This window comes from Phaseolus vulgaris, chromosome 9 (assembly GCF_000499845.2).
Source record: "Phaseolus vulgaris cultivar G19833 chromosome 9, P. vulgaris v2.0, whole genome shotgun sequence".
Taxonomy (NCBI): Eukaryota; Viridiplantae; Streptophyta; class Magnoliopsida; order Fabales; family Fabaceae; genus Phaseolus; species Phaseolus vulgaris.
In genome coordinates this window covers 34,165,872-34,235,535 of record NC_023751.2, presented here as the reverse complement: position 1 = coordinate 34,235,535, position 69,664 = coordinate 34,165,872, and the positions used below count along the sequence as shown (strand labels likewise).

Here is a 69,664-nt window from a genome sequence, read left to right as displayed (position 1 = left end):
ACATGAAACGGTGGTAATGATTCTAGTGAAGATCATGTTATAAATAAAGACAGTAGTTGTGATGATGGTTATAGTTATTGCACATTTATAATAATTATTATCATTGTGTCATCATTACCATAAACATTATCTTCAATCATTATTCTAATGTTGGTGTAATTACAATTGTCATATTTATAGAGGATGATTATTGATTCAGTATAGAAAAAATTATTATAAAAAGTTTATCTTTATAAACTCTTCACTTAGTGAGTAGGAGTGTAACTGGTTGTATTCCAATGACAAAGTAAAGAATACCTTGAGAATGGATCGAAGAATATTTGTGTTTTTTTTATAAAAAAAATAAAAAGATAGATTTGCACCACAGAACATTATGTATTTGTATATGTAAAAATTGATAATAAACAATATTTGTTATATATTTTATTATACTAGAACCTTTCAAGTTTTTTTTGAAAGAGAACTAAACATGACTTAAATGGAGTTAACTCGTATAAAATAATACAAGCGTTGTTTATATCGCGTCATGTAAGGTATAAAAAAAATATCTTTGTATAAAAAATATTCGATGTTCTTTTTTAAGTTAACATATTATTTTAGTTGGTATTAAAGTTGACCTTTGTAGATTATTTATATGTAAGATTAGAGAAAAATATCCTACAAATTATGGAGAACAAATGAATGTTATATCCAGACCCTTGGTAAGTCTCAAATATTCTTGCCGAAAATGAGTATATACTTCTAAGGTAGAAAAACTGATGTTTTCATCTTTGTGTAAAAAATATTAAACGTTCTTTTTTAAGTTAACATATTATTTTAGTTGGTATTAAAGTTAATCTTTGTAGGTTATTTATATGTAGAACTAGAGAAAAATATCCTACAAATCATGGAGAACAAAATAATGTTATACCCAAACCCTTACTAAGTCTCAAATGTTCTTGTCGAAAATGAGTATATACTTCTAAGGTGGAAAAAATAAAGTCTTCAAGAAACATAGTTGATCCTTTTGAGATTTGAGTTTGTTGTAAAAGACCAAATAGATATCCACACCTACATAAGATTTTCTAAAGCTTAAGTAAGAACTTTTTGGAAATATTATAAGTGAAAAAATTAACTAACTACTAATATATTTATAGGCTTTTAAATCCTTAAAATAATTTACCCTCTTTGTTAGTTATCAGTTGTTTTTATTCAAGTTATTTGGATATGTTTAAATATTTTGTCAATGGTTATATTTCTAAATATATTAAGTATAGGTGAGTATAAAACCATAAATATCTCAACTACTTTATATTCTAAAAATTAGTATATAAGTACAAGTAAGTAATTACAAACTCATTTATAATTTTTTATTAATAATTTTTATTAATAATAGAAACTACTTTAAAACTAATAATTTTTTAATCTATAAAATAGTATATAATTTAGTCAATAATTATTATTATTTTTTAAATTAGAATTAATTTTTATTTAATATTTTTCTAATATTATATAATTTTAACTATTGAATTTTATTCAACCATTGAATTTTATCTTTATATTAAATATATTATTGGTGTCAAATTTTGTGAAATTTTCAAACTATATAACATGTTAACATTGATGTAGGGATGAGATAAAGATATAAAATGCAAATATTTAGTGGGCAACAAGAACATTTTGGGAAAGAAAAACAACTCATAACATATAACAACTATTACACACATACACAAATCTAAATTTGAACAACACTGAGTATATATATATATATATATATATATATATATATATATATATATATATAAGCATTGAATATTAAACCAGATCATATAATGAAAATCAAATAAAAAAGGAGGTGAGGGGTTTTTCAGAAAGTGATCAGAACAATTATTATGTGTAAAGTAAACATTTGGTATCATGAATGATCTCATTCCAATTAATACTTATGAATTAAATATATTGTACTATACATAAAAGTTGGCATCAAGCTGTAAATGATTGGATGAGAGAGAACCTTCAACATTATTTTGACAATTATATTTTGCCAAAAAAATAAAATAAAAAACAATGTAATGCATATTTTAAATTGAGAATTCATGAGTTAAGAAACTTGTCAAAGCCACTCTGTTGAACCAATCTAATTCAAGTAGTTATACTATTGTAATCAAACTTCAAATATATAATTTTTTCTTAATTATATGGTTTTTTTTTCTTTAACTTTTTACTTGTATTTTAACATCGTACATAAAATTATGACAGCATGAACAGTTCTGAGTTAATATGTTTTGAAGAGAACATTTCAAACTTAAGCCCACCACTGAACCAAAAAAGAAGGCCAGCACCAGTACCATAGAATTTTCTTGAGGAATAAAAAAGGATATTTGATTTTAATGCTTTCATTCACCATTAATTTGATGCCTAAATTCATGTGCAACTGTTATAATAATATCATTCATTCATTTGCAAAGTCTTGAAATTGTAAGAGGCTAAAAAGGAACAATAACAAAATGAGGATAAGAATATATGCTAAAAATAAAAAGAGATAAGAAAAAGGTAGAAAATTAGGAGAAAAAAAGAGGAGCATGATGCAGAGCCAGCCAGGTAAGCATGATGCAGGTTGGCAAATGGAGTTTTTGGGTTTCTCTCTCTATTTTGGGGGAAGAGAGAGAGAGAAACGGAGGCAATGACAGGCTGGCAATAAGGAGAGTGAGCACTCTCTGTCTCTGTTTCTCTATATATTATAAACTTGTTTTTCTGATTCTTCAGATTTTTGTGTTTGTAATTGGGATAGGACGACCCTTTGGTATTTGGATCTTCAAGAAAAAGAGACGCTTGGGATTGATTCACCATGAGTCTCTTCGGTCTTGGAAACAGGTTCTTCATTTCAATTCTTCTCCTTTTTCTTCTGCTTGATATTTTCATTTGGATTCTGGGATTTTTTTATAAAAAAAATTGTCTTTTTATGTGTTTTCGTTTTACCCTTTTGAGGATGAGCTTGGATTTTGATTTTGAGCCTGCCCTTTATTTGTTTTATGATGTGTTTTTATTCCCTTTGTTTGATCTTAGAGTTTTCTTAATCTGTTTGTACTTAAATTGTCTTTTGTGTTCTTTTAAATGGGATGGCTTATAACAGACGTAATAATTACTGATTGTGTTGATATCATGGGTATGAAATTTTCTATGCCTTAATTTGATTATTGCTTTTATTATATTATAGCAATGGTAATTTGTCACATTCTGAAGCTCATAGTAGGAATTGATCAAGTGATTCAGGAAAGAGAATTCAAATAGGCATCTAATTAATGTAATAAGGAATGTTTGGATCAGAGGATGGGAAAGGATGAAAATATAATCTCCCAATATTAGGGGAGAGGCAAAAGTTGGAAGGAAGGAATTCTTGCTCTTTACATCTTTCAAACAGAACAAGGGGTGAAATTCCTGATATGTTAAATGTTTTTAAATTGAGTGGTATATTACTAGGCTTTCTCATGGCAGAAATTAAATTTAGGGGCTTTGAAGGATACTATGATGATGTCAAGTATGCATGTGATTCTCAGCTGGTCATACTTGATTTGGTGCTACAAGGATTCTTTTTGAGTTTTTAGTTGCTTCTGTGATGCCCGGGTGGCTTAAAAAGATTTATGATGAATACTATGCCATCAAAATTTGTTTGTGCTACTGAACTTTTCAAAACTTAAATTCTGGTATGTGAAATGGGACATAAAGACCACCATTTCTTAACGGTCATTAGCATCTAAAGCTGCCTTCAACACCAATTGTTTTAAAACCAGTTGATGAGATTTGAATCCATAAGCATTTATTGGGCATAGATCATTGGTAGAAACCATTATATGGCCAAAATGGCTCCAATCTGCAATTTTTTCCCTGCAACTTTTTCTTCAAGTAAAATGATTGTTTCTTTTGATTAATCCCTCTTTTTATTCAAGTTTTTTTTTTCTTGTCTTGTAGTTTTGTGGTGTACTTTTGTTTTGTTTCTGTCGATGAGTACTCATGCAATCAAACTTTGATCCATGCAGAAACCAAAAAACATTTCGTCCAAAAAAGAGTGCCCCATCGGGAAGTAAGGTTGGTAATTTTACTTGTGGAATGGTTAATGGATTCTTTTGCCTTTTTTTTCTTTATGGTTTATGTGCAGGCAATTGAGCCTTCTATGCATTTTGGTTATAAAATGCAGGGTGCTCAACTTCAAAAACACATCGATGCCACGTTAGGTAGTGGAAACTTGAGGGAAGCTGTTAAACTGCCTCCTGGTGAAGATATTAATGAGTGGCTAGCTGTAAACAGTAAGAATCTTTACTATTTAGCTCTTGGCAGATAGTGCTCCATCTCTTCCATATTCTTGATACTGATTTTCTTAACCTCTTCAATATTATTGACAATGCTTGGGGTTTCATTTTGTCTTTATGTGCAGCTGTTGACTTCTTTAATCAAGTGAATATCCTCTTTGGTACACTTACTGAATTCTGCACAGCAAATAACTGCCCTACAATGTCTGCTGGACCAAAGTATTGTTTTATCCTTCAAGCAACTCTTCTTAATTTTCTTACATAGCATTGTTGTAGCTAGATTAGATAGGCCACTATGTGTATCTTTCCTCTTTTTGGCTTGTCTGCACTGTATTTCCAGCAATTGGCTTTTAGTTTATCTTAATATATGGTTTTAGTAAATATGGCGTACAACTTTCTGTACCTTTTCAATGTTTGAGGCAGAGATTCTTGTCTTGAATGATCAGTTTGTAGCTAAATATATTTTCTAGGATGATTTATGAAGCTATATGCATGGGGAGGGACAAAAGAAACAGATTTCAACCAAGAAAATGGGAAAATATATTTTACATGAAACATTGTGAATAAGAGAAGAGAGCATACCATGTTCCTTGAGATTGCAACACCCTTTTTCACATTTTTTATACCATTTTTCCTTAACTTTTTCATTGTCTAGTTAGTCAATTATCCATAGCTTCATATCCTTAAATGGGGTATCTATATCATTGTAAACAACATTATATACACTACAGGTACGAGTATCGATGGGCTGATGGTATTACTATAAAGAAACCAATAGAGGTGTCTGCTCCAAAATATGTTGAGTATTTGATGGACTGGATTGAATCTCAACTAGATGATGAAACAATATTCCCTCAAAGATTGGGTATGTTGGACATATTGATAAAGCTAGTGGTCCAGTTAGCTGAATTCTCTGGACTTTATTCACCTTATTATATGCATCATAACACACTTGTATTGGTTTCTGCAGGGGCTCCCTTTCCATCCAATTTCCGAGAAGTTGTCAAGACAATTTTCAAGCGATTATTCCGTGTATATGCTCACATTTACCATTCACATTTTCAGAAGATAGTGAGTTTGAAAGAAGAAGCTCACCTCAATACTTGCTTCAAGCATTTTGTTTTGTTTACTTGGGTAAGTAAGTTAGAGAGAAATTCATTGCTGCATTTACAATTCACAGAATTTACTGTGTCATATCATATGACCCTTGTTGCAGTGTAAGATTGTTGGCATGTGAGTTACATGTTGTTGCATGTTCAAATCTCAACTTGTCTGCTATCACCTAATATTCATATTTTCCTGTTGAATTTTGTGTTGCAGGAATTCCGTTTGATCGACAAAGCAGAGTTGGCACCTCTTGAGGACCTTGTTGAATCAATTATTCAGTTATAGTGTTATTGATGTTTTCTTCCATATTTTTTGGGAGGTTAAACACTGGAAATGTTGGCTATACAATTTTGTGTCATTGTAAAAATACTTGCTAAATGAAAAGTCTTTCTCAACCCTTATATATTAGTCTCTATCAGATGTTTTGAAGTCCCCACTGTCATAATACTAACAGCAGGGAAATATTATTTCTAAGGAAAAAGCATATATGTAATACCATCATATAAGTATTGTTTGTGTTCTTTTAGTTTCATTTTAGTAATAGACATCCACATATAATTCAATTTTTATTATTAAAATTATCCATACAAAACTTTAAATTTAAGGCTATGTTTGCTAAAATTACTCCAAAAAGGTTGTTAAGAACTGATTTTTTTTATAAAACTAGTTGATTAATTAGTTGAAAGTTGTAAAATGACAAATAAAAATATCATTAATTATTAATTCAAATCTTAATATTAGGTCCTGCATATTTTTAATAATTATAATTTTGTTTAGTTTTTTATAATATAACAAATTGTAAAAATTGAATTTCAAGTATATTTGTGAACAAAATTATTTTTATTATAATTTAAAATAGTTGCCCTTTCTCAATAAAAAATAAACATTTTCTAAAAAAAAATAAAAAAATTATAGTTAAAATAATAATGAACAAGTATAACATTAAATTAATAGTTAAAAATCGTAACTATAAATAGAGTTTGGATATTAAAATTTGCTATTATATGAAATAATTTTATTAAAATTTCATCCACTAATTATAATCAGATTATAAATGAAAAAATATTAATTATATCAGATTTTGTGTATCAGATTCTGCTCCACACTTTACCATCTCACAACTCTGAAGTAAATAATAAACTAATAATAATAATATTACAGTAAAAAAATATAAAAAGTTATTTATAACATCATATAATATTAAATTATTACATTATTTATGGGTATTTTAATGTTTTTTTTCTGAAGTTTGACAACTTTGGATAAATTGTTAACCATTATCTTTAATGATTGTATGTTTTTCCATATGACTTTTAAATCAATCAAATTGTATCAAGAATCTAATCATATCAATTAAAGGGTAATCAAAATGAGCAACACTAAAGTCTCATCTAAGAACACCTGCTTAAAAGAATTGCTAATGCACAAAACCAGAGTATTTTGTACTATTGAATAATGAACTATAACAATACATATTATTCAGTTTGCTATCTTTTCTTGGCATGAATAGATATTGAATAATTAACAATCTAGAAATATTAAGAAAAAAGAAAAAACCTTTTCATTAGAAGTGTGACTAAGGTATAGTTTTTCATTAGATGTTGTGCTTGATCCTTCAATTTGAAATGCAGCAGCTGAGTAGCTCAGTTTTTACCCCTTTTTCTTGGCCCCATGTAAGCATGTACACCTTCTCAAGCACTAGCACTTGTCATATAACCAAGCTTTTGAACAATCACATTCTCACCTTTGCAAGACAAAAGTATTGAAAATAACCTATAGATGCAGCCCTCATCATGGCACAATATGAAACACAACCTACTGTGAGGTCTCTAATCTTGTTTCACATATACATCCTGGCATAGGATTTGCATAAAAACTTTCCTCTAGCTTAGGAAATTCTCCACGCTCCCTAAGATATGGAGCACCTATTCGGTCTTTGTGAAGTATTTTTACCTTGGAGCTGAACTTCTTCCAAGAAATTTTTCCTTCATCCAACTTGTCAACGAGTTTAACAAAATTTACCCTGCACCAACCCTTTAAATCAGCAATAATTTCACATTGCAGCAGTAATGTAAATATGAATATATGATCAAACAGTTAATCTACAAGTAAGAATTGGTGAAGAATGTGTTACTTGTCTGGATTGATGGTCTTCTTGAAGTTTTCAAAGCGCCTATGACCTTGTACTGCCTTTGCCATATTTCCATCATGTGTATAGAGAAATATATCACTCTGAAGTGCAACAATAAAGTCTATACCAGCTAACATGTTCTTGTGATTCTTGTAAGGATTCAACTCTTCTTTGGAAGACAGAGAGGAATGAGAGAAAATGTTGGGAAAATCATCCTCAAGATATTTCATACTTCCTCTACCATACGATTCGCCGGCTACCAGATAAATCCTGGTCTGTGATGGAAAACCCAGTGCTCTAAGCAATAGGGAAGTTTCCCTAGGAGTTAATGGACAACCCCCTGTCAATCTCCTCTCAGTCCCATTAATCTCCTTCTCCTTCCAGTGGCCGACTTCATATCGCATCTGTCGTAGTTCATCATCTTCCTCTGCAGTCAAATTGTGGCTGCACCCTGTAAATGCAAGCATATCCTTCTCATACCTGTTGAAAAAGGACATAGAGCAGGGTGATTTAAAGCAAAACTTCTAATCAGGAGAGAAAAAAAATATTTGATCAGTTTAGATCAACTGAAACTAGCCCAATAATTAAGTCTTATGTCTTACCTCACCGGACAACTACTTACATAGAGTAGGATTCAACCTAACAGATAAATTATAAATGAATATTTTATGCTCAAGTAATCCCCAAAGGACCTTGGTGGTGATTGAGCTATGTATTTGTATGATCAGAGCAGAAAATCATCATTCTCATAATTAGTCCTTCATTGTTAAGAATACATATGCACTCACATAAATGAAATAGAGCAAAATAGAAGAAAGTTGAGAAGAGAAGAGGATCCACTCTTCACATTGTACTAAAATATTAGAGTTGCAACTTGCCTCAAATGAAGCGCGAGATACGGATTTTCATTCTGCCGCATTCTGGATACTAATTTGTTTCCAAATTCTTCAATTGGAGCAGAATATTTAAGTGCTCTATAATTTACACGACATCTTAGTTTTTGTATTGTGCTTGGAATTCCATTATTAGCAAGCCTGGAATCAGAATGGGTGAAGTAGATCACTTTGTGCTGCTTTAGGAGGGGAAGAACCTCAGTCTTGTAATAACTGGCCTGTGAACAAGCATGTAAATTTATCGACTGTCATTGAAATGTTTTGGAAAAACAGACAAAAAAAATAACAAAGAAACTCAATCAATTATGTCTCTCATTTCATACTCTCATTTGATATAAACTTCAACTGGCTACCTAAATACATCATACGGGTTGCTCACCTTCCACAAGAATACAAAAAATCAATTAATCAAACATATCATTTTAAATTCAAAAAGTAATAGAGTTTTATGTTGACCTTAGACCAAGATATTGGTGTTTTGGAGAAAGGTTCAATTTCAGCATAAGCAGGTGGTAATGTCTCAACTACTTGGATATCATCCTTCAGTGTCTCAATAAAATGTTTCCAGTCAAACAAATCCTTGAAGCCACTGCAAACATATCAAAATAAATTATTTACGAAGTATTGAATATTGGATCTTATTGGCAACTTAAAACATCATCTGAGACAATTATCAAATTTAATAATTGATAGCTGATGGAAAAAAATATATGAGGAATAGAAGAGGGAGAGATTCAAAGGACCAACCAGATCTCTCCCATGTAGAATTTTTTGCCATTTAAGGCAGAAGTTATGAACATTGTCTGTAAAAAGATGTTGGCTTTAAGATTGCAATTGATGGCACACTTCTCAAAAGTGTTAGCATACGTTCCAACTGGTTAAATTTATCCCTAGTTCATTTCTTACAGCAATTTGATCATCTCTATTTCTCATTTATGCAATGACTCGACTTGAAATAGTCTAACACTACACAAATCTTTTATCAGTAATCATGGTCGACTGAAAACTGAATGAAGTTTTGGTTTTGTAAGAAACAAGGGTATTGTGCATACACGAACCAATCCTATTTTCCAATACCACAGTACCAGATGAGGTAAAAATAAACCAACCTTGCATCACCCCAGTACGAAGTGTGATCAAGAGAAGGAAGAACAAGTGTTGCCTTCATAATCTTAGCAACAGCAACCATATCACATATCTGCATTCAAAATATATTAACATGTTAGATTATGCTTGCCGCCTACCTAACTTTTTCAGATATTTCATCAGAAACCAACACATCCAGACCCCAAATCTCATTTGATTCAGGCCACCATTAGCATTTACAAGAATGTAGCCATTGGTCTTTGCATCTAGCTCTGCAAAATAGAATTCAAAGGTTAGCAGAGAGAAATATCGAAAAATGAATAGCAGAAAATACTTGATAATAAAATAACACACTTTTATGATTTCTTGGCAGGTCTATGCATTGGGTGAAATTCTTATAGTTGGGAATAGACCAGGTTCCTGATTCCTGAACAAAAAGGAAATGTTGATAAATGAAAAGGAAAAATACACGAATAAATCACCATGTGCCTATCATTCCAAATACAATGTAATTTTATTTGACAACCTAGAATAATTAACTGAATATAACACACCTGAAAACATGATGAAATATAGATTAGAGGCTTACTTCAGCCATGCCAGCCTGAGTGTCAATCATTCCTGTAGTTACCATCTTCAGAGTTCTTTCAGCCTCACTTGCTCCCTCCCTATATGCATAACCATGGGAGCTTTGATCCATTAGATTTCGATTATTAATGGAGTCAGATAGTTCCTGATAAGAGGGTGAAATAATTTACTTAGTGTGACCTACCATATTCTCAGTCAACCTACCTAATTCGTAAAAATTACGAGACACCTCAATTTTGTTCCTCTAGTGTTTTTATGGAGTCCAAATTCTCTCCTGGTTTTTGGTGCTTTTCTGCCTTCAAAATACACTGATTTTGATATTTTAAAAACGTTTTCCAATCAAAATTGAAGTTTCAATCAGTAAAGGTTTAAATTAAACATTGACAAAGGTTATCATCAATTTTCAATCAATCATCATCATATAGCATCGCACGAAAAATGTAACAAAAGATTTTCAATGACAAGTTTTCCTCTCCACAGATGTTTTAAACGGCAAACATCATCAACTCCATCACATCATAATAAGATTAAGCGTGGCATAACTGAAACTGAAACCTGAACGGATTCACTTGTACTGTGTACTGAAAATCGGAACCACCAGGAAGTGGCACAAATCTTGAGAAGGCCCAGAAACAAGCACACCCCACAGAAGAGAAAGAACACCCAATGCCCAAACTTGTTCCTTTTCTCCTTGTGGCTCACATGATGATGCTGAAGATTGTTCCTTTTCAAAGCAGAGCCTTCAGCAGGAACCAGAGGGGATCTGGGTGAGTTGATTTGAAGCTCAATTTCATTGTTATTGTTGTTGTTCTTGCGTTTGAACGAGTGGGCTCGGCGAGTCACGGAGCCGGAGTAACGCGGGCTGTTGAGTCGGTGTGGAACGCCGTCCACGGCAGCGGTGCTGTTGCTGCCATTTTGCGCCATGGCATGTTATCACTGTTCACACACAACGTGCTTTTGTTGCTGCCACTGATTAAAGTTGCAGTGAGTGATTGAATAGTAGGTTTTTTATTCCAAATTCTTCTCTCTCTCTCTTTTCTTTTCTTCTATAAGCGTGTTTGGATCTGAATATGCGGCGATAAGTCAAGTCTTCATACTTTACAGTTTCTCAGTATCTGTCTTTTTCTACGATGAAAAAATATTTGTAAAAAGTTTAATTTATAATTTTTATGAACTAAAATTCAAGAGCTTTTAAACACTTGTAGAACTTCTGCACCTTTTTCCTCCTTTCAAACACAGTCCTCGTCTCATTGTTGTGACCAGTTATATCTCTGATTCGTGTCAACAAAACAAAATGCGCTTACTATGGGTGCCTAAAGGTGTGCTCAAAGTTCATCCATTCTAGCTCATTTTCAAACATTGGGTGAGAAAATTCCAACCCTTTTTTTCTTCTTTAAACTTTATCTTTTTTACCTTCACCTTGTCATGATCCCTCAAAATATCTTCTTGGGTTGTCATGTATTTTTTTGTTCTGGAAAAAAAACACCTTTTTCTTCATTTTGTCAATTTCTCTTGCTTAGTTCATGTAAGCTTTCCCACCCACTCTTTTCCATTTATGCTAGTTAGAGTAAAGGCTATCGAATCTTTGATGATTTTGATTAAATTTTGTTAAACAAAAAGAAGTTGATGATAATTTTTAAATAGATGATTTGAGAGATAGCATATTGTGTTCTCTTGTTGTTTCTAATAAGCAAAACCTCAACGAAACAATATGTTCTTTTATTGTGTTTCATAAGTAAAACATCAATGAAACTAGATGTAACTTATTGTGTTCTATTATGTCTAATAAATAAAACATTAATCAAACAATAGACACCTAGTTAAATTAATATTGTATACTAAATTTTTTTTATAAGCTTATTATAAATTAATATTGTCGCACGAAATATTATGTTTTAATGTAGTTTGGGTAAAAGTTCTTTGACCTAATTTTGATAAGTCATGTTAGTTATCAAGATATTGTTTAAAGAAAAGATAAACATTTAATGTTGTATGAAGCGCATTTAGTGCATCCATGTGTCGTGTAGATAATTGTTATGAGTAGAATAATATTTACATTGACTTCTCTCTTAACTTCTATACAAAGTAATCTTCTAAATTGGAAAACAACAACCGGATTAATTTTGTTAGTCAAAACTTTATATGCCCTAATATTTAGTAAAATATTTTTTGTGTTTATATAACAAACCATATAGTAGTAATTTTTATCTTATATTTGTCAAAGAACACTATTATTTGTTTATTAAGCAAAACCTTATAATATTTTAAATCACTATTTTTTCGTGTAAAACTTTGTATTGAAGTAGTTGTGTTTCAAATAAGACTCAAGTTATAATTAATAGTATTTACACTAAGTTTCAAGCAATATTCAGGTTGTTTGGTAAAACATAATTGAAGTTTAAAAAATACTCTAAGTTATTAATGTGTGAGTGATAAAATAAATCTCGAGTTTTCTAGAAAAAAAAGTGATAATTTTTTTTCTTTAAGAATATGTTATAATGAAGAAAAGTTTTTATTTATCAAAAACTAATTTTTTTTTTGACAATTTGTTTATTGTGTTAAATTTTGTATTTATCATCACTTCATTAAAGGTAACTGTAAATTGTTTTTAAAATTGATACATAATTTAGGTCTATCTTCTTGTATATTAAACTTTTTTTATATTGTTATTTATAAGAAAATATCTTATTAACTTTGGTGAAACTAAATTTGTATGATTATTTAGTGGTTATCATGACATCTACAAGATAAGATTAAAATATCTGGAAAAATTTAAATCTATAGTTGTATCTTTTAAATATCACAATGTAAAAATTATAATATATTTTTTTATTTTAATAAATTAATTTTAATGTTTGATATATATAAAAGATATTTTAAAGAAAAGAATCTTCACGCTAATGAGATATAAACAAGTGACAATTGACCTAATAAAAATTCATAGAATGCTAAGAAAAACATGATGAAAGAGAAATTAAAAGAAAAGTCTCCAAAGACTTTTCAAAAGATCCATCAACCTAAAACCCTTTTGCAACTCTCAAATTTAAATAAAGGAAATAGTCAAAACTATAACTTCAGGTCCTAAAATAATAATATCGAGAACAATAATTTTAAAACTAGACTTTAGATCATTAAAATTAAAACACTTTTATTGAAAAAAATGGTCATAACATTTTTATTTCCAACGTAATAAATATTTTATTTTCAGCAAAACCTTTTTTTATTGCAATCGCTGCTTAAAATTAAAAACTCAGTAATAATAATATAAAAAAGAAATGACAGTTAAACCAGTCACATCCATTGATCTTAATTAAAGAGTGTGTCAACATCATTAATGAAGAGGGTTAAAGTGAAAAGAGAATAATAAGGCTTTTTTTGTAATATCATAATTCATAAGAAAATATGAATAATTATAATTTGGGTAATTAAAGAAGAATGGGTTGGCGGGAAAATGTAACGTGAAAGGAGGTGTGCGAGAGAAGTTTGTGAACGGTGTTGTCTGTGTGCGGGCCCCACCAATGTTGTGGTTGCAGAATAAATAGCGTCTCTGAGACAGAGAGAGCACCGTTTTCCCTCCAAATCTCTTTTCCCTTTCACTCTGCTCCAACTACTTTCTCTGGATCTCACTCACACATTTTCAGTCACTTCATTTCCACTTCAAAACCCTATTATCGTATTTACTGCTTCCAATTTCTCATCAAAATGGTTCAAACCAAAACCACTCAAAACCCCTCTAAACCCCACGCCATCCACCCGCTCACACCCACCCAAACCCGAGAACCTTCCTCCCTTTCCGCCTCTCCCCCTCCTCGCCGCCGCAGCCTCCGCCTCGCCACCCTCTCCGACGCCTCCCCCGCCTCCCGCGCCGTCCTCAACTTAAGATCGGGAAAGAAGGTTCTCAAGAGAGCGATGGCAAACGGCGCAGAGGAACAAGGTAATGACGCAAACGAGGAGGCTGATGACGTTGATGTTAATGTCGCAACACGAGAGTCTGCAACGGAAAACTCAGCCGTCAATGTCAATATTATAGCAGATGATTCTGGTGTTAGGGTTTCCACTGGGAACCGGAAGCGCAAGAGTGACTCGACCGGTTCCGAACGCGAGGAGTTTCTCTGCTTAAGGTCGGGAAAGAAGGCTCTCAGGAGAACAATGGCTTTCGAGTCCGAAGAAAAAGTTACTGACGCAAATGATGATGATGATGATGTGGCAGTGGCGGTTGATGGCGATGTGGCAACACCGGAATCCAGAACGGAGAGCTCCGGTGTAAATAATGTACCCGCGCAAGTTCGAGAGCGTTCTAGAAACTCCAATGCAAGAGAGCGCCGTTCCGGTTTGAGGAGGAACGATTATATGGAGCGGTTCCACGACATTGCGCGGGAAAACGCGTCGCGGTTCGCTTTCTTCGCACCGGAAGAGGAAGATGATGGCCGGTCGCCGCCGGTTCCCGAAGCCGCTAGTGAGGAAATTGAGGACTGGCCCGGTCCTTTCTCCACGGCTATGAAAATCATCAGAGACCGAGGGATGAATCTTCAGAATGCTCAAACGAGTTCTCAGGCGAACTTGTGCGAGTCTATCAAGTGGGTTCCCAAGGCGCATAAAGGGGATGTGGGCGTTTTATCGGTCCCTTCGTTGCAGGATATGTGCTTTAGGATTCTTGTGAACAATGTTGATGCGATTGCATCGCTAGAGAGTGTGCCTGATGCGTTGAGGCACCGGCTTAGCCAGTTGCTCTGTGACTCGAGGAGAATTAACGGTCACTTTCTAGAGCTTCTCGTGCGTGGAACTCCCACGGAGATTCGGTTAAGGGACTGCTCGTGGTTGACTGAGGAACAGTTTACCGAGTGCTTTCGAATGTGTAACACGGAGAATTTGTCGGTATGTGGTCCAAGTTATTTGATGGCTTTTGGTATTTGTCGCTATTTTTGGAGCATATGAAACTTGTGTATTGGAGTTTATAAGCTACTATTGGTGCCTATTATCATAAAGTTTTTTTGTTTCTACTCTGTGTTCGAGGTCTGGGTTGATGTTTAATGTAAGATAATATTATTTAAGATGGTTGTATGATACAAGAAATCTGATTAAACGGTGCCTGTATTTAGCTTTGCAGCATTTTGTTCATTGTATGATCTATGGACTGCATTGTCTACTGTATATGTTCATTTGTTTTGTTGGTTCTCCCCCGAGGAATAGTACTTTATATGTGTATGTGTAATCTAACATAATTTTCCTTTGGCAGATTTTGATTTTTATTTAGTGGCTGAAATTGATTACCCCTTTATGTGCCCTTGTTTGCTAGTAGAAATGTATTCGATTTTCTTTCCTATATTAGTTAGCATGTTAAGTAACCACATCTTTGACATAGAGATAAAAGAGAGGATGAGGTGACAGTGTCCTGAAGCTAGTACAATATTATTTTTTTGTCTTGGAGAATCTAAATTAGGCCTTATGATTTGAATTAACTGCAGAATTTCTAATATTTTTGCTTTCCTTTTAAGATCTTCATTAAAATTGTGTGATATACTTGTATATTTTGATTGTTCTGTGCTAGATGAATGGATTTATTAGACGAGATAGGTTTAAGAATAAATGCATTAAGGAGAGAGTTTGGGTAGGGCTAATGTGGAAAAAGATGGTTGAAACTTGCTCTAGGTGATTTGAGCATGTGTGAAGAGCTGGATTGCCAGAGATATAGAGATTGGAACAAACATTACGCAAAATCCTTTAAAAAGATATAACATGTTTGATAGTTTGTCTATAAACATGATTTATAAAATTATGATAGGGTTTATGGTGTCATTTGATACATTTAATTCACCTTCACCTTGTGGGAAAAACTTTGTTGTTTATTTGACTTGTTTTGTTTCCTACATAAGTTTTTTTCTTGCTGTGCCGGATTTTAATTGTGTCTTTTCTGGGTTACAGTTTTATCTTAATTTCTTGTTTTCTTTTCGAAATTTGATTAGCTTCTTTGACGGCTTCTATATTTCAAATCCTATATTAACCAACTTCTAGTTGTTTATTTACTTGTGTTGTGTAGGTACTGCAACTTGACCAGTGTGGGCGATGCTTGCCTGATTTTGTAATAGTTGCTACTTTAGCACGGTCACCTAGGAATTTGGCTAGATTAACTACCCTATCACTTCGTGGTGCATGCCGACTTTCAGATGGAGGTTTGCGTGCACTTGTTTCTTCAGCTCCTGCTCTTAGATCGATAAATCTTAGCCAGTGCTCCCTTCTCACATCTGCTAGTATATATCTTTTGGCTGAATCATTAAGTTATCTTCTGAAAGAGTTGTTCCTTGATGATTGCCAAGGCATTGATGCTGCACTAATTGTGCCAGCACTGATTGAGCTTGAACATTTAGAAGTGTTGTCAGTAGCTGGTATTCCAACTGTTTGTGATGAATTTGTCAAGAATTACATTGTTGCACGTGGCCAAAACATGAAAGAGCTCGTTTTGAAGGACTGTATGTAAGTATCACTGTAGCTGTCTGTTTCATGTCAGGAATCTCCTTAAGACGTAATTATTCACTGAAGTATTTTCATTGAAAATTTCATGTTTGGTGACAAAATTTCCAATTAAAGAAAAAATTAAACCAAATTGGGATTTGAGGTTAGTTTTGGTTAATTGATCAAGTGTCCAACACTTTGCTGTTAATCATTCTTTGGACATGGTTTATTTGTGAATTCAGTTCTTTATTTGAAATGGTACACATTTTCCTGAAATTGCAATTTCTGTTCTTTTCATTTTCAAAAGTAGTCCATAGTTTGTTGATTTATGTTTCCTACTGTGCAGAAACCTGACTGATTCATCAATCAAAGTTATTGTTGAGCATTGTCCAGGATTACGGGTGCTTGATATTATGAACCTGAACAGATTAACAGATTTATCTGTTGGATATCTTACCAATGGTTGCCGTGTACTTCATACCCTGAAGCTTTGCCGAAATCCATTCAGGTGTTTTTTCTATTCACCATTTTCTTTATTTCCTTAGGACAAGACACTTGTGCTACACTTACTTTTGATTGTGCACTTGCTTGTTTGTCTGTGATCAGTCTGCTCCAGCAAGAAGCAAGTCATGATAGTTTTAAATTTTTAATAGGATTTTGTATGATTTCTTTTTGTATTCTGATGGAAATCAGGTAGATTCACTGGTCTACAAACTAGGCAAGCCATCCACGTGGAAAGTGTGGAGCTATAAAGTTGGCTTGGTAGTTAAAGTGGATGGGAGGAATGGGATAGTTGGTGGATTCAAATCTCCTGGTAACAAAAACTGACATACTAACAACTAAAAATCCACGTGGAAAGCCTATAATAGCCATAGGGAACAACTGAAGTAACGGCTGAGGGCTGTTAATAGAAAATATAGCAAAACATGTGAAAGTAATAACTAACCTAATTGCAGTTATATGTTGAAAACAAGTTACTGCAGTTTGTGGGTAGAGATAACTCTCTTTAGGATATCTTTTTGTAACAAGTAAATTATCGTGTGTTCAGTAATATATTTTATCAATTAATTTCCATTGCTCCATAATATTCTGCATTTGAGAATTAATTATTCCATGGTATTGACATGTATGGTTTAGCTGGATCGAATAATACTCTGGATTTTGTTGTAGTGATGAAGCAATTGCTGCATTTGTGGAGACCACTGGAGGGTCCCTGAAGGAACTGTTACTTAATAACATCAAGAAGGTACTCTGTCTTCTGGACTCAATGATTTTATCGCCATTGATTTGCTGGGGTTTGGTCGCACAAACTACTTAGGCGTGTTCATGCCAATAGTTCTTGAACATTGTGACATACTGGAAGAGGTGCTCTGATTATTAAAAATAACAAACCTTCTGTTGAGCTTTAGCAGTGGTCTGTTGTAGAAGTTACTTGATGTATCATGAAAATATCATTTTTTTTCTTATTCAATTATAGTGTCTGTAAATGCATATAATCATTTGGGCTCTGTTATCAGTTTAATTTCTGCATTCTAATTCTTTGTACATTACTGAGTGCTTCATTTGTTTGATCCAGGTTGGTTACCACACAACCTTGTCACTTGCAAACCATGCGAAAAAATTGCATTATCTGGATTTATCTTGGTGTAGAAATTTGACAGACAATGCACTGGGTTTGATTGTGGATAGCTGCTTGGCGCTGAGGTTACTCAGACTTTTTGGATGCACTCAGGTGATCAATTTATGTGTAGACAATTTAGTTCACTGATTTGTATTTTTGTTGTGGTTGTGGGCATTTTGCATTGATATGATTCACTATTTTAACCCCGGTATTTATGAAGAAATGTTTCTGCATTCATGCAGGTAACAGATGCATTTCTTAATGGCCACTCAAACCTACAGATACAGATAATTGGTTTGAAAATGTCTCCTGTTTTACAAGATGTCAAAGTTCCAGATCCTCACCAGGGTGCTTTGAATTATTCATCAGTCTCTTTAGATTTGGTATGACTTTAGTATGAAAGTCAAATACAGTGGCAGACACTTAGCATAACCTACAATGAAGATATTTCCAGTAGATATTTTGACAAACCTGTAATTCTGAAACTGGAGTGCAAGATGGCTATAACTTGCAATTCCTGAAAGCATAATCTTTAGTTTTTTGGTGTTCCTGGGAATATAAAGGTAATTTGCATCTAATGTCAATGCCCAGAGTTTGTCCAGCATTAGCGTTTCTCAGCATTTGCTTCATGATCTGAACTTGTTCTCAATTTGGCGGAATATATCTTTTGATCACTTGATCTCTTACCGTTTATAACAGAAGCAAGAAAAGAGACTCGTCTTTGTAATCTTATTTGTACCATTACTATTTTTATTTAATTTTATATAATTTATACATATTATGTGATGTGTGTTCCTGCACATATGTACGCATAATATTATTTAATTATTTTAATAAATAATTTGAATTATAAATTATTAAATAGTAAATTTAAAACTATATATTTGACTCAAAATATAATATATTCCTTAAAAAAATAATTTATTTATGTAATGTTTAAGTTAAAATATAATTTATCATTAAAATTTTAAAAATTAATATTAGCTATTGTCCATGGTTTATCTGATCTAATAAAACTATAAATGTTTAAATTTTGAACATATTTCTTTTAAACTCGAACTGATCTCTATCCCTATATCTTGTAAGGTGGGGGAATAAAGTGAGAGTTAAATTCATCATCCTTCTTCAGTTTACTCTTTATTCCAAAACCCCAACTTCTCGTCTTCCTTCTCAATCTTTTAAAACTCAACCTTTTCTCTTCTGCTTTATTCTTTTCTCTTCAAACTTTAACCTTTTATTTTTTTCCCTCTTAACCTCACTTTCCTATATTTTTTAGGATTCACTTTTCTATCTTGAAATGCCACACATTGTTATATATATATATATATATAACAACCTCAAAAATAACTTCTGAGGCTAAAATTAAGTAAAATCACAGCAAAGGAAGACACTTCAATGGAGAAATATGATCATTTAACCACAAAATTAAATCATGGAAAAAAAATGAGACTGAGAATGTTGCAATAGGAAATAACTTTACCCTTTTCAAATCCAATACATCTGAGTCTGTTTTTCAAATTACCCAAGTTTTTTTTCTCCAATACATATAATTTCAGGAAGAATATATGATACCTATAAAAACTACAGAATAAAATATCAATGCATTGCAAATGAAGGAGAAATAGTGGAAACTTGTTACCTTAATTAGGTACAAGCATGGATACCTACATGCATTTACATCTTACACCTCTATGATGGTTACAGGAAGTATATAAATTCTGAAATAAATTCACAACTGTTTCGAAGCTATCCTTAGTATTTTATGTCTGTAATCGCAGCAGTAAGTATGTTTCTTCCATCAACTGGGAGTTTGCCATTTCAACCATCTGAGAAGAGCACGGAAACTGCCAGTTATTGCTTTTCACAAGTAGAAATGTTATATCATGAATGAACCATCAATTTCATCCTTAAAAGAATACCCTCTCTCCTAAATTGTCCTAAAAGTAAAAGATTTATATAAGTAATCCTCCAAGTAGACTTTCAAATATTAAGAAATCCCTCAAATTGATTCTATTAGTAAAATATATCAACATAGGGACTAAACTCAGATATTTGATAATTGGAGAATAACTTGTATAGTGTTTTTTATTTTTGCACCAAGGATATCCTAGACTAGTAGTTGGAAGCTAATTCTTTTTTAGATGCAGAGATAACAGAAGTGAGTCTTATCTCTTCCAACAAAGTCTTTTCATACACAGCCAGATATAGAACCCTTGACAATACAATAAGAAACCCAGTTATCAACCAATTGTTTCTTATAACTTATAGAGGGTAATATTTTGAGGACCACATTAATGACTTATTCAATCCATTGTAGACAGTGGGAAATACACATGAACTAGCAACATTACCTCAAAACCCATCTTTTGGTACAATATCTGTGCAGGACTATTATTTTTCTCCACGTGCACATACACCTGTGTCACACCTGCTAAATGAATCCAGGAATTGTGAACTTTTAGTCAATTTTTGTGACTACATCAGACAAAGGAAGGCTACTATAATGTTTGTTTGTATTACCATTAGATTTTGCAGTTCCAATAGCAAAAGACAACATGTTGCTTGCAATTCCCTGGCGCCGAGCTGATTTGATAACACACAAGTTTGCAATGTAACCATATCTGCTTGGTGGTGTTCTGTTGATGCAGCAAAAAAGGGGAGCCTTGACCCGTTCCTGAAGAAATGATTGAGTTGCAGACTGCATCAACACCATTAGTCTAGTACACAAAGCAACAGAATGAGACAGAATGAGCAAATACCCCAGGATAGGTCTCCCCTTGAAGCAAATATCGAATGTTCAAATCAAGGGTTCCTACAACACTTTTTAATGTTGAATGTTTTGCATTCTTCTGCTCCTTCCTCACCTGTTAAACTTGACTCCAAACACCATAAGTTGAAACATTAAGGACAATCAACCATCAAACTATTAGTAACTCAACAGGTTTTTTCTCATTTTAATCATTAAATCAGAGCTTTCAAGTATATATTATAACCTAATTTTTCAAGTAAACCAGAATCTAAGATGAGGTTGATTTACCGTGATGATGCATGAGCAGCTATCACCGTTCTGCACCTTGCACCGCCTTTTTAATGCATGAAATTCCTAGACAATAGGAAGTCTTGTTGAGATTTTTTATATACTACACTCTAGTTATACAGTACACACACAGCAGTATATGAACTCCTACCTGCTCAGAAAATTTCCTTTTGTAGTTATCAACATATCTGGATAAAACAGAAGTAAAATCATTTGCACTCATCATCAATTGTGAACAAAAGCAAAAAATTTAGATCCACCATCATCTACGGTAACATAGATCTCTTACTGTAATCTACAATTATCATTAAATCAATGTTCAACATCATACATGTTGATCTGATTAATTGTTCCTAATTCAAATGTTACTTATACTCAATCTGCTATACATGCCTAGTTACACAACACAGTCTTGTTTAATAGTTCTCTTACTGTAATCTATAATTATCATTAAATCAATGTTCAACATCATACATGTTAATCTGATTAATTGTTCCTAATTCAAATGTTACTCAATCTGCTATCATCTGAAGTCAATGAAACCAACAAATGGTTCCACATTCCTTGTTTATCACTACTAAAAGATCTCTATAAAAGAACATTTGACCTTTCCTGATGTGTGTCATGTCATACCTTTCATATGCCCGATTCTCCCAGTGACTTTCTGCTCTCAACCATGCTGCTGTCTAGCATAAAATTAAACAAAACAAATAAATAAATATTTGAGAAAGGTACCAGCATCATCAATTACACATGACAATACACACACTTCACATGTTCTCTTTTTCTCTCTGTCCTAAAAATTATCATAGCATACCCAATACTCCTCGTCAAGCACAGCTTCTCTTGCAACAAATTGTCCAAACTCAAACCTATTTACTCGACCCAATTCTTGATCCGATGGCTGCAACCGATCAAATTGGAGATTGTTGGAGTTTAAAGTTTCCACTTTGGAAATGGGTGGAGTTGAAAGCTGCACAGAGAGTTCTTCCTTTTTCTTCATACTATAATCATTATTAATATCATTCTTCTTTGTCAGAGAAAATTTCGAATCCATGGCCCTGTTCACGTCAAACATAAAACAGAAAAAGCTAAAAATCATACAATAAAAGAATGATTCCCAAAATAAAATAAATGAAAAAGAAAATTGAAACTCACATGGTCCATGAGGAGGTAACTCTTGGGCATTTATAAGGGTTTGGAGACCCATTGAAGAACAAGGTCCCAAACTCAGGTCTATGAATTGGAATAGTCGACATGGGAGACATGTTTTTCTTCTAGATTCAAAGGTTTACGGGAAACTCCAAAAAAAAAAAATCTTTAAGTCTAAGAGCTTAACAGAAAGAAACCCCTTTTGATTGTTCCAATATGGCAGTGATGCAACATGTAAGAAAACTGAAATGAAAGAGAGAGGTGAAGAATTCTGGCTTCAACTGAAAGTTGAAAACTACCCTTTAATTTGTTTCTGCTTCTTCTTTCACAAAGTTTGAGAATTGGCATTTGTGGTGAGGAGAGGACAATTTGATGGTGCTTCTGAGCCAAAGACTCAGTTTTGGATTGAAGATGGTATTGGGGGTGGGTGGTGGGGTATGCTATGTCTATCCATTTTAATTTTGTTTCAGTTTTATGATTGAGATCACACCATTTTTTACCCAATTAATTATTTAGTACCTTGTGAATACAAACTACATCTTCAATTGAATAATCAATGGGACAAAACATATTTCTAATCTCCTACTTTTTAGGGTTCAAGGTTCTTGTCAAAATGATAGAAACAAATCAATTAAGTTATTCTTTCTATTTGAAAAAAAAAAATAGAGATCCAACAAACAAATGAAAGATTGTTATTTGAAAAAAATAATACAATTTTTTTTTGTCTTGTTTCACTAATATGTTGAATATTTATGAAAAAACACACTCTTCATGATATTTTCATGATTGTGAAATGGAAAGTGCAACCAAACTGAACTTCTATATTATTATTTGAAAAACGTGAAATTTTTTTAAATTTAAAAGACGAAAAGAACAGTACAAATAACAATCACGTGATAATAACAAAAAATAAACTTGCTTTAGGATGACAATTCATAAAGTTTGATGCATAAAATAATCCGTGAAATTAACAAATTCAAAATAATAAAGGTTGATTTATGTTTAATATATAACTTTCAAAAAAAAATTCAAAATGTGGTATAATTTTAAAAAAAATATAATTCTTAACAAATTTTGTGAAAACGATTTTGAAAAAAAATAAAAATTACAAGCAATTTATCGAAGTTGAAACATATCCATAGTTTTGATTTATAGTATACATGTACTTTTCTAAGTAATTAAGACTTATTTTATGAAAAAAAATTATCTGTGTGAAATAATTTCTCAAACCTTTTAATTATCATATTTAAAGTACTCTATTGTAATTGTTATGATAATTATCTATATTATGATTATTAGTATTAATTTAAATACTGATTATTTACAATAGTAAACGATTATAGAGAAGAAAATTTAAGAAAATTATTTTCAAATTAGTTAGCACGACATGTAAAATACGTACTTCTTGATGATAATCAACTTAATTTTTTTTATTTCATCCATTAAAAAAATTACCATCTTTATCTCAATATTTATTTTAAACATTCAAATAAAATTAATATTAATACGAAATTCTAATAAATATCACTTAAAATGATTATCTAAACTTTGTATTATATCCCTAAAAAAATGTGAGAAATAAAGGATAAGATGGGGTCACAATCTCATTTTTGTTAATGTTTACGTGTATATGTATAGATATCTGTATGTGGATTTATGGATATATACAAGTCAGCTATAAGTATTCGTATTAATATTTAGAAATAGCTATATATTATATTTATTTATACTTTAATATATAAATATAACATAAAAATTTAAATATGTTTTCTTAAATTCAGAATAAGTTTGTTTTTGTTCATTTAAATTGTTTTTTTACTTTAAAATTAATTTATTTTAATTTGTATGAATGTATTATATATATATACGTTATTTTTGCATGACTATGTTCACTAGTGTCGTGTAGTAATATTTAACTTTTAGCTTATATATTTTTTGTTCTTTCAATATTTTTTCTAGATTTATAAGTGATTTTCTAATTTCCAAATTTTAAAGTCATGTTTTAGTTTTGCAATAGAAAAATAATTTGGTGTGATCTTCTAATATGTTCTTTTACTGTCTTTAAAAATAATACTATTACCATTCCTTCATTTCAAACAAGTGTATTTTTTTTAATTTTAATTGTAAAAACAAAATATTACTTTTAAATTAATTAATTACTATTAATTTCTTTTCATATTCTCAATTTATGGTAAATTTTATTTATTAGTAATTTTTTATATATATTTTATGATACTTTTTTTTATTAATTTTTAATAAAAAAAATTGAAAGAAAACTTATCGTAAATTTCAAATTGCACAAAATATTTGCAGGAAAAATCTAAAAAAAAATTAATACACAAACAATGCCTATATGGATTAAGTATACAGTTTTTCTTAAAACTATTTATTAATTTATTATCGAGATTAAATATCAAATATATAACGTCTTTGTAGACTAAGTATACACAATTTTCTAGGCTATTTAAAAATAAATTGTTTGATGCTTATAAAGAAATTCTTACCGAGAGATATTAGAAATTATCACTTTTACTTCTAGAATCTTAAGTTCAATGTATGAAGAATTTACAAATATGAGTTACTTTTAAGAGTTTTGATATTTTAAACGCACTGATTCTATTGAGAACTTCAAGTTTTTACTTTTTTTACGCTCAAGAATTTGCATAGTGTGTTTTTGTGTGTATTCATTATGTTATTCTGCATGCATAAATTTCATTTTACAAATGTCCTAAAGAGGATCGTTGAAGCTTGTCTATTATGACTTTATCCTTATATTAGGATATTTTTAAAATATGCTTGATATTATTGACATATTTTATTGCTACACTCACATTGTTGTAATGAGGACAAAATTTCTATTTTGAAACATTTCTATTATTCTAACAACACCGTTTTGAGAATATGTTTTCGTAATTGGTTCATTATGTTAAAATCATGCTTAAGATGTATTCCAGTTAAGCTTAGCATAATTTTTAGGCATATTGCATTTGCAATACATCTTGTGTTGAATACAGGAAAAATGCATCTAAGATTTAGAGTGATTGCATCTTTTAATTCTTAACTCTTAAACACATCCAAATATATTAGTATTTGTTATTATTAAAACACAAATATCCTAATTTTGACATAAAAATTAACACTTGTGTTTTATCATAAAAGTATATGTAAATTCTTTCACAACATGTTCACTTAAAATATTTAATAAAATATTCATTTAATTATTAAGTTGAAATTTAAGGTTATAGCAGGCATGATTTTCTATCATCAAAGTTGTAAGTGCACGCTCACTCATACAGACTTTAAATCTCTTTCTTTTCAACAAATTTAGGAAGTTTGTATAGTTACAATTCAACTGTATTTTGTTTAGATTAGCTTCAATTTTACTAAAATCAAATTAAAATTACACGTTAAAAGCTAAAAATAATAAGAAATAGTTGTTTTAATTTTTCATTATTATAACATGATTTTGATAGAAATTGTTTTCAAAACACACTATTGACGATTCAGGTTCATGAAAGTGAAAGTGAATTGTTTATTAACATGATATATTAATAAATTGAACATTGTTAGTTCTACTTCAAGTCAATAATACATTTAGTTTCCATAATATAAATTTTTACAAAAAATTAGTTTTCATATTATAAAAAATTACATCATGAAAACTCGTTTTTAAATATTATCAATTTTGTTTATGATTAATTTATATAAAAATATTTAATTTACTACGTTTAATTAATCTCTTATTTTAAGAGTGTTATGTAACGAAATTTAGTTTTAACAGGACAAATGACATGCTAAAAATAACTATATTAATCAGTTCCTCTTACATTTTGAGAATATGAAAAAAAAAAGAGTAGGAGTGCTTAGGGTTCAGGGTGCAAATAGCACGGACCAATGAAATGGGCTTAGCAACTAGAAGCCCAGCCCAATTGGTAAACGCCGTTTTTTCCGAGTTTGTGAGAAACAGAATGAGCAAGCACAAGCAGCAAGAGTAGCACCACCAAGCCACACAGCAATGGTGGCCATGGCGAGCACCGCCAATAGAAGAATCGAAACATACGAAGAGTTCGCGAAAGTTCACGCGCTGCTACTTGCTGCGTCGGGGTTGCCGGAGTGCCTGCACCGGCGCCTATTCGATAAGCTCTCCGGCGAGTCCTTCGACGGCGGCAGCCACTTTCAGATCCAGCCATGCGAGGGCGGCCGTCAGCGGCGCCTTGTTCTCACGTCGACGTCTATGGAAACGGACTCCGACGTCTTCCTCGTGGATCATGCGTGGACTTTCAGACTCTCCGACGCATACAAGCAGGTCCTCCTCCTCCACCTCCTCCTTCTTAAAACTCCTTGTTTTAGGGTTTGTCTTGACGACATTGGTGTTTGGTGTTGCAGCTGCGTGAGGTTCCAGGATTGGCTGAGAGGATGGGCTCTCTGATGTGTGTGGATGTTGATGTTGATGATGATGAAGATGAAGGGAACTGTAAGCTTGGTGTTGAGGAAACTTTGGAGAGTGAAGTTGGCGAGGCAAAGGAGAAAGGAGATGGGACGTTACGGTGGTTGGAGCTTGAAGGGCTTAACATCGATGATGCTATGCTTGTGTCTCTAGCCTTACCAACTAGGTTTCCGGTTAGTAACCCTCTTACACTTGTTTTGAAGATTAATATCATTTCATTCTTTTCCTTTATGCCAGAGACTAATTTCATTCTATTTCAATGCTTCCAATTATTCAAATTGTATGATCATCAATAAATTATTCAAAGGTAAAAAATTGTCTACTGATTTGTGACACCTAAAGTGCTTATTTCCTTTTGTAGTATTGAAGTATACTAAAAATACCAACAACAGCTTTTATAAAAAACAGTTATTAAGTTTTGTAACAGTAAAACTGTAAAAAAAATGGTCACACAAAAAACAATTACAAAAATTTGTATCCTCTTTTTAGTATTGGTATATATTATTTTTTCTTCTTCTTCTTCTTATTATTATGATCTCAGTTCTTGTTTTTCTTTTAAATTTGGTCAATCACTCCGTAATTTGAATACTCACACACTTTCCTTTCGTTGTGTCAGGATTTAGTGGCACTTAGCCTGCTTGGAAACAAGCTCAATAGCGCCGAAGTGGTTGTTCAGGAAGTAATCAAATTTAAGCATCTCAAAGGAATATGGCTCAACAGTAACCCACTTCTTAAAAATTGGTAACTTTTCTAATATCTAAAAGTTAATAATTGAACCATGTGTTCCTGTTATGAAGAGAACTAAATTACTTTACCTCTCTTCCAGTGATGGCAAGCTTGAAGGGGTGATTCTTAAGGAGTTGCCAGAACTGGAAATTTATAATTCAAGTTTCACAAGCAATTTTGGGGAGTGGGCGTTGGGCTTTTGTGCAGGGATATATGGAAAGGATAACCCTGTAAATGCTGATCAGGCTCACACTTCACTGCACACTGTGTCTTCTCTTGACCTTTCAAATAGGAACATTCACAATTTAAAGAATAAGGTTGAACAATTTATTATGCTTATTTTCTATATGCTTTTTGCATCCTTTTCTTTGTAGCCTGTGTTTCATGGGTGTACACAAGGGACTTTAATGCATTATTTCACTAGAATAAAATTTGATTGTATGAGATAAAAAATCTGGGAATTTCATATCTTACCCAGGAGATGCTAAACGATTTTTTTATCAATTAAAGATGTTAATAGTTGATATTGTACACCAATTCATTGCTTATTTTTTTCATTCTAAATGTTTTGATGATTTTCCCATTTTTGCAGGCATTTACACCCATTTGTTTGCCATCTCTTACGTACTTGAACATTCAAGGAAATCCATTGGACCAAAACTCAGTTAGTGACTTGTTAGATCTGCTGCGTAGATTCACTTGCTTGCGTTCATTGGAGGTAGATTTGATTTACGTTGTCACATTTTTTTATCCCTCAAAATTTCCCATGTTATTTATTTAGTCCGTCTTTATTTACATACTTTGTGATTGGTGTTTTGGCCTTTGATAATTTGAGCAATTTTCAGGTTGATATTCCAGGTCCACTTGGACGAAGGGCCATTGATATTCTGGAATCTCTTCCAAACATTTCTGAGCTAAATGGTATCAATGCATCCAAAATATTGGAAACAGGAAAGCATGTGATTGGTTCAATGCTTCTTCCTCGTCTTCCTGAATGGACTCCTGATGAGCCTCTTGCTGATCGTATTATAAATGCAATGTGGCAATATCTAATGACATATAGACTTGCAGATGAAGAAAAGTTAGATGAAACATCAGTATGGTATGACCTGCATATAGTTTTACTTTCTATATTTTAATTTAGCACTAGCTTTCTTTTGATCAATAACCGCTTTTTCTAATTTTTTGTTACATTTCATCAATGTGGTTTGGTTTATGCTTTAATATTTTCATGCAATTTGAATCCTTGGATCCATGTTCGACTACTAAAATTTTTTGGTTTGGTTTTTTCAATGGGATAAACAAAATAGAAGTGTCACATGAATCATATTGCTTTTTCCCAATGATACACCACTTGAATTGCACGTTCTTTTGGATATTTTGCAGGTATGTGATGGATGAGCTAGGTTCAGCTTTGCGGCATAGTGATGAGCCAAATTTCAGAGTGGCACCATTTCTGTTCATGCCAGAGGGCAATCTAGCATCAGCTGTGAGGTTATCTTCTCGATTTTCATTGATATTTGTACTTTGATGTGGAAGTCATATTTTCATGCTCTACAAATGTATCTGCTACTTTACTATATAATTGTACTTCACATATTATTCAACACCTTTGGTGTGATAAAAGATCCTTTTATAAGTTTTGATTCTTATTTCTTGCTCCTTGATGTATCCTGCCTTCTTGCTCCTTGATCTATAAATGGTATTTTCTTCTTCCCCTCTCCATATTAAAACATGGACTTGTATGTTAAAATTAATCAAAGTAATAACTCTCACATTTTCTCCAGCTTTTCTATTCTATGGCCAACACAGAATGTTCAAAAAGGTGATGAGTGCACACGCAATTTTCTTCTCGGTATAGGGGAAGATAAACAACGTTCTGCCAGGCTTACTGCCTGGTTCCACACTCCAGAAAACTACTTTATCAATGTATTTCTCCTATTGCTAAGATCATCGTTCTGTTTTGTGTTTAAAGATCTATTATACAAAGTATCAGGAAGTTTTGGAGCTAATTACTTTCCTGCTTTCAGGCATACGAGAAGCACCATCAGAAATTGTTGTCCACAAGTTTAATATCTCCCACCTTTCAGTATTCTGAGACTGGAAGTATTCATCAACATTGTGGGCGTCCATTACGTGTTTACACAGATATACCTCACGTAGAGGAATACTTAACACATCCCGAGTTCGCAATCAGTAAGTTTAATGCATGCATGCTTGAACTTTATCTCAATTTTGCTTTTGTTCTTTGCTGCAGCCTGCAGTTCATAATTAATGGTTAAATGTGACTTGGAACATATTGACAATTCATTTGAAGAGCCTATATTGAATTTTTCTTGATTGATTTTAACCTTACAGAAAATTGAAGGGCTCTCAGAAAATTCTGTTGGATTTTATTTTATGGTTGGCATCACGTATAAAATGGTATACTTTGTATTGTTGACCTTCTTTTTGAATGTTTGAATGCCTACAGCAAATGAACCAAAAGGTGCAGACATAATATGGACAGGTATGCAAGTAGATGAGGAGATGAAGAAAGCTACTGGAATTACGGATCAGCAATACATTAATCAATTTCCTTTTGAAGCATGTCTTGTTATGAAGCATCATTTAGCAGAGACAATTCAAAAGGTGATCATAGTTAACTAACATCTAAATGACTGACCTGTGTCACTGGCATGCAGCATTTATTTTGTTTTCCGAGTGAGGCTTTTTTTAGAACCTTAGCTTTTTTCTTGGGGTGGTGATTTTGGTGGTTTACGTTGCAACAGGCACATGGATCTCCTCAATGGTTGCAGCCTACTTATAATCTGGAAACACACCTATCTCAACTTATTGGTGACTATTGTGTCCGCAGAAAGGAAGGACTAGACAATCTTTGGATCTTAAAACCCTGGAATATGGCCCGAACCATTGATACTACTGTAACTGATAATTTGCCTGCAATAATCCGGCTCATGGAAACTGGTCCCAAAATTTGCCAGAAGTATATTGAACAGCCTGCATTGTTCCAGGGAAAAAAGTTTGATCTCCGTTACATAGTACTGGTTCGGAGCATGCATCCTCTGGAGATATTCCTGTCAGATTGTTTCTGGGTACACTTACTCTTTTGAGTGCAAAGAAAATTTCTCAAGCCTCTTTATTTTATTTCCTATCCTCTTGAAAGATTCTAATGGAATTGGTTTTATATTTCATTTTCAGGTTAGGATAGCCAACAACCTATATTCTTTGGCCAGAAGTAGTTTGTTTGAGTACGAAACTCATTTCACTGTTATGGTATGTCTTGAGTACACCATTTTATGCAGCAACAAGAAGATATTCGGATGAAAACTTGAAATATTTAATATTTCAGTGTTTTCGGTTTTCCTTTTCTCAACAAGTTTTAACGTAGTCATTCCATGGATTACAGAATTATCGCGGAGCCATAAATCATAAGAATGCTAGCGAATTTGTGAGGGAATTTGAGGAAGAACATCAAGGTAATGGATACTGCATTATCCTCTGCCACTGTTAGGATGAGCATCGTCTGCATTTCAAATGGCTACTTACTACAAATTCTCATCTCTGTATCTCTTTCAGTTAAATGGTTGGATATACACACAAGAGTAAGGAAAATGATTCGTTCAGTATTTGAGGCAGCTGCTGTTGCTCATCCTGAGATGCACAGTCCAACATCAAGGGCAATGTATGGTGTAGATGTCATGTTGGACAGCTCTTTCCAACCCAAGTTACTAGAGGTCCGGTTCCTATGTTCCTTTTAATCATAGAAATTTAATATTTGACATAATGAGTTATGTCTTGCATGAATTATGTGTAACATGCATTTTTTTTTATACAGGTAACTTACTGCCCGGATTGTACAAGAGCTTGCAAATATGACATGGATATTGTGGTTGGAGAGGGAGGTGTTGCCAAAGGTGTTGATTTCTTCAACAATGTGTTCAGGTGTCTCTTTTTGAATGAAACTTCACAAGTTAGTCAATTGTAATTCAGTATTTCTGTGACCATATCCAAGCTTGAACAAGGTTTATGAATTGTGGCCTCGCTTGGTTTATCCACGCTTAGAATAGCTTCTGTCGCTTCGTTTGGTTTTTTATTTACCTTCAATGCAACCCAGTTTTTTTTAAGGCATATGCAAGTTTGGAGCACAAGGGCGCACAATAACTCAATCAAATTACATCATTGTGCATTTCTTCTCAACAAACAAGAAATAAAACCCTATTTGGATTTGGAACTACTTTATGTACATCGAATCTCTCTACAATAGTGACGTCTGCGTACTCTCATTCATTTAAACTGTGAGAACAAGGTTAACTGTGAGAACAATCGTGAAGTGGGTATGTACCATATTAAGCTCCATGTTCGGTGGCGTCTGCTGATGTATATGATTGACTTCTTTGCTGCGTTGAAAGTTTCCTTTGTAATTCAAGAGTTGACATCCTCTCAGCCTCCAGTGCCCGCTCAAGCTTTGATCATCATAATAAAAAAAGGTTAAGTCAGCAGAAAAGGGCATATATTGATAGCTGTGTTCGTATTTATTGCATTTGTGAATAATACCTTGGCAGCTCGGGTGCTCCATTCCCCTAGAATGGCTCTGAGTCTTTCATTCTCTTCAACATACTGATTATATCAAGAATTGTTAGCACCTTGTAGTCAAAGCACATAACACCCTTTTAATATCAGTAAAACCAGCTAGATACCTGATTGTTGGTCGTGCGAAAGTGTTGGATCTCTGACTCCCTTTCAGCAATCAAGGACCGGGCAAGCCTCAACTCAGATTGCACTTGGTTCATCTGAAAATTATTTAAGAGTCGTTTTAGTTTGTGAAGGTGCGGAGTTGAATGGTATCTGATGACTGCCTAAACTTAACACTAACCATCAATATTTGCCGAAAGGATAAAATGAAAAATCACTATACGAGGCACTATGGAAATATTCATTTCTATTTGAATTACAGGAATTACCTCAGCAGAAAGTGTGCGTAACTCTTGATCACGAGCTGCTAGAAGATGCGCAAGGTCCACCTGTAAGATAAACAATTTATCACCAAAAAAGAATGAAGAGGTAGCAAGTAATATTTATTGACACCAATATCCAAGCCTAATTTTTTTATTAGTCATGCTAGTTCTTAAGGTTAAGCTAAATTGCTTTACAATTATGTAAAAGTTATTTGGTCAGATCATAGTAATTTAGCCTAAACATCAAGTGGAACAGAATTCAAGCTTGTTTCATGAGACGAGCCTTAGTAGGCTTCAACTCAACTATAATCATTGCACACTCGTTTAACTAATATTTCAACTAGATTCTCAAGAGAATGGAGGCTTGGAGGAGCCATTAGGCTCAAAGTTAATTGAAAGAAGATTAACTACGTCCCTCAACTCAACTATAAATATCCTACCAAAGCTATTGCTAAACAAGAGCAAGGTCAAAATTCGACCGAGGTACAATTATATACTGAATACATCCACGATATCGACAGAATAGGTATTACTATCAGCCTCAGACCATTGACTCTACGAACTTAAAAATTAAATTAGAAACCCACAGAATAAATATTTAAAACAAAAAACTACCTAGGATAATTGTTGAGGTACCAGAAAGGAATTTAAATAGTAAGTACCATTAAACCTATAATTGAAAAGACCTGTAGCAAGGTATAGAATTTCTGATGAGAAGCCTGGGCTATTTAACTGCAACTTCCTTATATACTCTACAAATCATTTTAGCAACTCCGTTCTGATTTCTAACAGTGCAAATTGAGGTAGGACATCCTCAGGACGCGATTCATGTTGGAACACCAGTACAATTCTTTTTTTCAAGTGAAAGAAATATAGTTGTTGTGGTGATGGGGAATACAAAGAAATGTTTTATAGCAGGGACGATTTTGAATGCTAATTGAATAAAGTACAGAGTTAAATAGGTATTGACAGGATACTACTGGTTTACATCTCGATATGAATTCAGATTGAATTTCAACTCTACTGAATCAGTAAAGATATTTGCTATTGCATAACTTGCTAATCTCTCTGATTATAAAAAATACTATATTGAATATTATACACCCATACACAACCACGACACATGTCCATTGTAACTTGTATGTGCCAAAACATGAGAATTTATAAATTAAACATAATGGTAAAAACAAGGAAGGTTTACTTATCTGTGTTAATTATTACCTGTGGTGTGTTCCGATCATCAGTTCGTTCGTATTTGCTTAGACACTCTTGCAATCGAAGAATCTGCAAGACCAAATATCGATGAAGAACTAATTAAATGAAATATCATCAGTGGAATGTCTACACTGTAAGTATCATTTCGAGCTGATATAATCAAATAGCAAATGAATGCTTCAATTTTTTGTATACCTCCTCGCTCAAAAAATGAAGATTTTCTCGCTGATATTGCAGCAAAGCCATTTGCTGGTCAGAGAGACGACCATCATGGTACCTATTGCATCAAGATATTATCTTCACAATCAAGAACCCACACTTTAATTTGGGCTTACAGACATGATTTGTTTGTGTTACTGGCATGTGATCTTACAAATGGCAAAGCATAAATCATGCATTCAGAAATACTATTTTGCTGAATAGTTTATTTATTATTTTTACTTTTGGGTTTGAAAATCGAACATGGACATTATGCCACGAAGTAAATCATAAAAGAAACTAGATTACAAAATGTTTGCCTTAGACCCTCTAGAGAACTTGCTGGCTGTAGTGGCGAATACAAGGACTTCAGAACATCAGGGTGTGAGTTTAATGAATTGTACTGGTGTATGTAACCTGTTTGCACCAAAAATGTAGTTAGAAAGAGCTAGATAAAACTAGTACTGTTTCTACTATATACGAACAAATCTTATAATTATAGTCGACAGGTGGAATGCAATAAATTTTTCCAATTTTTTTAATCCAATGGAGGACAGGCAAACACAGTCTGCCCAAGGCAAAAGACATCCCTACAGTTCCTTCCAAAAAAAATAATCTTAAGATTGTTTAAAACTTTGTATATAATAGTATCTACCAAAATACAAAAATAAATATTCATTCGGACTCAAATATAAGGAAAAATAATGAATTCCAAACTAATCAAAGTCATTTCATAAAATTTAATTTTACTGATCTCAATTAAAAATGACTTTCTTTCTGTAAAATAACTCGTTTAAAATTGATATCATGAATAAAAAGGAATGATATCATTAAATCAGGAGAAATTAAGTTCCTATCATATATGCTAATAAGCTAACTTAATGCATTAGAAGTGTTTGGTAGAATAGTTGCTAAATGTAAAATAACATAAAAGGACATAAGTACATAAGTTATATTATATAAATAAAATGTGTTTTCTAGACAAAAATGTATTATTATGTAATTAAAATTTTAGATTTTTAAAAAATAATTAAACTCTTATTTGACTTATTAGTACTTCTATTTATATTTTTAAAAAATTATACGCTTTTTTACAAGTAATTTTATTTAAAGTAGTTGATTTAATGAGTACTAATCAAATTTAATTTTTATTTACTTTTAAAAGTTTAATTTTTTTGATTTGTCAATTTAAACTACTGTTATCAATATGTGTAATTTTCACATAGCATCATGTAATGAAACATTACTTCATTTTATAATGTTAAATCTTTTTTAATTCGAACAACCTAAAAAATTTAAAAGTAACCTAACAAATACTAAAAATAGTGCAATAACTAAAATAAATATTCAATATCTTTTCAATTACATTCCTATATTAACCCAAATTAATAAAGAAAATAATAGGTAAAAAAAATTAAAGATAACAGGGAAGCGTGTTCAATTATAAGTGATACTAATTAAGAGGAAAATTAAACTAGCTGGAGTAGCTTGTAGCCTATAGTCTAGAAGCATCTAAAATAACTACTTAGAGGTACCAAACATTTTTGTGTTAGTCAAACTAATTTAGTATCTTGCTTATTGGCGTTACTAAACACACTCTTAGTCCCATCAATATAAACAAATCATAAATGAAATTTGTAGCTTCATCTCCCCCTCCTTCCCATAAAATTACATAAACTTACCAATGTAAAGACTCATAAAACATCCGGCAGACACTGCTTCAACTACCATAATAATCCTGCAGAATTTTAAATCAACATATATGAGACTACAGTAAGAAAGTGAACAACTATTTTCCAGTTATTCGCAAGAGAAAAAATGGCAGAGTGAAGAAATATGCCACATGGAACAAGAGCTTGATGGTGAACAATTTATCATTAGGTAAAACCAAACCTTCGAAAATATAAACGTAATAATGTATTTATTGTAAGTTGAGAACAACAAAAATTCATTCAATCATAGCCATGCCAGAAGTTCAACTGTGAACTCATCTAGGCAAAAGGAGGGGAACAGGGAGATAAATACATGCTATATGCTGTGATGTTCCAACAGTCAAACTGCCGACCAAACTCTGTCCCATACTAAGCATATATACTGCAGCTAGAAAATCTACAAATTGAAATATATTGAACCTCACTATCTAGTCTACTAGATAAATCACTGTTAAAATGATACGGTTTTAAGTTTAGCATACTCATTTGACCAAACATGCCACAAAAGCCTCAATGTCTATTCCCTGTACTTGGCACCTATTATTGATGACAAGATATAGAATAAGGCTTTCGTCCTTCATATTTAGAAGTTGCATACTCCTGCTAGTATTACTTTTTTTAACTCAACTCAATCTTGCCCTGAAAAATGTCTAAAATGAACAAGTACAACCAAATGGAGAATATACCTCAATATTGCAGAGATTGACAGGAAACCAGTGTAAGGTTTCCAGACTATAACAAGTAGCATTGCAGCGGTTCCTGACATAAAATTGAATAGTTGACAACACTCCTATTATAATTAGCAACTCGAACAATATAAACCATCCACAATGTTAAAAATATCAAGACATTCACGTGCATTCACCAAACAATTTATGTTTTGGGCTTGAGTCGGTTCTTGACATCGTGACATATCCATCAATTGACACCATATGTTAAGTATAATCCGAAAGAAAAGTTTAAGCACTGAAATACATACCATAAGCTGTAATGGAAAAGGGTATGCGGACAATAAATTTCAACTTCTGGCTGAAACTATAGTAGCCCTGAAAAATCATGTTGGTGATAAAAGAAAATACAATCAAGCATTAAACAACATCAAACACAACCAAAACTTTCAGAGATTTGCAGCAAATGTGTAGTTGTAATTATATGGTCTTATAGGTCTAAATGCCATCGCAAAACTTTCAGAAACTATTTTGGCAACGAAATGTCCTTAACAGAATTACCTGCAACCGTATCTTTTGCACTTGATAAACCAGGTATTGTTGAAAGATTCCTGAAACAGCAAAATATGGGGATTAAGTATAATAAAACTATATACACGGAATATTGAGTAGAGGTTGAAGAAGCTTGTACGTTATAATGCTTAGTAAAATTAACTAATATTTATTTAGCACCTAGAAGCAATGTTGTTAACTTTATACATTAGCATTATGAACATAATAAAAGTATAAAGTCCAAATCCTTTGTCTGCACCTTGTATCCACCCTCATATTCAAAATCTTGGACAAGATGGCTATAGTGAAAATTAATTGTGAAGCCAAACAATTGCCCTTATAACGAATTTCTCTCTCAAAATCCATACTGTGCTACGTTTTATTTTCACCAATATATTTCCAAAACCAGAAATACAATTTTACACCATATAAAATCAATCACTAGAAGAAAAAAACTAAACACAAACTATTAATTTTGTTCATTAATTTAATCAACATTTGTCTGCACTTGAAATTATTAAGTCAAACAACCTCGCGATGGCTATATTGAAAATCAGCTTTAACTAGTATAATACATAACAAAATCAGTATTCTACAGGATCTGATTAGGGCTCCGAAAACATTAAGGTACTTAAAGTGAATCATGCAACAAAGAGTGATGAATCTCAGGCTTAACTTCTTCTATCATTAGGGGGAGGAGGTGATTGCTTCAGATTGAACATTCTCATATTTATTTCCTCTTTCCCAGGAAATGTTGTTAAAAAGTAGTATCAAATTCATAGCCACCACTCTTTATTTTGGAAGGTTATTCATTCTCATGTTCAAATCTTTGACAAAATGGCTATAATGAAAATTACTAGTGAAGTCATAAGTTTTTTCTCCTTATCACTAACTTCTTTATCAAAAAATCCATAGTGTTTTATGTTTGATTGTCTTCATAATACAATTGTACACCTTATATAAAATCAATCGATCGAAAAAGTGAACTACAGCTACGCTCTAGCTAGTAGTAGCCATATCAACATAACAAGGAAATTCTGGCATTCATCTGAAGATCTCAGTGGAGACAAAAGCAGCAAAAGTGAGTGCAACAAGTAAAGAAAGACTGTATAAACAAGAAGAGAGAACTGAAGACCATAGAAAAAGACATTCATTCAACAACACATTCAGAAAATGCGCTAGCTTATCCAGAGATGACAACCTAGAAACCCTAATTGAGACAGTTCCAAACCTGTCAACAGCAAGAGAAGAACATCACAACTACAAAGCACGGGAGAGATGAGTCCTTGCACGGGAAGAAATATCCACTGAGCTCCAATGGCGAAAGCAGCATAACCTGCCTAAAATGGAACCAACCAATAAAAAAGCAATTCATACCACAATCAATGCGAAAGTTGAATTCAATCAAAATCATCACAACATGTTGCGAAACGAGCCAATAGGAATTGAACTTGCCAATAGTATGCAATAGAAGACGCTACCGACAACCCTGGCAGGCTTGCGGTGAGCGAAAAGAGGAGCTTCGTGCAGAATATCGAGAAAGCTACGAAAACGAAATCGAAGTATGTTGTTATGCATTGCGGAAGTATGTAACAGAAAATGAATAGTGATCGGAGTATTGTGCGCGAGTGACTCACAGAGCGTTGTCCTCCGCCGATGCGACTGGTGGAGAAGCGTATCTGTCCGTCGCCATGACAGAGGAGAAGAGAGGGTTCGATTCCAGGGTTCAGTGACGGAGGTTCTCTGATCCCCCTGCTCGTCAAAACTAACTGTAACGTTCTCGTGTTTACCTAATACTAGTTTTTTTAAAAATAAAATAAAATAAATGGTTAATTATATTTCTTTCATTTGCTTTATTTTCTTACTTGCTTAAATGAATAATTATGTTCTTTTTGTCCTATACATCTAGTTAGTAAAAATAATAATTTAATTTATGATATTTTTAACGCTATTATTGCTATGACAGATTTTCTAACATGATAATTTTTTGCATTATTAGAATACAGATCAACCACATCATCTTGTCATGTCATATAAATAAGTTTAAAGAATGGTGTGATATTAAAAAAAAAAAAAAAAAAACTTTAGAACAATGTTAGTTATTTTTTTATCTTTATCAAAAACCCATTTCATATTTTGTATCTTCCTTTCACTAAAATCATTTTGTATAGACATACCCTAAATTTTAGTCGATTTGGAATGCTCTCGTCTATGAAAAATGTTTTTCACTTTAATCAATATCAAAATTTCAGTGAATGGCGATTTACAGGATAAGTACTTCTTAAGTGTTTTTACTCTTGTTGATTAATGTTAGGCAATTGCTTTTTGCATCCGATCAATTATGACGGCATCCGACGAATTTTTAAAATTTCCATTGTGTCTTTCTCTTCTTTATTTTGAAAAATAGTGTATGGTAAGGTAGAGGAAGTTTATTGTTGTAGTGAAGCTTTGCTTTGAGGTGCAGAGTGCACAAACGTTGAGTATAAGGTATGATTGCCAAGTTAATGAGGTAAGTAGTCATTTGAACTCATTTCTCGTGTTTTGTTCGAACTGAGCTGGTCTTGGAAATCGGCATTCGGAAGTCTGATTTTTGCATTACGGATGTCAAAATCTGGAAGTTTGGTTTGTTGCTTCTGGACGGCCATGTCCGTAACTGAAAATTGGCTGACGGATGTACATATCTAGGATATTAATATCCGCAGAACAACAACAAATTCCGGATAAAAATATCCACAAGTCAAAAGTCCATTACGAATAAAAATATCCAGAAGTCACAATCAACTACGGATAAAAATATCCAGAAGGCAATAATGAACTACAAATAAAAATATCCAAAAGGCATGTCAGTGTACCTTGACTTCTTCTATGATGGTTCCTTCTTCGACTTCCGAAGCTGACCGTGGCAGTTGTTGCTCTGCCTGCGATGATGAAGATCGCTGACGGTGAAGCAAACGAACGAAGACAACGGTGATGGTTGTGCCTGCGACTGCTGGTTTACGCACAAACGAAGAAGAAGAATAGGGTTGGGTGCATGACATTGGGTGCAGATCACATTTAAGATATTTTCAAATTCATTAAAGGTAATTTAGTCTTTTCCTATATACGATTGGGTGCCAATTCAAAATGATCGGGTGCAATGAGAATCGGCCTTAATGTTAAGATATGTCCTTTTTTTTTTAAATTAACGTGTAGACATTTTTTTTTCTAATAAGAAAATGGGCTTTTGATATTAGCAAACGAGCAAAAGTTTGGTATATCTAAGTTGTTTACTTTCAATATATTTTTTCATTTTTTTCCATCAATACATACATTTTTAAAAACAACCTTTCCATCAATATGATAATATTTATGCATAAATCTAATGCATCTCTACTTGTTTCAACAAAAAAAAAAAAATCATCTAACCTAGAAGTTTTTAACGGCTGAAATAAGAGTACCAATGTATCTAATAAACCTTAGACTATGCTCAGATACAAATATTATTAAAAAAACATTAAAACTGTTGTTTATTTTAAAAGCAGATTGTTAAAATAATATTAAAAGTGTACAATGGATGCAAATGTAAATCACATTGAAAGAGTGAGCTTACACTGGATTTCTTCTCCATGGTTTCGTTTTGCTGTGCTACTTCTCTGCTAAGTTTCTTTTGTTTCTTTTTTTTTTCTACTAATTTTATTTTCGTCTTCTCGCTTAAGCTTATTCTTTTTTCTCTTATGTTTTTCCTTTCGTGTTTTCACCTATGTAGCACAAATACTGATACAGACTGATACGATATGGATACGGACACGGAGATACGCAAAATCTTTAAAATGTAGAACACGGAGACACAAATCTATATATTATATAATTATGAATTATATAAATTGATAATAAAGATTTATGTGCACAAATATGTTTTAGATTATTTTTTGGATCAAAAAGATGTTTTTCATGACTGGTTCTCAAGGATTTCTTTCTTATTTTTATAATCATAATAACAATTTATACAATAAAATTTGAATTTTTAAAAAATTAATGTATTTTTCTTTTTTAAAATTGTGTTAAAACTGTATTAGAATTGTCATAAATCTAATAAATATTTTTTTGACTTAGACACTTCACGGATTCATGTCTTACATGTGTCATACGAGTCGGTGTCCAATACGAGTATTAGACATCGATACGCCATTTAAGAGGAGTGTCCGTGCTTCATAGGTTTTCACTGTATTTTTTTTATATTTTTCTATTTCTTTTGTTTCTTGTGATTTGTCATTTCCTCTATGCATAACACAGACACTTTGTGAAGTATATGTAATTGCGAGTAATGGAAACTGAATTACGAATGATATAACTTGAATTCGATTGTCACGATTCAAGTTATAAAACGATTTACCTACTTATATGTTTCCTGAAAGAATTTTTTTCGAAAATTCACAATGTGCGATTCTTATTATTCTAATAACCATGTAACTATCAATTTATGATTATTATAATGTATGTGGTGCACACAATCCAGTCCATGATATTCTTAACGATTTACAACAAGTTCTAGCTTATTTTATACGATGCCAACCCAACTAGGAGTAATTTTCATTATACATGACCCGTATACTTCACAAATAATACTGGCATCAGCTGCTCTAAACTTTGACGCATGGAAGCGATGTGGTAGACCAGGGACCATATTGTTACGCAATTTAGGCCACAATTGGATAAGAAGCACAAGTTGCAACACCTGAAAATCAACAGTTAACAAAATCAGTTCGTCTTAAATTTACAAACTCAGAATTTCAATTGTTCACTTGTTTTAAATTGTAAGTCCTTTTTACTAAGCAATTGATTGAGGTCATTTTAAGTTTGGTCTTTTGTTGGGGCCGGGTCTGTAGGAGTACTCACCGCACATGTTCTTCCCCAATTCCATCTTGAAGTAGCCACTGTCACCCCAGTTTGCTCCCCATGAATTTTTAATGAGCCAATATGGGACACCATTTTCAACTCCATACCCAACAGCAAGAACAGCATGGTTCACATCCTGCCAAACAAATTCGGATTTTGACATCATTTCAACTATCAAAAGGAACGTGCAAGATACAAGGTAACACATCAAAACAATAACTAACAATTGAGATGATAATAGTTGTAAGTATATGATGCGTTAAAAAAAAACAAGATAGCATATATTGGATAGAAATTGTCACAAACCATAAACTTGTAGCATACCCTTTTGTTTTGAAAATTTTATTAGACATTTTTTACTTGACTTTCTAAAGCCTGGTAATCATTTGTAGGACTCACCAGGGGAGTGCTACCGCAGCTGTCACTGGTGTAAACTCCTTTCTCATAGAATCGGAACCCACTAACCACCTGAAAGGCCACACTAACTGGTCGAACAAATGCAACTGCATGTTTTAATTCATCCTCAGCACCCTGTAGTCAAAACATAGGATAAACAAATTAAAAAATTTAATGTAAACACCATCTAGGCGTGAGACCAAGATAGACTTGATTCCGCACTGCAAGAAATTAATGCATTTGTCACTAATGTTAAACTACGAACATACAAATAAAAAAACTCCAACCCATTTTGAAGAAAAGTCAGAGAAGTGAGTACCAAGGTGATATTGACAGAATCAAGGACTTGAATCCCAACATTTTCAGCTGAAAATTTGCAGACACCATCTTTTCCCGTGTAGGGATATGCTTCCTCTGTCTCAAGCCCCCCATTGTATTTAATGTACTCAAAGGCTTGGGATGGCAACCCACCATTACAGCCAAAGTTGTTGAAATCACCAGCACAATCCACTAGCTGCTGCTCAGAAAGAGAGATACTCTTTCCATGTGCCTGTGCATAGGCTGCTTCTAAAGCCCCAGTTGTGCTGCATTATGCAGATATCACGGTTAGAATCATGACGTTGTACCTTAGTCATTGTTCATTGTAAAGAGTGTTTCAGGGTCCCAAATTAACCTGAATGTCCAGCATGATCCGCAGCTGCCTTGATCTTTAACTAAGCTGACTATCTTTTCTTCTCTCCAGTCTTTCTGTACACATCACCAATGGAATAAAAATTTGAGTATGCTACACAATATGCTAAAGGTATCTCAAAAGCAAAACAAATGTTCAAGAGTTAAATATTTTTTTCCATTAGTGAATAGAAGGAAAAAAAAAAAACAATAAATCAAATTAGTTTTTGAAGTCACGAACATCAATCAATTTAGTCTTAGCATTAGATATATGTTATTTAAGTGTGATTGTGCTTTTAGTTTCTAACATTATTAACTGCCACATGTACCGTTATATCAAAAGTCAATCATTTGTGTGTGGTGTGATAAAAAGGGATTGACTGCTTAATTTGTGTTGTATGGAACAATACAGTTAAGTAGAAATTTGAAAACGTACCGTTGGAGGAAGAACAGCATCTGTAAGCTTGTGGTTGCCTTTGTGAGTGGCAGAGCAATTTTGAGCAGCACCTAGTCTGTGTCTTTTGAACTCCTCCCAAGTCCAATCAGCAAAATCTGTGAAGACAAATAAATAACGTCAAAATCCTGTTTCAGACCAAACAATACGGAAAAAAAAATTATAATTTAAAATTAGTTTATGTCTTAATTAAAAGTAAAAAAACACAAGAAAAATTACATTATGGAGTTCCTGCAATAATTAATATATAAACTAATTTGGTGATGAAGAAACTAATTTTAATTTTACCTTTTATTTTCTCTTTTAAAAAAAATTATGAAAATAATTCGTGCCTCTCAAACTGTTATAATTTGTCTCCACCAACTTTTAATTTAGTAAGACTCTTACATGTTTTGTTGCTAAACATTTTTGTATTGTAATTTAAAATGTAAAATAAAATTATATTGTTATCGAATAAGTTTTTAGAGATAAAATCATCCATTATTTTATTTTTAATTATTATGATAATTAGGCTAAACAATTTCTTGCGTTCACGAAACAACTAATATTTTCTATCCAAATTTATGGATCTATTAGTGACTCCACGGATCACTCTACTAGTTCATCAAAGATAAAAAAATTAAAATGGAATTAATATTTAAAATTAAAATATATGTTTCTGATTAAATACAAAAAATATATTTGTTAATTTGATTTTTATACCACTAATAAAAAATATTATTTAAACTAAATTATCAGAATACAAATTGCTATGTTTTAGATTTACTTAAGTTCTTTTGTAAATTTAACTGTTTTTAATGAAGTTTAAAATATATTTTTTATTTTTTAAGAATATTAAAATATCAACACTGAGTCAACGGGGAGCTATGAGAAATGGATCAAATCTGATGAAAACCAAACGGCATAAAGGGAAAAACAGTAACAAGAGAAGACTGAGTGAGTGAGGCATACGATTAACGGCGAGAGTGTATGACAAACGTTTCTTGTTGATGGAGCGGATGAACCTGAGGTTTTGCGAGAATATATCGTACCTCTGCTTCATCTCTTCCTCGTTACGGTACGTCTTCCGGAACCTCCCAACGAACCGCGCAAACGACACCGCGCTCCGGCACTGACCTATCACCTGAATCACCTGCTGCTCGACGTCCGACACCATCCGAATCGGATTCGCATCCTCCAGCCACGATCCACCCGCCACGGCGCACAATAGCACCGCCACCGTGCACCACACCACTGCGAACCGCGCCATGTTTTCCACTCTCTTTCTGTTCGTTGATCTCTCCAACTGTTGTGGAATCTGAATGGAGGTACGCTCTATTTGTATTCATCAATTGTTAATTATCTAGGGACCACACCACAACCATTTCTATCTTCGAGTCTAAGATATTTTTTAATTTGCGTGGATTCTATTTTTTTTTCAACCTCTTCTATTTTAAGATTCCTTTTCATTTCTACAGTATGATTAATTACTTTCTTCGTTTTTATTTTTTAAATTCGCTTAATCAAAGATCAATTTCATTTTAGCACACTGTTTCTATTTTTTAATTGGTTAAGAACAAAATCATGAACATTATGAAAGATTAGGGTTTATGCAAGATAAAAATATAGTTTGGTGAAATATTATTTGAATAAGTAGGCATTATTGATGTATGGATTATTTATTGATTTGTAAAAGGTTGATGATGTGTTCCGTGACGTGGTATTAGAGATATTATGTTTGCTTCACAATCATTGATGGACCCAAATAACATTTTAGTCGTAGAAGCAACTGTAACAAGTTATGGAAGATATCCATTGCTTCCATCACCAGATAAAGACATTATAATAAACTATGGTAATTGGTAACCATCCAAGTGTACCAATTCATAAACTCTGTGTGAAAAGGGTTCAATTGAGGAATAGTAATAATCTATGTCCCTTTTGAACCTTGGTACAATGAATCTAGACAAGAAAATTAGGGTAAAGTCAAGCTCATATCTTGATGAGCTTTGGTTTAACCAATTTCATCCATACAATTTTTTTAATGCCTTTTAATTTTTAGATTTTCTGAAACTATCACATGCAGAAAGTTATTATTAGAAATACATGAACTAATTCCTCTTTATCAATGATGATAGTGATGGTAAGAATTGAGAAAATAATATCTGAAGTATTAAGAAGGAAAACTTTTACATAATAATGGAAATATACTTCTTAGAACTACTATTTTCATTAGAAAATGATTACATCTAAAAACAATTTACTTAATCCTATTTGTAATTATTGATTTAAATATATTTTTAATCTATAATTTTACAAATATGTAATCTTAGTTCTAATAAAAGTTTAATATTTAAAAAGTAATGTTATTCTGAATACATTAATTTTGATCTATTTTCTTCGATCAAGTGTTTTTTTCCTAATTAAAATTTCTCAGTCCTATATTAATTTTAATTTTGTAGGAATTATAATATTAGTCATTTTACATCAATTTTATGGATGAAAATGAGATCAAACATGATTTTTTTTATCAGATAGGGAGATGAAGAAGAAAATATGAATGTGTAAAAAGAAAAGCCCAACTTGATTTGTGTATCTTTTCCGTCCATGCTATGAATTTCGGGCTATATTTGTTTTTACAAGCCAAGCCTATATAAGAACTTGGCTTCTTCTTCCTGCACCCCTACAATTTTCTTCCTGCACCCTCACAATTTTCTAAATCCCAAAATTAGCTTTAATATTTTATTTGAAAAAGGATACCGTGGTTACCGGAAATAGGAATCTGGGAGTGTGCTACGGATTTAGCAATCCAGAACTGAATTTTTATTTTTTTTTTGCGGATGAGGGGGTGTTCTGGAAGCAATTTTTGCATAAATTATTGATTTCCAGATTGTTGAATCTGAAAGTCTAATTCTATTACGGATTCATGTATCCGGAATGATTTTTTTTTAAATCATAGATTTTTGAATCTGGAATGCATATTTCTGTTACGGATTGGTTGATCCGGAATGCTTTTTTTGAATGATGCATATTTTGAATTATGGATTGATGGATCTGAAATTTTACCGGAAATGCCAATCTGAAATTTTTTTGGATCTATAATCCATAATGCAAAAAATAAATACAGTTCAAGTGCATTTTAGGGTTTTTAAAGAATAATAGGGACAATTTAGTCTTTGCATAACATTGTGGGGTGCAAAAAACAATGTAGGGGTGCAGGAAGAAACTGCCTAAGAACTTTTATATAATATTAGAGACTACTTCAACTCACTCTTTCAATACTCATTTACTTTTTTTTTCATTATTCTCTTATTTATTTATTGTTTTGAGTGCCAACACATCACTCACACGTAGAACTACATTTGATACTGTAATCATTCTTTATTATTTATCTACAGGTAAGTTCATATATTAAGATATAAGAATTTTCCTATTAAGAATTTAACTTAAACTTATTCATTTTCGGATAAGAACAATGAGTAATAACTCCTTTATGAAGCAATGAGACTTTAATTACTAGTAAGTATTTACCATACATACCAGGCCAAAACTATAATAACTTGAAAGAGGAAAAGGTTGGTTTTATCAACATTGCTTTTATCTCCAACCTTTTTATAGAAAATATCTAGGAACATTCAGTTATATGTAATTTCAAACAATGTTTTGCCTAGGTGTTAGTATATAGAAACTAGAGTAAATTACATTTACATCTCTTGACATTTTCTTAAATTATGTTAATATTTTTTTTTTAATCTTACACAAACTACCTTTTAATTTAAAAACATTAAATTGTCAATTTCTTTTATATTACATATATATACCACTCTCTTTTTTTCTCAGCAGAGAGATATATAAACTACTTAAGTTTTAAAAATATTACATTAATGTTAAATCCTTATAAAAGATACCACTAGTGAAAAAAAGAGAGCAAGAAATATAAGTGTAATTTAAAAAATAAAATTTACTCTGTAAACTATTAACAAAGAAGAGTGTGTACCATTACAAGTTGGATAAGTTTCCAAATTTATCAAGAGGTGGCAGAGGCTTTTCATACAATTTTTTTTAACTTTTATAAAATAAATATTTAATTACAAGTGTATAAAAGAATTTTAGTTTAAAAGAGAAATTCAATTTATTTTACCTTTTTACTCTCTTCTTTCATAAATCTCAAAGTTTAAATAAATTTTTTGTGGGATCTATTATAAGAAGCATGGAAATACAAATTTGAAGCTAGTTTAGTTTTCAACCTCGAACACGTTAGTTGAAGAAAAAAGAGGAAAAACTTAAAATAAAAAACAACATGCATTCACATTATGCAAAAATACACACGTTAACGTGAGCGTGTGTCTCTTTATTTTTATCATGATATCTTACATTATTAAATTAAAACTTAATTATTATTATAATTTTTATAATTTAGCATATTAATACTATATTAGTTTTAGCTTTAATATATTTTACAATATATATATATATATGTGTGTGTTTAAATTTAAAATATTATTTAAAATATTTAAATTTTAAGAGTATAAGAATTTGAAGTCACATGCAAGAAAATATAAAACTTGAAAATTATAAAAACAAATAGAAATAGAATGTAAATGGTAAGAAAAAACCAATTTTAATGATTATTTTAAAATATCAAATAAATAAATAATTTTTTACATAAACTAAAAAAATATATTAAAAGTAAAATATGCACTAAAAAAAATTCTACAAGCCTTATTCCACACTCTTCGGTCTTCAATCTCACGTGTGGGGGTAACCTCTGAAGAGTTGACCCTATATAGTATGTTAAATTAATTTCCACGTCTTTAAATTATTTATGAAATTTTAATTAGATTTCTAAATAAAAACATAAGTTATTAGAACTTTTAAAATCATCATAAATTATATTTTCTTACAGTTCCAAGTAATTATAAAATAATTCTAGAAGTTTAATTAAAAAAAAGTTAGAAGATCAATTAGTGAATTGCAAAGGTTTAATTTGTAGTTATAATGTTCAGTATTATTGTAATTTTTCAACCAAATTATTATTTATTATTGAAAAGTAAAATAATTAAAAGCAGTTTGAAGCTTAATGAAATCTAGAAGGGCCAAAAAACCCTTTCCCAGATCGTGTGTCACCACTTCCTACTGTGAATTGAATTTTGACTTTTGTATGCGTTACTCGTGTGAAGACTATTTTTGGTTAGGACGTTAAAATACTGAGATTAATTATAAATTTAAATATTTTTAATCACTAAATGTTTCTTAAAATGTTTTTTTATTAAATATTTAACATATTTTTATTTTTATATAAATACTTGTTGTTTGGTTTTATTATTAATAAGATGATATAGATATTATTTGGCAATTATCGATTTTCATGTGAAAGAATAAAAATACTCTTAATTAAATAAAAAAATACGGATAAATATACATTTAGTTTTTTTAAAAAAATATATTTTGGATTTTTTTTTTAAAATGTATACTTTTGCTTTTTAAAATTGTTTATACAAAGTCAGATTTCGATTTTTGAATTTTATTATGGACTTTTTTTTTTTCTAGAATTCAGTAATTTATTCTAGATTCTTTTTAGAATATATTTTTCCAAATTCGAAATGTAATTTACATTTTCATTTTCATTTTTAGAATGAGAGTATTTTTGGAAATTTAAAAATGTGTTGAGTGGAGGTTAAAAAAAGTTGAATTTAGGAAGAATTCACTGTATTATCTTTGTTTTTTTTTTTTTTCAGTCAATTCATTCTTGAAGAAAAAAAAAATTAACTAGTGAGTCCTACGAGATTAGAAAAAAATATAAGTAAATTAAAAATGAAAAAAATAAAAATAATAATAACGTCATCTTATCAAACTGATAATAGTATTTGAACATTGATTAAAAATACATTTTTTATTGTTTAAAGAAGACTGAATTAAAATGAATGAAAATTATGAGATACTTGATATATAATTAAATGATAATATGATTAAAAACGTAGTGTATACGTAGACAAAATCAACCCTTACATATTTGAAGACTTTTCCAAATAATTGCCGTCTTTTAGTTTTTTTGTTGGTGCAAGTGGTAGTTGATTTTTATTCTGGGAAAACCTCATAACGTTGAACACAAGAAAATTACAAGTCAAAAAATGAGTAACGTTTGGTAAAACTTCATAGATTGGGGAAACAAAGTTAAATTTGATAACTTCACTCTCCTTGGATTTTTAACTGAAACTGATTATTCCATAAAATAAAATAAAAAAACTCTATGACTAATAAAACTATAGCCCATTTATGCAATGAACATTTTTTATTGTGAGAGATGAGATAAATGAGTTACATAAAAAGTTTAACAATTAATTCGGAAATGTAGTAAGTTTGAATTTTAAAACTTATACTTAGTGATTTTGAATTTGTAAAATTATACTTCAGTAGTTCGAAAACGTATTCAATTAAAAAGAATTATGAAAAAAAAGAGAGTTTATGGTAATCCATCCCACAATAAACTAAAACACTTTGTGTGGTTCTTATTAGTTACCTAATAATAATATTCCTATTTTTAATTAGATGAATGTATTAGAGATATTAATATAATGAACGAATTATAACAGATTTTGTATTTTAACATATGTATTTTAATATAATATATAATATCACCATAGTGTAAGTCTTGCAATCATAACTATCACCATATGATATGAAAATCCTTTTTAAAGTGTTAATTGTTAAACTTATTCTTTTGTAAAATATATTCTTGTCAATTGTAGTTATCTGATCCATCCAAATTGAAAAATTAAAAATTCCATAGTCAAATAAAAAAAAGTTTATAATTAGTATTTGTTTTTTATGATTAAGTGTGCTCTTAATATATATATATATATATATATATATATATATATATTTTGAAAAAAAAAACGGGTAATAGGTAAATTCAACTTACCTCTTTTTTAATAAGTTTGACCAAAATTATTTTGATATTTTTTTAAGTTTTTAATTGATAATTAGTGTCTCAATTTAGATAAATTAAAATAATTATTACATTTACATGATAAAATGTTTACATTAACGAGAAAAATATGTAAATAATGTTTTTTATCACCAAATTCTAAAGTTAGAAGATTTTTTGAGATGGTCCAAACATTAAAAGACTAAATAGTCTACTAAAACTATTCACCACATATGGTATAAGTTGCATATCATCCATTGAACAATTTGGTATAATTAGACGGTTTAGACAATATTTTATTGAGCCAATATTATTGGTCCAACACAAATTTCCACTTTGATTCAACACAAATATTTTGAGCGAGAGTCATTATTTGTCACAAAGTCCATTATAGACTTAATCATTAATTAGTGGATCAAATCCAAACAATAAAAAACTTATTACCTAGTAGACCCTTCATACTCATATAATAAAATATTTCATCATGCAACTTGATATCAATATTCTTAGTTCTTTCATGGTAGACTTGATTATTGAATAGTTGTATTGCGTTGATATTGTTACAATGGACGATGACAATCTAGTCTTCCCCCTTTAGCTCTCTAGCTAGACCCCTCAGCCATAAGGCTTTCTTTTTAGCTTATGTCATGACAATGTACTTTGCTTAAGTGGCTGACAAAGTCATTACTTTTTGTAGACTAATATTTCGACTGATAGCAATACCATAAACATTAAACACATAACCCGTGAGAGACTTTCTAGTGTCCAAACACCAAACAAATTCCGAGTCAACAAATCCTTTTATGGCAGAATCTTTGGTAGATTGTTTAGTTCCACCATAAACTATAACTCTTCCAAATGATCCCTTCAAGTAACAAAGAATCCACTTAAGAGCTTATCAATAAGCTCGTTTAGGATTTGACATGAATCTGTCAACAATACTCACAACATAGCTATGTTGAGGCATGTGCGAATCATCACATACATCACATAACCAACGATGTTTACATATGAATACTATCCATATTATATTGTTCCTCCATCTTCTTAGGGAATGTTCATCACTCAACTTATAGTGAGAAGCAAGAGGTGTGGACATGGTTTAACTTTGTCAACCCAAACTTGTTAAGATTTTTTCTATAATAGGTCTTCAAAGACACATATAGATGCTTCAAATGACATCATTTAATGATCTCAATTCGCAAAAACCTTTCTAGAAGCTTTAAGGTCCTTCATATCTAACTCGTTGTTCAGGTCAACCTCAACCTTCTCAACCTCAGGCTTACCATTGCTAGCTATTAGAATGCCATCTACACACAACAACAATACTATGAAATGATCTTCCATTAGAAACTTGAAGTACACACAAGAGTTATACTTCTACGTTCAAAGTTAATTCTTGCAAAGAACTCATCAAAACACTTATTTCATTGTTTTGAGGATTGTTTCATACCATACAAGATTTTATTTAATATACAAACATAATCCTTCTTATCTCAAATCTAAAATTCTTTTTTTTTTTTTGCTTCATGTAGGAATACAATCCTATCTTTCATTTATTCCAACTTAAGGATAAGTTCAACAATCATGATGGAGTTGTGCCTTACTGTAGGAGAGAACACATATCATTATAGTCGACTCCATCTATCTAAGTAAAGCCTCTAGTCACCAATCTCACATTGAATTTTCATTTACCGATTTCTGAATGAATTACTATGTTTATGTTTGAAAATCCATTTATAACTGACTAACCTAAAATCTATAAGTTTATGAACAAAAGTTCAAGTATTGTTTAAAGGAAGTGACTTCATTTCTTCATTCATGGTGCATAACTATCAAATATTTTCCTTACTTGCTGCCAACACCCAATTTCGTCGAGGTAACTAAAAAAATATTTGTAGAGGTGACAAAATGGGTCAGCCCGCCCTGTTTTGGCCCAACCCACTATTGGCTCGCTAAGGTTGCGTGGGTTAAACATAGTAACCCTCCTGATCATAGGATGACTTGGCAGACTAGCCCACCACTTTTTAATTTGTTTTTATTTTGTAATTTTTTGTTTTAGATTTATCTGCTTGGTTATAATCATGGATATTACTTTTTGGACAATAAAAAAATACAAGAAAGAGCAATAAAATAAAATGTGTTGGGTCTATTAGTGTCTAAGTTCAAGAGGGGAGGGGTGAATTGAGCTTATAAAATTTTTGCAAGAACACACAATTTTTCAGTATTCCAGAGGCAAAAAGAACATATTGTTTTTACATGAAACAGATTGATTTTTCAGAGCAGTCTTGGCACAATTTGAATTTTGTTCAATGTAAAATTGTGTTCAACAAGAAATATAACAGAACCAGATCAGCTTAATATTGTGAGGATGAAGGATATAGCTATGCTTAGAAATCAATCAAAGGTTACATAACACAAGGTTTCAAGAAGTATAATCCTTTCTCAGGTTTTAATGAATGATTAGTTTGTTCACAATTCACTTAAACCATTATATGCAGCAACCTTGTTTATGATCAGAAAACTTTAACAAATCAGGAAGAACAATTTTCACTTAACCCAGAATTAACAGATTCAATTTAAAAAGAACAGATTTAGTTCTTGACAGAATTAAGCAAAAACCAGAAAAGAGTGCAGGGATGAGAATACAAGATACACACGTTTTTATACTGGTTCACTCATACAGAGCTACATCCAGTCTCACCTTACCCCAAGGTGGAATTCACTAAAAACCAGTACCAATCACTTACAAAACCAGCAGTTCTTGAACACTACAAGAACAACACACACAATGCTGAAAAACCCTATTTCAGCACACCTTGCACTCCAAGAAACCCTATCAAGGAGTGACTAACACTTACACCTTTACAAAACAGAATAAAGGAAAGATTACACCTGAAAAGAAGATGCAAGAACTCAAAACCAGTAGTTCAATTTGCTGCAGAACTGCACCAGCACCTTCACCAAGATTCAAGGTTTCCTAGAACAAGCACACTTGAAAATCTCTTTGGAAAACCTTTCAAAAACTCTTTCAATCCTTCTTCTCACATGGAAATTGTTTGATCTCTGTCAAAAGCGTAATTCCTCAGCACTCATTCATGTGAGAGAGACTTTTCTTTATATAGAAGACAGTTTCTAACTTCTTTTCAAAAACAGTTGAAAAGCAGTTAAGAAAACAACAGATTCAGTTTTGAACTTAACAGATTTATTTTGTGAAAACTGCCAACTCAGCTTAACAGAAATAACTGTCTGAGTGGTACCTTTGGTGCCCTAACTAACTTGTGAAAAACCTTTCAGCAGACCAAAGAATAAACCTGTTCTTTCACAGTAAAACAGATTAAAGAATAACACACAAGCCAGCTCATCTTAACTGAAATAACGAACTGAGCTTTCCCTTGGTGCCTTAACAGAAATTTAGAAAAGCCTTTTAACAGAGAAGAAATAAACAGATTCTTTCTCCATAAAACAGATTTATTTGTGTACTGTTTTAAAACTGTTAAAACCATTTTAAAAAGCTTTTCAAAAACCATTTAACGAAAGCCTTTTTAACAGAGAAGAAATAAACAGGTTCTTTCTCCATAAAACAGATTTATTTGTGTACTGTTTTAAAACTGTTAAAAACATTTTAAAAGGCTTTTCAAAAACCATTTAACCACATCATGTGCTTGATCTAGACTTGGTTAGACATCTAGGATAGGTTACACAGCAAAAGGCAATCATACACACTTACAAGCCTAATTACAAATGAATCTAGAAACCTATTACAATCTTCAAAGCACTCAAGCCATTTTCTTCATCAAACACACATCAAGCCTTGGTAGGGAAGAAGCTTCCTCCAGCTTCAACAAAATGAAATTTTAATATTCTAATGAAAGAAGATTTAATATCTAAAAAGTACAGTAAATATCAACAATACTTTAATGAATCAAATGATGTATAAAGAAATTAATGTAAATAAAGTTCTATATGAAACATTGACAACCACCAATTTTTATTCCAAAAACATGAGACCCCTTTTTGAAAGTACCATGTGTCCCATCGAATTTACGGATTAGGCAGACCGAACCAATACAGGTTGACAAGTTCTCAAAGTTAACCCGCCCCGTCTAAATAATGATGGGCCGACTGGATAGCTTGTCGGATCCGACCCGTTCTGCCACTCCTAAAATAAAGTATAATTTATTAGAAAAAAATATGAGAAGATGAAAAAAACTAAAATCTAATAATAGATTAAATGAGAAAATTAAAAAAGATATTTAATATTTTCTTTGTTTAGTTCGATAAAACACTAAAAAAATATTAAATGAAATATTCTAATTTATTTTGCCTTGAATACACTTAAAAGTAAAAAAATAAATATTTACTTTCAATAAATGTGATTTCTTAATAAAAATATAAAGAAAAATTATGTTTTTTCTCTCACGTAACCTTTTTCCTTTGCTCTCACACTCACTTTTGTTGTTCACATTCTCACAAACTCACCCCCCACACACACATGAGTATATGCAACCACGATTTTACCTCATTCACCCCACATCTCCATACAAAATTCCTACATTTGAAGGCACATTAAAGAACACATACACATTCTTTTCTTAGTCCCAACCCATTAAATTGGTTTCTACCCTAAGTTTTTAAGGGGACAAAAGAGTTCAAAGAGAGGGCGAAGGGAGTGGAAATAGTAAAAAGGCACGGTTTAAGGTATATGATAATTTGACAATGATAATTAGACTTTTTATTTTTTTAGAATCTACCAATTATTTAACAATTTTTAAATAATTATATCCTTTTATTAAAAAAATCCCCATAATTAAGTTTTTCATTGTATAGTTAGACTTATTGGGGCATGTAAATGATCACCCAACTACTAATGAAGTTCATTATTAATTTTCTTCACAATAATAACTAATGAAAATGTTGGAATCCACGTGAAAAACCAGTTTCTTACCATTTTAGAATTCATCCATTGACTCAATCTTAATAGAAGAGGTTCCATATAGTACTCATTTATGATTCACTACGATTCTGATATACCAATTTCAAATGTGAACATCTTCATTTTTTATCTTCAAACGAGTCTGTGTTTAATCCAATTTATGAAAAAGACACACATAAAGTAATAAGGAAAATAATCCATTAAGTAAAAACTAAGAAAAGTCAAAGATATTGTAATTTTCATTTTATAAATTGTTACTAACAAATCAATATCGCATATAAAATAAAATAGCTTATATGACCCGTAGATGATATTTCGTAGTGGCCATAGACCAAACAATTTGATTTAATTTTAATATTTAATCTTATGAATAAAAAATAACAAATATGAAGAAAATTTACCTACTCAAGAAGTCTATCAGTCTTAACTTAAAGACAAAGAAAAGGGATTTGAACATTTTAATAGTAACTATTGTATATTAATGTATCAAAACATTTTATTTATCAATAAATAATAAATAAATAAATATATTTCAATTCTCAGATAGCATGTTAATAAACTTTTACGAGAGTTGTAGATTTGCAGAAGTTGCTAAACTACCAAATCAGTACTTTCAAAATACAATATTAGAAGTGTTTGTGATATCTATCAAATACCTTTATTTATTTAATTCTTTTTGTGATAAAAAAAAGTATCACAATTTTTTCAATGTTATGTTTTCTCATGGTATTATAAACATTATGAGTAAATCTATCATTTTAAATTAATATTTTTTTTTATCATATTACATAAATTATTTCATACACATTTTCTTTTTCTTTAGTTAACACTACAATAAAATCATGAAATAAAAACCAATTTTTAGAGACAAAAAATAATTAGTTGCTACATTTTAGAGACTAAAAAAATTTTGGTTCCTAAATTAGTTTCTGTTATTGTTAAATGGTTTCTAAATTGGTCAAATTAGCAACCAAAGCTTTTGCTACCAAATTTAGAATCTAAATAATTGGTAGCAAAAACATTTGTTGCTAACTAGACATCAATTTAGAAACCATTTAACAATAATAGAAACTAATTCAGAAACCAAAATTTTTTTAGTCTCTAAAATGGTCTCTAATTTAATCACTATAGCAACTAATTATTTTTTGTCTATAGAAATTGGTTTCTATTTCATGATTTTTTTATCGTTTAAATATGTAGTGGGATCCCCAGTCAATTTAAAAATATTATTCTTTCTCTCAATATATTGTTTGGAATGGCTCATGTTTTGTCTTACCCTACTAACATAGTTTGGAATGAAGTTAATTTTGAAAAGTTTAGTTTTAACATTCATCTTTTAGGATATGTTAACTTAATGTTATGTATATATTTAAGAAAAGTACATGAGATGTGAAATGGCATTAGGAAGATTTGAGGTTGTAGATACTTGTGATGCAAGGTAGATTAATTAAGAATAAACTTGGTTTAAGTGACGTCATGGTTTGTTTAAGTATCCATATCAAATATTTGTTAGAATAATGCGATGACGAAAGCATGTTAGAAAGGTTATCCATTTTTTGCAGTGTTGAGAAGGTGGTTAATTTAAATTATGATGGAAAAAGGACACGTGGCATGGCCCCACTTAACCTACTCCCGTACGTGTTGACGGTTTTCTCTTTGAACGCACACAAAGTTTGAGTCGAAGCTGTTTGTAGTAATTTTCCAACCAAAACATTGGAAATTATGGATTCCTCTCATTTCATCCAAAACACATTTTCCCTAACGCTAATCTCAACCACCCCATGCTCCTCACACCCAACCCTACTTCTTAACGCAATTCATTCATTCATTTTTCTACTCACTTCACATAACTTCTATCTAGTTATCAACACAAATCATAAAGAAATTGTTTATACGATAATCATAATCAGTCAATTTGAAGATTACATGTAAGGATTAAATATCTCACATCGACTAAAGATAAAAACATTTTCTAGTATGTAAGTGAATACAAACTTCATCTTATGAGTCAGTGTAACTCATGATTATGGTTGGAGACCCCATAAAGATAAAGACATTTCATAGAATATGTTTGTACAAACTTAACCTCACCTCATGAGTTAGTCACTGACATTAATTAAAAATAAAAGCATTTCATAATATATAAGGGAATGCAAATCTCATCTTATAAGATTGACTTAAACTTAAAATTCACTTCTTAATATATTTATGTAATATGTAATGTCTAAGGTATAAATTTATTTGTCATTCTTATATTTTGTTCTCTAATCTCATACACTTTTTTACAAAATATTAGAACTAATTAAATTAGGTGAATATACATAATTTTATTTTTGTAAACACGTGTCCCACCCTTTATTTGAAAATAAATATTTTAAATCTATTATATTATAAAACAAATACCGGTTGTGATTTTTTGGACTAGAAATATATAATATTTTCAATTTGAATTGACTTAAAAATGTTATTCGTATAAAATAATTTATATGCAAAATAATATAATATAATCCAGTAATTGATATAACACAATATTTTTTATTTAACGAGAATCTGACCTCAATAAATTAACACATAAAAATAAATCTTACACGTTTTTTAATTTTTTTTTTAAATTAAGTTTAGAACCTTTACTAAATTAATACATTGCATTGCTTATGAAAAAGCCTTTTAGAAAGAAAGTTCTAAATGTGAAAATATCTTAACTAGTTGAAAAATAGAATGTCTTGAATGTGAATGAAAAAAATAAGGTCACTGCAATAATATCTTTGTTTTTGTTAACAGAATCTGGAATCTGTACAACCTTTCTCTCTTCTCCTGCCATAAAGTCAACAATGATATCTTCATTGTAATATATTCTTATACCAGTTTTTTTTATCAATGTTGATTCATTAGTAACTAAAACCATTTAGGTTAGCACACTCTAACAAGGTTATGATTTTCAATAAACCAAAATGCACAATAATTTATCTTCTTCCTATTTAAATATTTTTTAAAAGGACTTCCTATTTAAATATTATTCCAGGTTATATAAACTTGTGAATTTTTAGCTTCCACAATATTAAGATTAAAATACAACATTAATTTATTTGCAATAGGTCTCCTAGTATAAGATTTTTTTTATCAACAAAATAAATAAATAAATATTCGAATGTTCAAATCCTATTACAAATCAATTCGAAAACAACCATCTACTTCATTCAACTAAATTTAAGCTAATAAACATAGAAACATAATAATACCATTCAACCAAACTTAAGCTAATAAACATACACTACAAGAAAATCATGAAATAGAAATCAATTTTTAGAGACCAAAATAATTAGTTGCAGTAGTAACTAAATTAGAGACAATTTTAGAAACAAAAAAAATGGTCTCTAAACTAGTTTCTATTATTGTTAAATAGTTTCTAAATTGGTATCTAATTAGAAACCAAAGTTTTAACTACCAATTATTTAGTTTATAAATTTGGTAACAAAAACTTTGGTGGCTAATTAGATACCAATTTAGAAACTATTTAACAATAATAGAAACTATTTTTTTTAGTTTCTAAAATTGTCTCTAAATTAATTACTATTGTAACTAATTATTTTGGTATCTAAAAATTGATTTCTATTTCATGATTTTTTTAGTGATAAAAACATAATAATACCACACAAACATCCTATTCTAAAAGTCTGTAAAGTCAAGAATATTTAATTATAAATAGACATGTCAACGAGTCTAAACACCAATCTGATAAGAAAAAACGATCGTTTGAGATGTACTCCAAGACTATTCACCTATTTAAGTTGACTAGGACCATTAAGAAAAATGATTTATATATCGAGTTTTATAAGTTATTTATTTTTTCAAAATGTTGAAATATCACATGGTTAAATTATAAGAAAAACTATTATAAGAAATTGTTATACCAACTGCTCTACGCGCTAGTCTCACAGATTTTATTTTAATTTTTTTTGGCTTTAATTTACCTTCAAAAACTTGAAGTTGACTTATTTGTAGTTCCTACTCTCTGACAACAATAATGTAAAAGGGAGAAATACTAAACCTACAGAAGGTTCTTTTGGAAGGGAAACAATCCCTTCTTGTTACCCTACAAACCAAAAAGTCAAAAACATAGGAATGAGCCTTGCCCCCACACAAGTTTTCAAAATTCTGAATCATATAATATTATATATATATATATGTATATATATATATATATATATATATAGAACTGTAACATCTTTCAAATTAAAATATCTATTTTGGCATTTTCCTTTCCATTGCCCTTCATTAGGATAACCCCATAATTTAGGGCTATTATAAGTCCCTGTGTTTGTCGTTGATGATATGCATATCCTTCCAATTCCTTTATTTAAATGCTGCTTTGTCATTGTATAAACAACATGTTGAATTAATTTATATTTTATCTACCTCTTCTAGAAACCAATCCAACTCAGGTTGAAATCATACCAACCAAGTATAATTTTCAATATCCGAAGAACAAACACGCATGAAAAAAAAAACCACAACTAGACTTTCCCCAAAAAAGAAATAGAACAACACTAGAAACACACTCTGTCATGTAATAACCCTTTTTGTTTTGCACACACAAAAACAAATCAGACTGGTTTGTGTTTTCACTGTATTAATTCTTGAAGCTTACTACCATTTTTGTAACATATATATTAATTCTTCATAAATCGACACTGATTTGAACATAGAGAAGAATAGATAGGTATTGAAGCATTAAGTAAGGTCAACGAAAACCTAACAAAAGAAGAGAAGAAAATATAGGGTTGTAGTACGTAATGGAGCAGTATGAAATGACGAGCAGCAGCAGCTTCTGCAAGTCTTTACCAAATGGAAATTAGAAAGTGAAAGGAAGATGGCAATTGAAAATATTCGAAACATGACAAGTCAAAGTTAATAATTTCCAAATTTGTGACCATGAGTGCATGAAAGTCAATCAAGGGTAGCTACGTCATTTAGCTTTAACCAACATCTTAGACTTGGGATACTCGGTTCCCCATTATTAAATACTATTAAACAAATCAATTTTGGAAATTTCTTGTTTGCCAAACAACCCCTTCATTCCATCTCTCTCTATATATATATTATGTACATAAAGAAGAAATCCATGGCATATAGGACCTAGACAACTAATCAAAAGTAACCTTTTAGAGGAAAAAATCAACATTCTGTTGGTATAAAAAGGAGCTCAAAACCTCTTTTCTGTCTGAGCAGTTGAAGATTTTGAATAGCCTTTCACTTCCAAAGTCTTAAAACCATTTCCATTTCCATTTCCATTTCCTACCTAATACATTCAAATATCTCAACAAGTTCAACCTTCTTGGTTTATATATCTCTCTATAATCAGCTATGAGATTGTAGATTCATTGAGTTGAAGTTTGGAGCCTTAGTTTTTTTCTCTCTTGATCAATCAACAATGACCCTCATGAAAATGATATGGAAATCCATCTTCCCCGGTTGTTACAAGGGTGAGTATCCCTCTCCGAAGCCAAAGAAAGTGGTGGCTACAAAGCCAAATTCTTCTCACAGGATTTCTGTGACGGATTTGAGTTATCCAACCACCACTCTTTCAGAGGATCTCTCCATTTCTCTAGCGGGGACTAACCTCCATGTTTTCTCACTTGCTGAGCTCAAGATCATCACGCAGTCTTTCTCTTCTAGCAACTTTCTAGGAGAAGGTGGGTTCGGACCAGTGCATAAAGGCTTCATTGATGACAAGCTCAGGCATGGCCTTAAGGCCCAACCCGTGGCTGTTAAGCTCTTGGACTTGGATGGCTCGCAGGGCCACAAAGAGTGGTTGGTACGTACTTTCTTTTCTTCCTCATAAATTTCAGACAAACACCAAACTCTAATAATTAATGAGTGCTTTTTCAGATATTTACTTTGATTAGAACGTGCATAGTTATGCAGATGAAAGTGGCCTTTTATTCTCTTACAAGTTTTTCACATATTTCAATCAATGCATCATGATAAAACTTATATCATAAATCAATGAAGGTTAGGTAGAGGGTTATATTTATCTATCTATCCTCTTACAAAAAAATTTATAATTAAGTTCTTATTAAAACAGTTAATGTAATTGTAATTCAATGAGCTATTATTAAATGAAAAAGTGAGTTGTGACCTTTTGGTTTTCTAACTTTGTGTGCTGATGACAGACTGAAGTTGTTTTTCTGGGTCAACTAAGGCATCCACATCTGGTGAAGCTGATAGGATACTGTTGTGAAGAAGAACACAGACTTTTGGTATATGAATATTTACCAAGAGGCAGCTTGGAGAATCAATTATTTAGAAGTACGATTTTTATTCATTATTAATTGTCTTAATCTTGCCATAATTAGCCTAAATAATGAATATCTAATTAACCTCTTGTTTAATTATCTTTATTTTGGCAACTAATTCAGGATTCACAGCATCACTGGCATGGTCAACGAGAATGAAAATTGCTGTTGGGGCTGCCAAGGGTCTAGCCTTTCTTCATGAAGCCGAGAAGCCGGTCATTTATAGAGATTTCAAAGCTTCCAACATCTTGTTAGACTCTGTAAGTGTCCCTAATTTCTCCCTCATCTACTCTTCCATTAGATCTCCTTCAATCATATAAAGAAGTTCATGACACATTTCTCCTTGTGTTTATTTGATATAACACTATATAGAGTGTCAAAAGAGATTTGTTTTATAAAAAGAATAACATGAAATATCAAATGATTGTTTGCAATTAAGGAATCTCCATATACTATTGTTCTATTACTGTAATTCTTACTCTTCTCATTTGATATTCTTGTAGGATTACAATGCAAAGCTATCTGATTTTGGGTTGGCAAAAGACGGTCCCGAAGGAGATGACACCCACGTTTCAACCCGAGTAATGGGCACACATGGATACGCAGCACCAGAATATGTGATGACAGGTAACTTTATAATTTTCAATGCCAACTAATCAATAGTAACAACTGAGTATATTACTGGTTTAGCACCTAAGATGATTAAAAAAGTGGAAGTATTCTAAAGACACTGATATGATTTGATTAGCTGTTAATGCTGAGGCTATAAGAATCCTGATAGGGTAGATGAAGATATCTGTTGATGCTGTAGTTCATTTAAGGATTGACTTGGTGGTTTGTAGAGTTTATAGTTTGTTTGTAAGTTAGGTGTTGGGAAGGTTGACTTTGAACAATTTTTGCATAAGAGTTAGGGTAACTGAATATAAAGAAAGAAAAAAACTGTTAATGCTGAACTTGAGGTAGAATTATAATAATGTGTTTTTTTGTTGTAGGTCATTTAACATCAATGAGTGATGTGTATAGTTTTGGGGTAGTGCTGTTGGAGCTGCTAACAGGGAGGAGGTCAGTGGACAAGAATCGTCCTCCAAGGGAACAGAACCTAGTGGAGTGGGCAAGGCCAATGTTGAATGATTCAAGGAAACTCAGTAGGATAATGGACCCTAGACTTGAAGGGCAATATTCTGAGATGGGGACCAAAAAAGCAGCTGCATTGGCTTACCAATGTCTGAGCCACAGGCCTAGGAGCAGACCCTCAATGAGCACAGTGGTTAAGACCCTTGAGCCACTTCAGGATTTTGATGACATTCCAATTGGAACATTTGTCTACACTGCTCCACCAAACAATGAAGTGCAGAATAGGGATGCAAAGGATCAATTTGAAGCACCAAGAAGGAGGGAAAATAGCAATGGACAACACCATCACAGGAACCACCACCATCTTAACAGGCATCATCCTCTCAAGTCCCCCAAGAGCCCAAAGCCACAATCACATTCACATTTAGGTTCACTGAATGATCACAACAAACATAGAAATGGTAGAGGAAGTGGATCAAACTCTCCTCCATCACATGTTAAAAGGCCAGGAATCATTGCCTAATAGGACAGACACATAAAAACCATCACATACACTGTACATATACAGATATTTTCTCTTCATTTTTCCCACAAAATTGTTTAGTTTTATGTAGCATACCAAGTTTCTTGTAGGCCCTCATGAGCCATGTATTATGCCAAGTAAAAAGAAGACAGAGACAACAAAGAGTGAGCGTGCAAGAACATGATTATTAATATATGGTCCACACATGGAAAACATGCATGAGTTATCTTCTTTTTTGTTATATAGTAATTTAACTTGTTCAACTAAGGGAGGATTAGGAAGTTAATTGTTTTAAATTGCATGTGTATATAAATATTGTGATGAACTTTTCTTCTGGTTGGATCAAAAGACTTGTTCAACAAATGGACAATTACCAACTTCTTAGTTGTTGAACAAACTTAAAGAGCTTTCAACAAGGGTTACAGCTAATAGGTTTGACCACACAACAGGTAATATATTATTGAATAACATGCCACTGTGTTGCCTCATTTTTACATGCTAAATAGTTTGTATCATATATATTGGAGACAGCAAGGAACCTCCTATATGTGTGCACTTGATGAATAAATAACAGGCTTGTAGTTATCTCTTTGTCAAAAGAAAGATAACCATGATGATGATAGGGTTGTGGAGTGATTACAAAAACTAAAGCATTAATTGGTGGCTCTACACTAGTCTCTTTCACACAACATTTTTAAATTGAATAGTTAATTGCACAACTCAAATCATTGATTTGAAGTTCCTTAAATATAACTATAATCCAAAACACTTTTAGTAATAATAATAAAAATAAATTTATATATACTAAATAATTTATCATAATTTTATAACAATAAAAAATAAAATCAAAACAATTTTATAATTTTTAAGCTTTAAAATAAGTTTAAATTAAGTAAATAATAATAGTATTATATCTAAATGTCATGATATATATACAATAACGTCCCTTAAAAATTACCGGGTTACATATAAAATAAATAAATAATAAACATTTTAAGTTGACTTTTAATCTTCTAAGAAAAATTTAGAATAATATTTTAACCATTTTTAAAAAAAGTAGTTGTCTTCCCACTCAGCATTTAATAGAATATCTATAATAAAGAGTGATTCATATATATTATAAATATAAATTAGTATACATTTCTGTTGTAATAAACTTTGCCATACACTCATGTTAAGATTACAATCTATAACTAAAAGGTTCTCACTTAATCAATGTGACTTGCTAAGAATTTGTTAGTAGGATCTTAAGAATTTGTAGTTTTTTTTTTATAAAAACAATTTTTAGAGACCAAAATAATTAGTTGTAATAGTAACTAAATTAGATACTATTTTAAAAACTAAAAAAAAATTGATTTATAAATTAGTTTATATTATTGTTAGATAATTTCTAAATTGGTATCTAATTAATTACCAATATTTTAACTACTAATTATTTATATTCTAAATTTGGTAGCAAAAACCATTTAGAAACCATTTAACAATAATATAAACTAATTTAGAAATAAAAAATTTATTTAGTTTCTAAAATGGTATTTATTTTAGTCACTATAGCAACTAATTATTTTTTCCCTTTAAAATTGGTTTCTATTTCATAATTATTTTCTTGTAGTAATTTTACAGAAATATTTGTTAGCAGATGTGTATATCAGTCTTTATAAAAACAATTATGGATAGTAATTATGTTTAAATAGTTCTTATTCACACATTTCTCAAATTATTATAATTTATAAAAATATGCTTTTGAAAACTATTACCACTGTAAATTTTTTCTCTGTTTCACATTAGTTTAATATGTGCAGAATTTTAATAAGAGATGTTAAAAAGTAATAGATATTCTCTCACTTTAAATGTAAAATTTCTTCAATATTAAATATACAAGATATTATGACATCAGTTGTTTAATTAAAAGATCTTTCTATAGGAATATATATTTCTTTTGTATTTTTTTCTATATGAAAAACTACTCTTCTAGATTAGAAAAGACGTAAATAAAATTATTAATGAATTATTTTGCTAACCTTGAATTTGATAGTATTTTAAGATAATCACCCATGTATTATTTAATTTATAGTATGAAATCATGTGATATAATATTTATATTGCTTTTGACAGCACACTCCTTCTAGATTGAAGGTCATGTTGAGTTATGAGTCGCTGTCAATATTTATTTAAAGTGATAAGAATTAAAAAAGGGAAACCAATGTGATTATAAGTGTCACACCCTTTATCACATTGTGCACCATCCTCAATTATTTTTTTTATTATTTATTTTGTAACCATTTTAGTTTATTATAATAAAAATAATATCCCTTAATATCAAACTAGATAAATATAATATTTTTTGAAGAAAGAGGTAAAAACGTGGCCAACTATAAAGATTAAATATTGAAATTATCAATGATGAAAATTCTTAGAAGTTTATGAGTAATTCAATTTACTTCTTCTCTGTAATATTTTACTTACATTTTATAATAAAGGCTAAAACTTGTAAACATTAATACATAAATAATCTTAAGTAATAAAGATGATTATCTATAGACAGATTATAACAATCTTTTCAATTATTGTATTAAAATCAGATATATTTCATTTTATTCCTTTCTTCTACTTTTTCAAAAATTTATTTCAAAAATTTAGTTTAGATGCTTTATCACTTTTTTTACTTTCCTATATTATTTAATTTACATATTTTATCTATTTTTTTCAATTTTTTTGAAATATTTCTAAATATGCAATTTCTAAAAAGTTAGCATATACCAATGACGAAAAATTTACTTTGAAGGATGAAAGGTCTTGAAAAGAAATATTTATCTCATTCTTTAAATACTATGGCATTATATTTATTTTTTAAATACTTGTGAAAATTTGAAGGTCATTGTGGATTAATTTTAAGTTTAAAATTCATTTTTTTAAAATTAAAATAATTTTTTGATTTTTGTTTTAAGTTTTTTGAGTTTTAGCTTTAAAAGCTTCTTCTCGTTTTCTTTAAACAGTTTTTGACAACAATAGAAGTTCTTTCAAAAATTAATTTTTAATTCCAGTTAAGAAAATTAAATCATATATATTCTAAATACTTTTATATAATTGAGTAACAATATTATTATTAAAATTAATAATATGTTTAGCTTCTCTTTAGAAAATAAATAAATAATATTACTAAAATTAATAACACTACAATAAAATCATGAAATAAAAACCAATTTTAGAGACCATTTTAAGGAATAAATAAATTTTTGGTTTCTAAATTAGTTTCTATTATTGTTAAATGGTTTCTAAATTGGTATCTAATTAGGAACCAAGGTTTTTGTTACCAAATTTAGAATCTAAATAATTGGTAGTTAAAACCTTTGTAGCTTAGACACTAATTTAGAAACTATTTAACAATAATATAAACTAATTTAGAAATTATTTTTTTGGTTTAATTTTTAAAATAGTCTCTAATCTAATTATTATTGAAACTATTTTTTTTTTTTTTTGTAGTGTAACATCTTCTCTTGTGTGTTAACAAGTCTCACGTATAGAAGATTCTGGATCTTTGATCTTATCTAGATCACTACAATCGACATATATAGTAAAATATCAATAAAATATTATTTAACGTTCAAATAAATATTTGATATTTAGAAATTTTGAGAATAATAAATGTTATTAAATATATATTTTCATACTAATATGATAATCTATTTATAGAGTTTTTTTAAGGTGTTTTGGTTATTAGACATTGGATTGTGTCTGATTAATATATATTCAACCAACTAGTAAGATACTAGTATCTGGACGTGTACCTCTCAACCATATATTATAATTCATTTTTCATTTGTATTTTTTTATTGTTATTCCATAGTCTTTGAACCAGTGAGACATTCAACAAATACATACCAAGTAACTTAGGATGACATGTTCTTTTGCAGTACTGTTCTAATTTGATTCTTTAATTCCGAGTTAATATTTTTATAACATATCTCCATTACTAAAAAAGCAGGAACAACCTAATATGCTAGTGCACTTTTTCATTCATCTATGGTAACAAGAACTTAAAAGATAGGAAACCATGTTTTTAGCACTCCAACATAATGTGTATAATTGAATAGCTCTTTATGATCTAGGATCTCATTCACTTTTATAATCTCACAAGTCACATTTTTTTTTATCATATGGTGTGTCTAGAATCCCATAGATAATATTTTACATTGTGGAGGAATACATAAATTATTATCTATATTCTGAATAAGCTCATGAATCATAAGATTATGAGAAAAAACTATACTAAGATATGCAAATAAAAAATAGAACGAGATAAAGGGATGAAAATCACAAACATAAAAGGAACACCAAGTGATAGAAAAACGGAAATATTGAAACAGAGAAAAAAATAATAAAAAAATAATAAAGGACTAGAGAGTAGAAAAATATAAGGAACATAATTTACAAAAGTTGGAGGAACGAAGACCTCCATTGTCATATTGGGCCTTGCTTCTCCTTTGATTGACAATTTCTTCCACTATATCAATTTTAACCTGCACACTATCATTATTTTAAATTTCCAAAATTATTCTTTTTCTGGATTTAAAAATCCAAAATAATAAATAAAATTTAAAAATAAAAAAATGCATTCTGGGTAAAAAAAGTCGGAACACAAAAATAAAAATGTATCCAAATAAAAATTTCCATAATTAAAATGTGTTTTGGAAATCAAAATCCATAATATTTATGGATAAAAGGTTCTGGAATTAATTTTTATTTACACCTTTTATGTAAGGTTATTTTCATCATTTAAGAGAAGCATTTTTGTCATTTTCAATTGTAGATTGGTGCATGTTATAATAATTGGGTGCATGTTATAATTGATATGGTGGAAGGAGAAATTGCCCCTTTGATTTGGTCAAACTGAAATGTAATCTCGGGCTTGATTTGTTAGAACATGGTTTGACTGCTTCCTCATGCACCTCCATACGTTTTTGTGTCACTCCCATTTTATATTTAAAAAATATCTTTCTTTAATATTTCATATTACATAATCTGAAAGTTTTTTTTTTCTAGATTCATAATTAGCTTATAGATTATGTAATCCATAAGTCTTTTATGATTAGCTTCCAGATTACATAATCCAAAAGTCTTTTCTATACATGAGATTAGTTTCTGGATTATGTAATCCAAAAGCCTTTTTTTTAGATGCGTGATTAGCTTCCGAATTATATAATCTGAAAGTCTTTTCTGTATATGAGATTAACTTTTGGATTATGTAATTCATAAGTCTTTTTTCATATGCCTGATTAGCTTCCGGATTACATAATCTGGAAGTCTTTTTTGGATATGAGATTAGTTTCCAGATTATGTAATCCAGAGTATATATGGAGTACATAATCCATAAGCTTATCTCTAAGCCAAAAAAGACTTATGGACTTTATAAATCTAAAGAACACTTTCGGATTCGAAAACATCTTCCGGATTACATAATCTGGAAGTCTTTTCTGGATATGAGATTAGTTTCCAGATTATGTAATCCGGAGTATATATGAAATACATAATCCATAGACTTATCTCTAAGCCAAAAAAGACTTATGGACTTTATAAATCTAAAGAACACTTTCGGATTCAAAAACATTTTTTTAATATTTTATTACTTTCTAACATCTCCCGTTTAAGGTTTGTGAATAATAAAATATGAATTAGGAGGGAAGATTCTATTAAATTGGTCTAATATTAGTATTTTATAATAATAACTTAATTTAAAATAAAATAGTCTAAAACATTTAGGATTAAATCTATATATAAACATACAGTTAAATATGTTTTTTAAAACATGAAATTAATTTTCGTTTTTAATTTGAGATATCCTAAATAATTGTAGTAAGGTAATTCATTTATTATGTAAAAAAATACAAACTCATTTCATTAGTTTTTATACTATATGTATTTGAAAGATATAAAATTTAAATTATGAAAAAAATGAATTTTATGTTATAATATATTAGAAAAATATATTTAACCAATAATAAAACACGACTATAATGTTCAAACCAAAACCCAAGAAAAAGCTTACCCGTTCTTATGAAACCAAAATGGGGTTACGCAAAAACGAAAATTTGAGAGGTTTTACTCACTTCCTAGAATTTCTTATGTTGGTGTCACCCACTAGGGTTCTCCATTAAATGGCATTCGTAGGAGTTGGATTAGGAAAATCATCAAATAGAAATCAAATTTTATAAACTAAAATAATTAGTTGTAATAATAACTAAATTAGATATTATTTTTTAGAAATTTTTAAAAAAATGGTTTTTAAATTAGTTTATATTATTTTTAAATAATTTCTAATTTGGTATGTAATTAGCTACCAAGGTTTTAACTACCAATTATTTAATTTCTAAATTTGATAGCAAAAACCTTAGTTGCTAATTAGATACCAATTTAGAAACCATTTAACAATAATAGAAACTAATTTAGAAATTAAAAATTTATTTAGTTCCTAAAATTATCTCCAATTTAGTCACTATAACAACTAATTATTTTTAGTCTCTAAAATTGATTTCTATTTCATGATTTTCTTGTAGTGAGGGTTGTGTAGTGTTCACAAAATAAAATCATAGGAAATTTCCTTTGTTGAAGGAAAAAGAATGAACCATAAAACTTGGAAGGCGTGGTGGCAGAACAAGAAGAAACAATGATGGTGGAGATATAGTACTCACCCACCATAGTCAAGTGCT

General features: G+C 30.9%; 8 protein-coding genes across 15 annotated transcripts; 4 read left to right on the top strand and 4 right to left on the bottom strand.

The window, feature by feature from the left end:
• Window positions 1-2,280: 2,280 nt before the first annotated feature.
• Window positions 2,281-5,794, top strand: LOC137820404 (MOB kinase activator-like 1A). Of its 4 annotated transcripts, XM_068624483.1 has the most exons (8): window positions 2,296-2,685; window positions 2,771-2,853; window positions 4,017-4,065; window positions 4,175-4,283; window positions 4,412-4,505; window positions 5,018-5,151; window positions 5,257-5,420; window positions 5,607-5,794. In XM_068624483.1, the coding sequence occupies exons 2-8, from the start codon at window positions 2,828-2,830 to the stop codon at window positions 5,676-5,678; spliced, it is 648 nt and encodes a 215-aa protein (XP_068480584.1). In that variant the 5' UTR covers window positions 2,296-2,685; window positions 2,771-2,827; the 3' UTR covers window positions 5,679-5,794. The 4 variants fall into 4 exon arrangements, with proteins under 4 accessions (XP_068480583.1, XP_068480584.1, XP_068480581.1 ...); XM_068624482.1 differs by having other exon boundaries at window positions 2,281-2,853; XM_068624481.1 differs by having other exon boundaries at window positions 2,544-2,685; window positions 5,018-5,420.
• A 1,017-nt stretch (window positions 5,795-6,811) lies between these two features.
• Window positions 6,812-11,218, bottom strand: LOC137820403 (O-fucosyltransferase 35-like). Of its 2 annotated transcripts, none has more exons than XM_068624476.1 (9): window positions 10,635-11,218; window positions 10,093-10,236; window positions 9,858-9,930; window positions 9,705-9,775; window positions 9,527-9,615; window positions 8,874-9,006; window positions 8,403-8,635; window positions 7,528-8,004; window positions 6,812-7,416 (listed from the first exon to the last, which is right to left on the bottom strand). In XM_068624476.1, the coding sequence occupies exons 1-9, from the start codon at window positions 11,013-11,015 to the stop codon at window positions 7,209-7,211; spliced, it is 1,809 nt and encodes a 602-aa protein (XP_068480577.1). In that variant the 5' UTR covers window positions 11,016-11,218; the 3' UTR covers window positions 6,812-7,208. The 2 variants fall into 2 exon arrangements, with proteins under 2 accessions (XP_068480577.1, XP_068480578.1); XM_068624477.1 differs by having other exon boundaries at window positions 10,647-11,204.
• A 2,421-nt stretch (window positions 11,219-13,639) lies between these two features.
• On the top strand, window positions 13,640-18,766 carry LOC137821894 (DNA repair protein RAD7-like). The gene is made up of 6 exons (XM_068626688.1): window positions 13,640-14,966; window positions 16,129-16,562; window positions 16,888-17,049; window positions 17,712-17,787; window positions 18,118-18,273; window positions 18,405-18,766. The coding sequence occupies exons 1-6, from the start codon at window positions 13,794-13,796 to the stop codon at window positions 18,549-18,551; spliced, it is 2,148 nt and encodes a 715-aa protein (XP_068482789.1). The 5' UTR covers window positions 13,640-13,793; the 3' UTR covers window positions 18,552-18,766.
• An 852-nt stretch (window positions 18,767-19,618) lies between these two features.
• LOC137821720 (GCN5-related N-acetyltransferase 6, chloroplastic-like) lies at window positions 19,619-22,831 on the bottom strand. 2 transcript variants are annotated; one of them, XM_068626454.1, is made up of 9 exons: window positions 22,358-22,831; window positions 22,017-22,260; window positions 21,833-21,885; window positions 21,351-21,387; window positions 21,200-21,265; window positions 20,922-21,026; window positions 20,683-20,836; window positions 20,514-20,590; window positions 19,619-19,988 (listed from the first exon to the last, which is right to left on the bottom strand). In XM_068626454.1, exons 1-9 carry the CDS (start codon window positions 22,465-22,467, stop codon window positions 19,923-19,925), a joined length of 912 nt encoding a protein of 303 aa, XP_068482555.1. In that variant the 5' UTR covers window positions 22,468-22,831; the 3' UTR covers window positions 19,619-19,922. The 2 variants fall into 2 exon arrangements, with proteins under 2 accessions (XP_068482555.1, XP_068482554.1); XM_068626453.1 differs by having other exon boundaries at window positions 20,514-20,593; window positions 22,358-22,819.
• Window positions 22,832-26,247: 3,416 nt separating this feature from the next.
• LOC137820072 (uncharacterized) lies at window positions 26,248-31,655 on the top strand. Its single transcript, XM_068623855.1, has 15 exons — window positions 26,248-26,657; window positions 26,738-26,971; window positions 27,415-27,539; window positions 27,625-27,841; window positions 28,117-28,242; window positions 28,370-28,626; window positions 28,911-29,018; window positions 29,312-29,453; window positions 29,555-29,720; window positions 29,998-30,155; window positions 30,296-30,619; window positions 30,726-30,800; window positions 30,934-31,003; window positions 31,104-31,261; window positions 31,363-31,655. The coding sequence occupies exons 1-15, from the start codon at window positions 26,367-26,369 to the stop codon at window positions 31,510-31,512; spliced, it is 2,601 nt and encodes an 866-aa protein (XP_068479956.1). The 5' UTR covers window positions 26,248-26,366; the 3' UTR covers window positions 31,513-31,655.
• LOC137820073 (protein FIP1-like) lies at window positions 31,575-38,616 on the bottom strand. Of its 2 annotated transcripts, none has more exons than XM_068623856.1 (14): window positions 38,465-38,616; window positions 38,279-38,370; window positions 38,059-38,163; window positions 36,837-36,886; window positions 36,587-36,653; window positions 36,294-36,366; window positions 35,578-35,633; window positions 34,216-34,312; window positions 33,893-33,974; window positions 33,704-33,766; window positions 32,489-32,548; window positions 32,225-32,317; window positions 32,082-32,144; window positions 31,575-31,990 (listed from the first exon to the last, which is right to left on the bottom strand). In XM_068623856.1, the coding sequence occupies exons 1-14, from the start codon at window positions 38,518-38,520 to the stop codon at window positions 31,874-31,876; spliced, it is 1,074 nt and encodes a 357-aa protein (XP_068479957.1). In that variant the 5' UTR covers window positions 38,521-38,616; the 3' UTR covers window positions 31,575-31,873. The 2 variants fall into 2 exon arrangements, with proteins under 2 accessions (XP_068479957.1, XP_068479958.1); XM_068623857.1 differs by having other exon boundaries at window positions 38,059-38,167; window positions 38,283-38,370.
• A 2,496-nt stretch (window positions 38,617-41,112) lies between these two features.
• LOC137820094 (pro-cathepsin H-like) lies at window positions 41,113-44,869 on the bottom strand. Of its 2 annotated transcripts, none has more exons than XM_068623897.1 (7): window positions 44,173-44,869; window positions 43,204-43,319; window positions 42,772-42,845; window positions 42,418-42,682; window positions 42,102-42,233; window positions 41,703-41,838; window positions 41,113-41,541 (listed from the first exon to the last, which is right to left on the bottom strand). In XM_068623897.1, the coding sequence occupies exons 1-7, from the start codon at window positions 44,468-44,470 to the stop codon at window positions 41,504-41,506; spliced, it is 1,059 nt and encodes a 352-aa protein (XP_068479998.1). In that variant the 5' UTR covers window positions 44,471-44,869; the 3' UTR covers window positions 41,113-41,503. The 2 variants fall into 2 exon arrangements, with proteins under 2 accessions (XP_068479998.1, XP_068479999.1); XM_068623898.1 differs by having other exon boundaries at window positions 41,232-41,542; window positions 41,706-41,838; window positions 44,173-44,656.
• Window positions 44,870-60,060: 15,191 nt separating this feature from the next.
• LOC137820093 (serine/threonine-protein kinase RIPK-like) lies at window positions 60,061-63,170 on the top strand. The gene is made up of 5 exons (XM_068623896.1): window positions 60,061-60,879; window positions 61,238-61,373; window positions 61,484-61,620; window positions 61,864-61,987; window positions 62,353-63,170. Exons 1-5 carry the CDS (start codon window positions 60,496-60,498, stop codon window positions 62,955-62,957), a joined length of 1,386 nt encoding a protein of 461 aa, XP_068479997.1. The 5' UTR covers window positions 60,061-60,495; the 3' UTR covers window positions 62,958-63,170.
• The last annotated feature ends 6,494 nt before the right edge of the window (window positions 63,171-69,664 follow it).

Excerpts from the sequence above, each read along its gene's own strand:
- LOC137820404 (XM_068624480.1), top strand. The coding sequence starts at position 2,828 with ATGAGTCTCTTCGGTCTTGGAAACAG. Across the intron at positions 4,066-4,174 it reads GTGCCCCATCGGGAAGTAAG|GGTGCTCAACTTCAAAAACA; the intron begins GTTGGTAATTTT and ends TATAAAATGCAG. Across the intron at positions 5,421-5,606 it reads ATTTTGTTTTGTTTACTTGG|GAATTCCGTTTGATCGACAA; the intron begins GTAAGTAAGTTA and ends TTTGTGTTGCAG.
- LOC137820072 (XM_068623855.1), top strand. The coding sequence starts at position 26,367 with ATGGTGGCCATGGCGAGCACCGCCAATAGAAGAATCGAAACATACGAA. Across the intron at positions 30,156-30,295 it reads TAGCAGAGACAATTCAAAAG|GCACATGGATCTCCTCAATG; the intron begins GTGATCATAGTT and ends ACGTTGCAACAG. Across the intron at positions 30,620-30,725 it reads TCCTGTCAGATTGTTTCTGG|GTTAGGATAGCCAACAACCT; the intron begins GTACACTTACTC and ends TTTCATTTTCAG.
- LOC137821720 (XM_068626453.1), bottom strand. The coding sequence starts at position 22,467 with ATGTCTCCCATGTCGACTATTCCAATTCATAGACCTGAGTTTGGGACC. Across the intron at positions 21,266-21,350 it reads AAAGGAAATTTTCTGAGCAG|GAATTTCATGCATTAAAAAG; the intron begins GTAGGAGTTCAT and ends CCTATTGTCTAG. Across the intron at positions 20,837-20,921 it reads AAGGGGAGACCTATCCTGGG|GAACGGGTCAAGGCTCCCCT; the intron begins GTATTTGCTCAT and ends TCATTTCTTCAG.
- LOC137820073 (XM_068623856.1), bottom strand. The coding sequence starts at position 38,520 with ATGGCGACGGACAGATACGCTTCTCCACCAGTCGCATCGGCGGAGGAC. Across the intron at positions 35,634-36,293 it reads TCAATCTCTGCAATATTGAG|GATTATTATGGTAGTTGAAG; the intron begins GTATATTCTCCA and ends AAAATTCTGCAG. Across the intron at positions 34,313-35,577 it reads TTTTATGAGTCTTTACATTG|GTTACATACACCAGTACAAT; the intron begins GTAAGTTTATGT and ends TGGTGCAAACAG.
- LOC137821894 (XM_068626688.1), top strand. The coding sequence starts at position 13,794 with ATGGTTCAAACCAAAACCACTCAAAACCCCTCTAAACCCCACGCCATC. Across the intron at positions 16,563-16,887 it reads CTCGTTTTGAAGGACTGTAT|AAACCTGACTGATTCATCAA; the intron begins GTAAGTATCACT and ends CCTACTGTGCAG. Across the intron at positions 17,050-17,711 it reads CTTTGCCGAAATCCATTCAG|TGATGAAGCAATTGCTGCAT; the intron begins GTGTTTTTTCTA and ends ATTTTGTTGTAG.
- LOC137820403 (XM_068624476.1), bottom strand. The coding sequence starts at position 11,015 with ATGGCGCAAAATGGCAGCAACAGCACCGCTGCCGTGGACGGCGTTCCA. Across the intron at positions 10,237-10,634 it reads CCGTTCAGGTTTCAGTTTCA|GAACTATCTGACTCCATTAA; the intron begins GTTATGCCACGC and ends CCCTCTTATCAG. Across the intron at positions 9,776-9,857 it reads CCTGCCAAGAAATCATAAAA|AGCTAGATGCAAAGACCAAT; the intron begins GTGTGTTATTTT and ends TCTATTTTGCAG.
- LOC137820093 (XM_068623896.1), top strand. The coding sequence starts at position 60,496 with ATGACCCTCATGAAAATGATATGGAAATCCATCTTCCCCGGTTGTTAC. Across the intron at positions 60,880-61,237 it reads AGGGCCACAAAGAGTGGTTG|ACTGAAGTTGTTTTTCTGGG; the intron begins GTACGTACTTTC and ends TGCTGATGACAG. Across the intron at positions 61,988-62,352 it reads ACCAGAATATGTGATGACAG|GTCATTTAACATCAATGAGT; the intron begins GTAACTTTATAA and ends TTTTTGTTGTAG.
- LOC137820094 (XM_068623898.1), bottom strand. The coding sequence starts at position 44,470 with ATGGCGCGGTTCGCAGTGGTGTGGTGCACGGTGGCGGTGCTATTGTGC. Across the intron at positions 42,846-43,203 it reads ATGCTGTTCTTCCTCCAACG|AAAGACTGGAGAGAAGAAAA; the intron begins GTACGTTTTCAA and ends TGATGTGTACAG. Across the intron at positions 42,683-42,771 it reads GGATCATGCTGGACATTCAG|CACAACTGGGGCTTTAGAAG; the intron begins GTTAATTTGGGA and ends TGCATAATGCAG.